The 72,089-nt window shown below is 40.2% G+C and overlaps 2 protein-coding genes across 2 annotated transcripts; one reads left to right on the top strand and one right to left on the bottom strand.

Annotated features, from left to right (window-relative positions):
• Window positions 1–21,154: 21,154 nt before the first annotated feature.
• On the bottom strand, window positions 21,155–28,475 carry LOC145819894 (DExH-box ATP-dependent RNA helicase DExH5, mitochondrial-like). Its single transcript, XM_082913850.1, has 3 exons — window positions 28,180–28,475; window positions 24,564–28,018; window positions 21,155–22,927 (listed from the first exon to the last, which is right to left on the bottom strand). The coding sequence occupies exons 2-3, from the start codon at window positions 24,567–24,569 to the stop codon at window positions 22,700–22,702; spliced, it is 234 nt and encodes a 77-aa protein (XP_082769976.1). The 5' UTR covers window positions 24,570–28,018; window positions 28,180–28,475; the 3' UTR covers window positions 21,155–22,699.
• On the top strand, window positions 21,173–21,751 carry LOC114290583 (dirigent protein 21). The gene has a single exon (XM_028234513.2). It carries the CDS (start codon window positions 21,173–21,175, stop codon window positions 21,749–21,751), a length of 579 nt encoding a protein of 192 aa, XP_028090314.2.
• Window positions 28,476–72,089: the final 43,614 nt, after the last annotated feature.

Raw genomic sequence — 72,089 nt, 5'->3', positions numbered from 1 at the left:
CTGACAGTATGGGAGCACAAACCCTAGTTTTACCGGGCACCCTTTCGACCATTCGACCTAGTGCATATCGAAATCCATAGTGACCATTCCAAATTAGGACAGGTTGCTTACCCGATGTTAGGTTGTTTGAAAATTGATGTGTGCATAGTGGAACCCTAGCTCATAACAAAATAGGACAGGGAAACCCTACCCCTCTATAGGGGTGTTTTGGCTCTCTTTACTTGCTATGTGCTTTAGAGTGTATCTCTGCAGGAACGTTCATATCAGTTTGCAAGTTTGAGTATCAGGCCCGAGGACACCAGTATCAATGTTGTTGAGAAATCAGTTATCTGCGGGTATCAAGTTCAGTTTTGGGAACAGTGATTCTGGGGAACAGTGATCAGTTGTAGAGTGCAGTTGTTCGGCTACACCTGTGATTGATCTGCGTGGGCTGAAATGCTGTTTGTTTTTCCTTTCAGTTCAGAGTGTCCAGAGAATTGATACAGAATAGCTAGTGTTCCCCCTTGCTGAGGCAGGACTTATGATGACGCAGAATTCAGAAGAGATTGTAGTTATGACATCTACGCTAGATCAAGGGATCACCCTGCGGGATGAAACCAATGTTGATGTATCGCATCCGCCTAGGTCGCCTGTCGCACACCCAGTCTGGACTCCCCAGTTCTATCAGGCTCGTGAGCCCACCACATTCGAGCAGATGGGAATGATTGGTGACCTCCAGAGATCCGTGGCCGATCTAGCCTATAGAATGTCGGCTTCGCCGCCAGCGGTACCGTATGCCGGGAATTTCATACCGCAGGAGCCCCCGCTACTGGGGCGGATTGTGATAGAGCTCAGCCAACCAGAGGTTGCCTCCAGCTACAGTAACGACGTGTAAGCAACAACTGGGCTTTGCTCTGATGTAGTAACCCAAACCCCCGATCAAGCTGAGGACAGAGATAAGAACAAAATGAAGGCAGATGCCGATCCCATTGAACAACTGCTGTGGGCAGTCGAGGCTTTGAAAGCCGGGGGGATGAACAAGCAACAGATATTCGCAGTTGTGGCAAAAACTGTGGAGGATGCTTTCCCCACTCCACCTGAGGGTAGTTGAAATCAGTCAGAAAATCGGGATAGGCCCCGTCATGCCAGAAAAGTTCCTCTTATTCCCAACCCTGCACCTGGGAAAGATCAGAAAACCAAAGCAGTGTCTGCCGACCCTTTTGCTAGTGCGTCTAGTAAAAATGGTCAGACTTCAAAGTACCTGCCCCGAGGGTGCAGGATCTTTCATGCTCTCTACATGCCTCTGTCTAAGGCACTTCAGATTCTTGCCGAAAGGGGGCACCTCAAACCCCTTGAACCTCGGCCTCTTCCGAAGAATCTCCCTCTCACACATGATGCTGCTTTGTACTGCGCGTACCACCAACAGACTGGTCATGCCATCGATAACTGTTTCCGCCTTCGCCATGAAGTACAGGATTTGATCGATAATGAGGTCATTCTTCCACCTACCTCAGCGATGTCTGTTACCACCGAGCTGTTGGACTTTAAGGATACTGCGAGTATGTGATCAGGGGTTGGACCACCTGCGAGCGGCGCTCGGTGTATTTCAGATGTGGCGTCTGGCACGCACTTTTTGAGCATTTGTAAATGCAGTTTTGTAGCTTCTGGCTTGGGTTTTGAGTCAGTTCTCTGTTTTGTTTTTGAGTCTGCCTCTCTGCTTTGAGTCAGTCTTTTTGTTTTTGGGTCTGTCTTGTGGTACCGAGTCAGTCCCGTTGCATAGGATGTCGAGTGATTCCGGGGTTGTTGCCTCGAACACCGTTTTTGTATTTAACCTTTTTGCTTTCTTTTTGAGTCTGTCTCTGCTGTGGAGCCAGTTACATCCGAGAAACCTGAATGAAACAGTTGCGGCTATCATGTTTCCGTGCTTATTGTCTGTTTTGGGCTAGTTATGCCAGAGGATTTGAATCAAACGGCCGTGCATTCCACCTGTTCTCTTGTGCCCTGAAAATCATTGCATTGACCTATGTTTTTCAAAACCTCTTTAACAATGTGATAAAAAAACGAAGAGGAAGGAATTCCTCCGGTTTTGCAAAAATTTGATCAATTAAGAGAAAGAGAGGCATGCCAAGCCCTTCATGAATGAAACCATGCTTGTTAGCGTGAGTACTGAGAAGGACCCTGGCTTGATCCAGATTGGTTCCACACTATCTTCGGCGCGAGCGATTTGTCGCTTTCTTAAAAACTTTCAAAAACAAATTTGTTTTGCGCGGCCCTGTGAAGACGTGTGTGGAATCGCTCTTGAGATTGTGCAGCCTAGGATCGCTCTCAGCCTCAAGATCCGACCTGTTTGTTTTAAACCTTGAACTCATTCGGAACGTTTAACGGTCAACTGTCGGAGGAGGCCCGTGTGGCCAGTTTTGAAGCAGCCCTCGAACAAGAGGCACCAAAGTCGAATAAAAAATATTAGATCTCACCAGAAGAAGCTCGTGGAGCAGCCATGACGGATTCTTCTGCAAATCATTGCAACAGCCGTTCTCCTAGACACAGAGAGGCTTCAACTTCAAAAAACCATTTGGCATGGACTTGTTACACTTTTACCCTTTGAGAGGCTCGCTGGGCCGAAAACCCGGAAGGGCGACCCAGACAAAAGTTAGAGCAAGAGAAAAATAAAAAAAAAAGAAGCAAAAAAAAAAATAATAATGCAAAAGAAAAGAAAAAAAAAGAAAGAAAGAAAGAGAATGAAAAGATACAAAAAAAATCAAAAAAAAAGAAAATGAAAAGAAGCTCGCAAGGTCGAAAACCCGCATCGGGCACATTGGAAAAAGTTAGAGCCTGAAAAGTGAAAGTTAAAATACCCGAGTGTACCTTAACTGGAACTACGTAAGGCTTGATTCCCATGTTTGGGATACGTAGGCAACTTCGTCCTCAAGTCCAGCCCCCAACGCTTTCATAGCGACTAAGTTCATGCAATGGTTTTTTTTAATCATCCTTGATTCCCATGTTTGGAGTATCTAGGCAACTTCGTCCTGAAGTCCAGCCCTCAACACCTTCAAAGTGACTATGTCCATATATTGGTTTTGACCATCTTCGTCTTCTCTGTATCCGAGAAGGTTCGGTCATGATCATCACTGGTAAGGACTGTTTACAATATGCTGCGACATCATCCAGACAAGGGGCAACTTTCCGTTGCCATGAGTCGCTGTTCAAACCAGGGGCAACTTTCCGTTGCCATGCAGCGTCCTTCAAACAAGGGACAATTTTCCATTGCCTCTGATCCGAGGTTGCGCATCTCAAAGAGTAAGTTCCATGCTCGTTGAGCATTGACTGTTTGCAATATAGTTTTTGAGACTTTACTGAGGTTGATCATTTTCTCGAAAATTATTTCATTTTCCAAAACTGGACCATTTTCTTGGACCCAAAAAGGAAAATTTTCAGTGCTTGTAGTCTGACTTGCATGGTTTTCAAATAAAAAATCGAACGAGTACGTTAATCCGACTCTCATCTTGATCAAAACTGTTTTAGTAGAAAACCAAAACAAAAAATGGTCAAAATTATGAACTAGGGGCACAGTTGAGTCAGGCGTTCTGTCTTTCCCCCGTCGTCAACACACTTGCCAGGAGGGCACTCTACCCACCAGAAGAGATAGCTGTGAGCTAACGGCATTAGGCATGAACCCGCAACTTCCTATTCATTCATTAATCACCTTGGGGAGGGACGAAAAATGAGAGAATCAAGAATAGAGAGGTGTAAGTTGAGAGAAAAAGCAAGCCAAAGGGTTTTGAGAGAAAAATCGAGCTTGAGTGCCAGAGTGATGTGAGAATCACAAATGAGAAAAGGGTGGGAAACAATACCCAGAGAAACTGGCTCCTCGTGATCTGAGGTCCCCCGTCTCCGTTAACGCGTCTGTATGTCGTGTCTTTTGTTTTGTTTACCTCAACCTTTGTTTTGAGTCTTTTCTGAGCGTGTCTCGTTGTGTTTAGGTCGCATACCCTTTTGTTTGAGTCCTTCCTGTTGTGTTCAGTGGTAGGCTCAATACCCGGCTGGGAACCCTTTTCTCATTTTCAAAGATTAATCGTTTTGTGCTCAGAATGCTGTGCCATTCTCCACATTTGTGCAAAAACATGATTTGGTTCTTTCATACAAACTGCAGGGTCCACCCCTGATAAGTGTGAACGGGAAAACACGGGCCTCTTCGAAGCTTCTGGCTTTCAGACCGCATCTGGGTGTGCTTCAACTTCAGTGGATTCAACCTTCATGGTCCGTCTTGTCAGATTTGGGCTGTTTGTTCAGGATCCGTTGTGTGCAAAATGAGCCAAGTGCTGTGTTATGGGCTGTATGCAGATTAATCCCTAGTAGAGTATGAGCTGAGTGTTCAGAATGTGTGGTGGTTGGTATGGGTTGTTTTGTTGTTGGCCGGTCGGCAAAACAGTGTGCCGATGAAAATTGTATGATGGCCGATGGATGGCCGGTGATGCATTCTGATGGCCAGTGGACATCCGGTGGTCTCCTACAGTGGTTTTGGAGCCTCCTACACCCTTGTTTGAATTATGTGTGGAGTCCAGGGCCTTTAATGCTCAGAACAGTGCAAAATAGTGCATTTCCGACGCTCAACCGGCCTTCGTTTTGACCTCAGGTCGTGTCTTCTGTGTGTGGCACTCGAATTCATGCAAGGTGTATCCTTTCTGTATCCTTTTGGCTTTTACGAAACTCAAAAGTTGCCCCAAGTGCATCACATGTCAATCGCACTGTTTTATGCACTCGCGTCGTCTAAACGCATCGCGCTATTTTGCGTATCTCATTGCATTTTGTATGCATTCAATTCCATTACTTGCGTAGACCGCATGTTTTGCTTGCGTAGACCGCACATTTATGATTAATTACGTTACTTGCGTAGACCGCCTGTTTGCAATCAATTTCATTACTTGCGTAGACCGCATGTGTTGTTTGCGTAGACCATATGTTTGCAATCAATTTTATTACTTCCGTAGATCACATGTTTTGCTTGCGTAGACTGCATATTTGTAATCAATTTCATTACTTGCGTAGACTGCATGTGTTGCTTGCGTAGACCGCATGTTTGCAATCAATTTCATTACTTGCGTAGACCGCATGTGTTGCTTGCGTAGACCGCATGTTTGCAATCCATTTCATTACTTGCGTAGACCGCATGTTTTGCTGCGTAGACCGCATGTTTGCAATCAATTTCATTACTTGCGTAGACCGCATGTTTTGCTTGCGTAGACCGCATGTTTGCAATCAATTTCATCACTTGCGTAGACCGCATGTTTTGCTTGCGTAGACCGCATGTTTGCAATCAATTTCATTACTTGCGTAGACCGCATGTTTTGCTTGCATAGACCGCATGTTTATAATCAAATTCATCACTTGCGTAGACCGCATGTTTGTTCAATTTCATCACTTGCGTAGACCGCATGTTTGCAATCAATTTCATTACTTGCGTAGACCGCATGTTTGTTCAAATTCATTACTTGCGTAGACCGCATGTTTGCAATCAATTTCATTACTTGCGTAGACCGCATGTTTTGCTTGCGTAGACCGCATGTTTGCAATCAATTTCATCACTTGCGTAGACCGCAAGTATTGCTTGCGTAGACCGCATGTTTGCAATCAATTTCATTACTTGCGTAGACCGCATGTTTTCCTTGCGTAGACCGCATGTTTATAATCAATTCCATTACTTGCGTAGACCGCATGTTTTGCTCGCGTAGACCGCATGTTTTCCTTGCGTAGACCGCATGTTCTACTTGCGTAGACCGCATGCTTATGTTCCATTTCATTGCTTGCGTAGACCGCATGCTTATGATCAATTTTGTTGCCTGCGTAGACCGCGTGCTCCACTTATATGTCTGTGCCTTCACAGCATTGTTATGCTCCCCACTTGCGTTGCGTTGTCACGCATTTCTAAGTACATCAATATGCGTGTTGTTAATAACATCGTACCTGTTAAGTTGTTTTCTTTGCAGGCACGATATTGTATGTACGGTTCATTTAAGGTTCGTGCAACCGGACGAATCGAACAGATATGATATACTCCGAGTGAGCCATATCGAGAATTTTGCACGGTCTAGGAGACCTTAAATTCTCGGAAGGTGCAAGACCTTTAGTGCATTGATGTGCACAGTCCATTTACATTGTCATGTATCTTAAAAGCTCGTGTTGTCGTGCATTCCATGCAACATGCATTTCATACATCATCATGCATTTGCATTTCAAAAAAAAAAAACAAAAACAAACAATCGCATTGTCATGCATCATCGTAAATAGTTGCATTGTCATGCATCATTATAATATAGTGTATATTGCATTGTAGCTTGCATGCATTCACTGCATCACCTCCGCCCATGGCTCGCGCCTTTCCATGATTGAGCTTGGTCTGGTATGTGCCCATACCTTTCTCGTCAAAACATAGTTCAGTAGACCGTTCTATGTTAGACACGGGTTGTATGTGTACATACCTTTCCTAGGCAAGATTTGGTTTGGCCCGCAGGCCATATCCATTATATTGCATTTCCATTCCATTGCATATTTGTAGATATTGCATTGTAGCTTGCATGCATTAACTGCATCACCTCCGCCCATGGCTCGCGCCTTTCCATGATTGAGCTTGGTCTGGTATGTGCCCATACTTTTCACGTCAAAACATAGTTCAGTAGACCGTTCTATGTTAGACACGGCTTGTATGTGTACATGCCTTTCCTAGGCAAGATTTGGTTTGGCCCGCAGGCCATATCCATTATATTGCATTTCCATTCCATTGCATATTTGTAGATATTGCATTGTAGCTTGCATGCATTCATTGCATCACCTCCGTCTATGGCTCGCGCCTTTCCATGTTGAGCTTGGTCCGGTATGTGCCCATACTTCTCGTGTCAAAGCATAGTTCAGTGGACCGTTCTATGTTAGACGTGGCTTGTATGTGTACATGCCTTTCCTAGGCAAGATGTGGTTTGGCCCGCGTGCCATATCCATTGCCATTTCCCCAGCATTTTCATTATATATTACATTGTAGTGTAATTATTGTATCCGGCATTAGGATCGTAGTCCTTTCCCCAGCGGGTTGTTTCCCCACCTTTGTCATCCCCCCCCAATACTTGTTCTTGTGTCCGTCTACATCATAGTTCAGTTGACCGTTCTATGGTAGACAGACTTGTTACCTCCATCAATCTATTTGACATAGGTGTGGTTTCGAACCGCTCATGATTGGATCATGATTCAATTGCTTTGCATATAGTTTGCATTGTTTCAATCACATTGCATCTTCATTTGCATTGTTTATACAAAGTTTTGTATATATTGCATATCATCTTGCATTCATTTTGCATGTTATGCATGTTGCTAATAACATCGTACCTGTTGAGTTGTTTTCTTTACAGGCACGATATTGTATGTACGGTTCATTTGAGGCTGGTGCAACCAGACGAACCGCACAGGTATTGTATCCTCCGAGCGAGACGTATCGAGAATTGCATAATTCTCTTACATCCTTTCTGCATTGTAGTGTAGTTTGGTGTACGAGCTTAAAACTGTTGCATGTGTGCTTCGTTGCAGCTTTTCTTTGCATGATCATAAGTTATGCTCGGCTTCGTGCATTGTCTTGCATTTTGCCCCCGCCTTCGGGCGCATACCTTGTTTGTCTTGCATGTTTGTCTAAGTCTTCGGCCTTGTCAAAAATGGGTCGTCTCTGGGCTTTGACATTTACTCCCGTCATTGTTATGACTTTCGAGTTCTGTCAAAGAGGAGCAACTGTAGACGCCCCATTCTTGACCGTCCTCAAGACTTGGACGTCACCGTTTGAACACCCGGTGATCATCCATGTTTGTGTTCGTTTGGAGTTCCCGGAGGTCTCGACTACGCGCCTTGCCTCAGGATCTCTGAACTCGACAGTTTAGTGTCTGGTTTTGCACCAAACACTTGTGTTTTGCCTTGGAGGGGCAGGGAATGCCTTGTGAGGCATCCCCACACATCACCGGCCATGGCCAGAGGCCACCGGCTGGTGTTTTGTTGCCATCGGCAATGTATATTGCCGGTCAGCATTCTTTGTTGCTGGTCGGCAGCCCATTTTGTCAAAATGGCAATTTTGAGCAGCTGACTACTGTTCATCTACTTTTGCAGATATTTTAATATAGCTGGCTTGCATTTTGTTCCCCTCCATACACGTGTATGGAGGGATGGCTTCCTTGTTAACTTCTTAAGTAAGCTTTACAAGATTGGCTTCTCTATAAGAGGAACCCTCCTCTCTTGGCTTTAGGGTTAGAGAAAAAAGGTTAGAAAAGTTGTGAGAGAAGCTCTGGTTCTAGGTTTAGGTTTTTGTATCTATCCTATATCTATATCTCTCATTCTCTTGTATTGTGTGTGTTTAGGCTTACTATTGCACACAAACACATAGTGTTACACAAACACATAGTGTTACACCTTTTCTTGGTTCTTGAAGGGCCAGAGGTTTGTTCTTGAAGCTTTGGAGCTATTTTGAGCTCAAGGAAGGGGCTGGTTCACCATTTGTGAAGAAGGTCAACAAGGGTAACAATTTTACCCCTTTTTACCCCATTCTTGCATACTATTTTTGCCTATCTTAGAACTATTTTTTAGCTTAGTGTATAATATAAAAAAGTTCTGTTTTTAGGCCCTCTAAATAGTTTGTTTAGAGTGTTTTGTGGTTTGAGGTTGTTTGACCCCTCTTAAGCCTTGTAAGGCTCCATTTTGTGCTATTTTGAGTGAGCTCCGGGACTTTGGTGTTTGGGCCTCCTCACCACTGAAATCTTAAGGATGGTGCCTTGAAGTCCCAAAAAGGGGAGGGCCACCCCCTCTCCTTATTGTCCTTGAAAAGGGCCATTTTTGCCTCTTTAATGAGCACCTAGCTAAGCCTCATGTTGACCATGCCTTGGCTGTTATTTATGCTTATTTTGCCATGAAATAGCATTGTTGTGTGTTGGTTTTAGTACACCATGCTTGCTTAGCATACATGCCTTGTAATGCCATTTTGTTGCCTTAACATGCCTTAGGTTGTAAACCATTATTCTAGCATGTTTTAGGCTTAGCTTTGTGAAGCTTTCATGCTTATTTTGCCATGTTTAAGGTCTGTCCTTAGCCATTTTGGTCGACCATGGCATGCATTATATAGCCCCTTTGCATTTTTGGTTTGTTGGCCTTAAGTGTATGAGTGTGTCGCATGCATCACTTGCTTCGATTTAGTGGGTTGGGATCATTTTCCATGTTATTTCAGTCCCTTTGATATGCTTGTATGCTTGCCTTGGATACCTCTTTAATGCTTTGAAAGCTTATGTTGTATGCTCTATGTTTTGGCCTTTGTGCATGCTTTTGAATTTGAGCCACTTAGATGCCATCTAGGGGGTCCCCCTTTGCATGGTCTAGGTCTGCCTTGGACCTATTTTAAGCCTTCTTGGCCTTGTGAGGCTTGGTTGGCTTAGCCATGGTTTAAGTCCCCTTTGACTCGCTTTAAATGCTTGGACCATTTGCATGCTAATGTTTGTCTTGTTTAAGTTGGTTTGGCACCTTTTATAGCATGATTTTCAAGGCTTATAATGCATGCCATATGTCCATGATTGTTCCCTTTTAAGTGTGCTTAAAAGTTGTCCTTTGATGCTTAAGCGTTAGGCCTTAACATGTGCATGTGTGTATGTGTGTTTGGTCCCATTTTCTTAAGCTTTTGGCCATTGTTTTGGACCTAACTTAGAGCTGTCCAATTAGTGTAAGTCCATCCCTTGCATGCCATTCAAGTGTTGTTACATCATCCCATGTTTGCGTGCTTTGGTTGCACATGTTACATGCTTGAAATCACTTGCATTCGCCTTGCATTCCATTGGTCAAGTTGCTAGCATGTTGCGTGATTGGATTACATCTTGCATGTTCTAGTGGTTCGCATGATTGTGGCATGATTGTTTGCTTTGTTGCTTAGGTTGTGTACCTAATCTGCATTGCATGTTTGTATGCTCTCTTTTATGCCATATTGCATATTAGCTAACATGCTTAGGTTGTATCGCATTGAACATACATACCTTGCCTCTTGAAGTCAAGTGATAAAGGTTGGGCCTTTATGTGCTTATTTGGTTTGTATTTCATTTGACATGAAAATGCACAACTTGGTCTCTTGGGCCATCACGCATTGAAACGCGCGATTGATGGTCCGAGAACCAAGGACCATGTCCCTTTGAGTCATACCCATGATAAGGGATAGGATTGGTGCATACATTGCTTGAATTGCATTGCCATGCTATGCCTTGCCCTCTGCTGCTGTCAATTGCAGGTTCTGCAGACATTCTTTGCCGACCGGCAGTGTTTAGTGCCGACCGGCAATCCATTAGTGGCCGATGACCACCAAATCACTGCCGGTGGCTATTCTACTCAGCTGGTGGTGTCTCCCAATGTCCAGGGAAGCAATTCTGAGACTTTGGCAGTCTTCAAAGAGGCAGAGCAGGGAAAACAGAGGCAACCTATGCATGGCAGTGGACTTCCGAGCAAGACCCGAGCACGCGTGCATTGAGCCCTCTTCCCGAGGCCCCTTTTTCTTATTTTTCTAAGCTTAGTTAATTTGTTAATTAATTAGGTAATTTGTAATAATTAATTAGCTTGCGAGTTAGTTAGTTTGTACTATTCTTTCGGTCCCTCCGAGCGGGGGCGAATTTGTAATAAGTGTGGGTGAGTGTATGCATGCCTTCCAACCCCCACTTCTTTCTCCTTTTTACTTACCTGCTTTGATGGTTAGTAATAGGACATGTTTAGTTTAGCATACCTTATGCTATGCATGCGTGCATCATTCATCAGTATTGCATGCACTGGGCTCGGCGCATCATGCTAACTGCATTACTACTTCAAATCTAACTTGAATACATGTTACTTGTGCATTCTCACATGTCATTCATAGACTAGCCGAGCCTACTCTAGTGACATTCCGTATGAGCTGCATTAGGCATTTAAACATGGACTTGGATCATGCATTGATTGCTAACGAGTTCCCTGTTTTAGCTTGGAGTACTATGTAAGTATTTATGCTTTAGCATCTCGCATGAGTGTGAATGTTAACATGACAGTATGCTTGCCATGCGGCTATATGTTTACATGATATTACTGCTTGAATGCCTGTGGGTGAAGGTTGGATTGTCTGAGTTGGAATGGCTCATTGAAATCCGTGTTTTAGCCTACTTGCGAGTAGCAAATTCCAAAACATTTTTCCAAAACAAACGGATATGCAATGCTTATTCCCAAATTAGGCAATCTAGTCTATACTTGTGTGCTGTGCGCATAACATAGTAATTCTAGGCAAATAATCGGGATAAGAACACATAATGTTTTCAAAATTGGATATCATGGTTAGTAGAGGCCGATCTTCGGATCGGGTGAGAGGGGGTGCTCATAGCTGACCTTCCCCAATCGTACCCAAGTTCCCGAACCGAGGCAACTTTGGTGATGACGGACACGTGGCCTTTGGCATCGAGTCAGGGTTTCCTAAATTCCCCAAAATAAAATATTTAGGTGGCGACTCTGTATCTGGCAAAGCAGTCCATGTTTGGCACTTCTTTTCAAAAATCTATTTCTCAAAACGATTTGCCGGATTTGGACTCTTTGGTTCAGATTAAGAACCGTGACACAAATCGAGTCCGAACTGTGGTGAGGCCCACGGGCGCGTCTACACCAGCCTTTGAAAAAGGTTATGCAACAGTCAGAATCATCAAGTAGACTCATGCAGTGGTCCATTGAACTAAGTCAGTATGACATCTCCTACCGACCACGAACAACTAGCAAAGGCCAGGCTATCACCGACTTCATCTTGGAATTTACAAATTTCACCCCGCACACATCCCCTATGCCAGCACACGACCTATTAAGGAGGAAGACCCCATCCTTGGACTCTTTTTGTCGACGGTTTATCTCGCAAAGAGGGCAGCGGAGCCGATTTAATCCTCACTATCCCAGAATGAGAGTTTTTCAAATGTGCCCTCCGATTCCTATTTGAGGCAATCAACAACTAAGTCGAATACGAAGCTCTCTTAGTGGGTCTCCGATTGGCTAGGGATATCGGAGTTGACCATCTCCAAGTCTTTAGCGACTCTCGGTTAGTAGTCGGCCAGAGAACGGGTGAGTTTAATGCAAAGGAAGAAATCATACGATCATACAGGGACCTTGCTATTACTCTAACCCGCCTCTTTAATAGTTTTCGTATTTGACATGTCCTTAAATCAGAAAACTCCCAGGTGGACGAAATGGCGCAGTTAGCCTCAGCCGACCAATCAGACCTTAACCACGGCATCCGGGTAGAATATCTGACCATCCAGCAGTCTCACCGAATCAACGAGTAATTCACCTGCTCCAGGATAAGCCCATTCCATGGGCCCAAGACATCATCGCGTTTCTCGAGCAGGGCACACTTCAAGTAGACACACTCGAAGCCGCCAAAGTCAGAACTCCATCATCGAACTACGTCATTATTGATGGCACCCTGTATAAGAGGGGATTCTCACGACCATATCTCAGATGCCTCAATAATGACCAAGCAACTTATGTAATGAGAGAAATACATGAGGGGGTTTGTGGGAATCACTCTGGGGGACGGTCTCTGGCTCATAAAATTCTCCGAACAGGTTACTTTTGGCCCACACTCAGTCAAGACACTGCTAATTTCGTTATGAAATGTGACAAATGCCAGCGCTACGCTAACATCCCCCACGCCTCTCTAACGGAATTGATCATGCTCAGCAACCCTTGTCCCTTCGCTAAATAGGGCATTGATCTCGTGGGTCCTTTACTGATTGGTAGGGGCCAAGTAAAGGTTTTCATCATAGTTATCGATTACTTCATCAAGTGGATCGAAGCGGAACCTCTCGCTAAGATTGCTGAGCAGAATACTACTAAGTTCATTTGGCAGTCCATTGTGTGTCGTTTTGGGATTCCCCAAGCCATCATCTTCGACAATGGCAAACAATTCGATAACACCAAATTTAGGGAATTTTGCGCAGAACTCAACATCAAGACCTGTTTTTCCTCCCGGGCCATCCACAAGCCAACAGAGAGATGGAGGTTGCCAACCGCTCCCTGCTACATATCGTCAAGACCAAGTTGAAGGCCGCGAAGGGCCTCTGGGCAGATAAGCTTCCTAACGTCCTCTGGGCCTATCGAACAACCGCCCAAACTCCAACTGGGGGGACCCCATTTTGCCTAACATATGGTTTCGAAGCGGTCATCCCTGTGGAAATTGGCTTACCCACACCCAGCGTCTTCCACTCTGATCCAGACCTTAACGACGACCTTTGGAGAGCCCACCCAGACCTCATCGAGGGATTGCGAGAAACGGCCACCATCCGACTGGCCTCATATCAACAGAAAGTAAGGAAACACTGTAATCGCAAAGTCCAACTGAGGGCATTCACAATGGGAGACCTCGTCATACGAGAAGCCACTCTCGCCACCAAAATCCAACTGAGGGCAAGCTGACAGCTAAGTAGGAAGGCCCTTACATCATCAAATCACAATCTCCCCCAGGCACATACCGTCTCCAAGACATGGAAAGTAGAGACCTCCTCCATCCATGGAATGCCGAACACTTGAGACGCTATTTTCAATAAAGCGGTAGTCCCTGCTTTTTGTTAGCTTTACATTGTTGTATATGCCATTTTGGTGATCAGGACACTCGTCTATTTTGGCTCTTGCCATGCCATGCATGTACTTATAATCGCGAGATTATGACAACAATTCAAGATTTTCCATTATTTGTGTTGTGCCTTAATTCAAAATAAAAAACATTCACTGAATTACACATGGCCTCAGCCAAACTGAACCCTCTAAAGCCTCAGCCCGACTGAGCATGAAGAACTCAGCCCGACTGAATTACACATGGCCTCAGCCAGACTAAGCCCTCCACAGCCTCAGCCCGACTGAATTACACATGGCCTCAGCTAGACTAAGCCCTCTAAAGCCTCAGCCCAACTGAGCATGAAGAACTCAGCCGAACTGAATTACACATGGCCTCAGCCAAACTAAGCCCTCCAAAGCCTCAGCCCGACTAAGAATAAAGAACTCAGCTCGACTGAATTACACATGGCCTCAGCCAGATTGAGCCTTCCAAAGCCTCAGCCCGACTGAGCATGAAGAACTCAACCAGACTGAATTACACATGGCCTCAGCCAGACTGAGCCCTCTAAAGCCTCAGCTAGACTGAGCATGAAGAACTTAGCCAGACTAAGTTAAACATGGCTTTAGCCAGACCGAGCCCTCCAGAGCCTCAGCTAGACTGAGCATGGAGAACTCAGCCAGACTGAGCATAAAGAACTCAGCCAAACTAAGTTAAACATGGTCTCAGCTAGACCAAGCCCTCCAGAGCCTCAGCCAGACTCAGCATGGAGAACTCAGCCAGGCTGGGCATAAAGAACTCAGCTAGACTAAGTTAAACATTGTCTCAGTAAAACCAAGCCTGTCGAGGTCAGTCTGACTAAGCCTTGCTGACCCTGAATGAGTAGTTTTTTTAACTTCACTTTATTACAAATTGTCGTGACAAGTGTTTTTGACAAATTTTTTGCAAGTCAACCACATGTTGTGCTTCTTTCATTTATAGATCTCCCTAGACAAGTTATTGCACGTTCTTCCTGACTTTCAAGTAACCTTATTACAAATGCATGTTCTTTACAAATTTCAAACAAATTTATTACAACCCCAAGTTTTTTACAACTTTCACCCATTATTTACAAAGAGTTCTCTCAAACCACAAGATAATAATAACAACTAAAAAAAAAACAAAAACAAAACAAACAAACACAAAAAAGAGCCACATAGCCAGTCCTCATTCCCCTTCGCTGGACGCCAGGTCTTCATCTTTCACCCCTTTATCTAGGGGAGTCTGGGCAAAATCCTCCTCTGCTACCTTCACCAGACTAAAGTCCACATCTGGGAACAGCTCCTACGCCCTATATCTGAAGCTCATCCAGTCGATGTCCCAGCATTGGCTCATTTCATGCTTATAGTAGTCTGACTGCTGAAAACCTTGGATTATATCTTCTTCGGTCCTCCCAACAGCAGCCACTCCTGATGACCCAGCACCCATTTCACCCTCTCTGGCCAAGCCCCTCACAACTGCTGCATCGATGGTCATTTGGAATTCAGGAGACCCCTTAAACTACTCTACTGCTGCCATGCACAGGCCCGAATAGGCCGCCCTCTCAGACACCATTATCTTGGATAACTCTGCCACCTTGGCCCTCTCTTCCCCCAAGGTTTTCTTCAACTCCACAATTTGTGCATCTTCTTTTTCGTTGTCTTTTAGGCCTTGGTCGCGCAAATCATCATTGTTGGCGAGGGCCTCTTCCAACCTTTCCTTAGCAATGTTGCAGGGTTTTTGGACTTCGCCTACTTTCTTCCGCTCACCTGCCAGCTCAAACTCTAGTGATACTGCCTTGTGGCGCACCATTTCCAGTTCAGATTTGGTGACTGCAAGCTTGAAGGCACCCCCAGCTTGGCTTACACTGGTGTGCTCGACCAAGTAACCCTGCACTACCAACAAAACCTCCATCTTTTTCGTCCTCTACGCATACACCAGCCCTTTCGCACAAGCACTGCACTGCCTTTCTCCATCCTGCCGTCTCTGCCCTGAGGTTCTGTAATTGCACCCACACTCTTTCCAATTGGGTCTTCAGCAGCTCTGCCTCCATCTTCACCCCCACTGCCCTGTCCAATAAGGTCGCTTCGTTCATTGGTGCCAAGTACAGCCCTCTCATGAGGTTGACCTCTGTAACTTGGGCCATACTCCACACGGCCACATCTTCTACGACCCTCAACAGTCAGTCTGCTGCGACCCTAGCTTCGCCCCCATCCCCTGGTAAGCAGCCAGCCATTGTGCGAACATGATGCATAACGGTCTTCAGCGTAGCGCTAGTCTCTCCTCCACCCACCCGCTCCCCTCCTGGCTCTTGACTTGGTGGTACCTCTTGTAACGATGCATCTTTGGAGGGCAGTTCGACCGACTGATCGGTTTCTCCCAACTCTTTTGGACTGCCCGATTCGTCCACCACTTGGCCTCTCGATAACATGATCACACCTTCCTCCGCTCCCATCTCAACCCTGGCCTCTCCCCCCGACTTGGGGACAACTCCACTACTCCCTCTTTCGCCTTCTTCCCCAACGGTTTTGCCTCCCCCCCTTCTGCAGCCATCTTCTTTTTTTTCTTCTTCAATATTGCTTCCACCACTATTTCGGTTTTTTCCTTCAACGGATCGATTGGTGCCCGCAAAGGGACAAAGTTGGTCAGGTCTTTCTCTACCAATGGCTTGGGGCGTGGTCTGACCGACCTCTTCATAACCACCATCGACACTGGGCTTAATTTTTTTCTCTTTATATTTCTCCGCCTTTGCAAAAGCTCGCTCGTCCTCCTCATCCTGAGCTTTCCTTCTCGCCTCCATCTCCTCCGGCGTCGGATCTCCTTCGACTGGTCTCGGTTCTAGATTTAGAGCGAATAGGACTGAGGGTTGGACAAGGTTGTCCCATTTCAGTCGCTCAATTTCCCACCAGTTTTTCACCGTTTCACCCTATTCTTCGCCTCGGTATCTAACTTCGGCTCCCAAGACTTGGTGGGGACTTTCTATATTGTATGTGCCCCTTTTTCGCCGCTTGCCGACACAAAAAACCACTTTGGCCGCCAACCCTTCACCGACGACGGAAGTCCCGCCACCAATCCCCTTCCAGCCATAGCCTGCAAAGTCACCCACATCTCCTGTTGCCCTAACGCCTTGTAGCAGGAGAAAAACTCATCCACCGTCATCATATTCCCACCGGTCGCCCGCGGCCACGTGATGGCACAGGGAACAGTATCTTCTACCCGTTCGGCATCAGCTGCCCTGGGGCCACCTCCAGGCGGTTCAACACGTCCACCACTAGTTGTAGAAGGGGCAACCTTAGGCCCCCACGCAGCACCTCCTCATATAGTGTGAACTCCATTGGTTGCGTATCCAACGCCCTCTCCTTCGTCGTCGATAGCCTTAACACTATGTCGGTCGGAATCTGATATCTGCTGCGTAACTCATCCAGATCCTCCGCCGTTAGAGTAGACTTGTCCACCTTCGTATGTCAGTGGTTTGACGCCACTTGACTAATCGACTGCACCGTTGAGATCATTGTCGATCCCCAGGGCCACGTCGGCCGTTCCGCCCCCCTCTCCATCCCCCTTCTTACCCTATATTACCCCGCCAACTCTACGCCATCATCATCTCCCAGTGCATCCACTCCCATGGCTGGCGCTTTGTGTTGTGTCATCTCCTTCACGGTTCTCACTATTGCTTCGATTGCGGGAGCCAGAAAATTTACAATGTGCTAGACAGGCGAATCTCTTGCGATGAAGTCACCTAAATCTGGAATGCGCTGGTTTTTTGCAATCAAGTAAGTAAAACACACAAGTTCAAAAGCCCAAGGCTTACCTATCTCCCAAGGATCGCGGTTAAAATTTGCCAGTTTCAAATTTCGCACCACAATTATACCCCCGCCTTTTGAGCAACCCACTTTCCCAAACCCTTCCCCTCCTACACCCTATCCGTCTCCTTCCTCAACGGTCCTTGCTGTCCTACGTGTACGGCTACGATCTTCTCCTCACCCCACTAATTCTCTTTCTTCTTCCCTGTCTATTCCACTTCACATCGGCATGTGTTTTTACCCCTTCGAGCCCCGCACGCCGTCACTTTTTCTCGGCCACCACGCTCGACCATCTTCGTAGTCGGCCCTCCTCCCGCTCAGCCATCCTGATCGGCTACCTTCGCAGTCGACCCTCCTCCCGCTCGGCCATTCAGCTCGGCCATCTTTGCAGTCGACCCTCCTCCCAATCGCCTATCCAACTCAACCACCTTCGCGATCGACCCTCCTCCCGCTCGGCCATCCCGCTCTGCCACCTTCGCGGTTGGCCCTCATTCCATTCGGCATTCACGGTTGGCCCTCCTTGCTGTCGACAACCTTGTCGCTTGATTGCTCCTCTCTTACCCCCCCTCCACATTTCTTATTCCCTTCATTGGACTAAAGCTACACTCAAGAATGGGGGACTACTAATACTGATGGGCACCAAGAGGGCCCAACCCACAAGGGTTGGGCCCAATCAAAGCCCAATAACATCAATATTAGGCCAGGACCAATAACATTCAAACACTTGCCAAACACGGGGCTAGACACATAAGCCGACAAAGATCCTGCAAAATTATTGCACCACACATTAGCCATTAATGAGACTCTCACAGCATTAAATGCGATAACCTTCTCACGTCAGAATATACAGACTCACCATGAACAATGCATGCTAGAACATAGACTTTCGGCCAACACGACATGCTGGAATAGACAAGGAAATGATGAGCAAAGGATATGAGAAAGTTTCCAAGACACATCAAAAGTTAAGTTTTTCATTTCCCCTACTCTCTCTCTCTCTACACAGTTAATCACTCCCAGTCTAACTTGATCGTTGGAGGGTCTGCCGGGAGATTACCTCCCCCATTGGACCTTTTTGCAAGGGCGCTCAACGGACTTCAGGGCCAGTAGACTTGTTGGAAGCTTAGACTAGCCTGACCCATCTCCTATCAGGAAAACTGCGTCATCAAAAACTACTACAAACAATGGAAGCACTCTCGTTGTTTTGGGCATCAACTCCATGTTGGAACCCAAACGTGAATTGACGATCGTCGAAGGCACCGGTGTTTTCAGGATGGCCTGCGGTGTTGCTCTGTTATAAACACCTATTTTTTCAACCCTACCGTGGATAATACCCTTGTCGAGTATACTGTTCTAGTTCAACATTATTAATTTAGAAAAATGATATACAAACTCTCTTTTCAAGATATTTTCTAAACCAAATAATATATAAATGATATAATTAGTTGATAATTAGATAATATATGAGAGAGCGTACTGTATTTAGGCCTCGTTTGGGAACAAGATTTTTTAGTAATTTTTTGGCTTTTTAGCTAAAATATGATGTAAAAAAAATTAGTATGTTTGTAATGAATTTTTTATTTTTATGGGAATATGTGCAAAAAGTAAAGAGAAAAGTAAATTTCTGACTTTTTGGTATAGGTTGTTGGTTTTTTAATTTTTTTAGTGACTTTTTAACTTTGACACCAAAAAGTGATATTATCAAATGAGGCTTTAATATTTAATTGATTGACACATCACTAAATTTAAAAATTAAATCTAATTTGTAGTCTTAAATAACAATGTTCATTAATTTAACTTCTCTTCTTTTGTCTTGTTTGTTTCCATTCTATTTCATGTTATTCTTCTTTTGCTTGCTTCGTCTGGGGTAAATTGTTGTGACACTTGGGTTTCCTTGTACCATTTCTTTTAGAAATATAAAAAATAAAAAAAAAATCGTTTTTAAAATTCTTATATGTTATAATATATAAACATAAATTAAAATAAAATAACAAACTAGTAATATTATATTAAAAAAATAGAATTTTCTACACCCACCACTACTAAAGAAAAGGCCTTTTGAGTCGGTTTTTTGAGTCGGCAAATTTTACCGTCGCAAAAGGTAGCCTTTTTGAGATGGCACAGAGTTACCGACTCAAATACCAACCCTTTAGTGTCGGCACCGTTGGCCGACACAAAAAAATAATATTTGATAGCATTATTTGAGTCGGTTGAATTTACCGACGCAAAAAATAGACTTTTTGAGTCGGCATAGACCTTTTGCATCGGCAAATTTGTGCCGACGCAAAAAATTAGACCTTTTTGTGTCGGCAACTAATGCCGTAGCAAAAAAAAAAATTTTATAGCCAAGATATATATATTTACTTGATTATATTTAATAAATATATTTATGTATACATATACTTTTATATTAATATTGAGTGTATATACTATAAATAATATATATTTCGTTTAATATTTGAAAGTGGTATGGTGGTGAAGTGGATTTAGTGCGGTGACCTCGGGTCAAATTGTCCAAATGGTGTGTGTTCGAACCTTGGGAGCCTCAATGAGAAAATTATGAGTTAAATTTTTAAAAACATTTAACCACTTTTTGAGTCGGCAATCTACCGTCTCAAAAAATTAAAACTTTTTGCGTCGGCAGATTGCCGACTCAAAAACTTTTTGCGACCCCACCATTTTCGTACCTTGAGTTACCGTCGAAACGCCGTCGCAAAAAGTTTTTGCATCGGCAAATACGCTATTTGCGACGGCACGATGCCGACTCAAAAGCCCTGTTTTCTAGTAGTGCACATCTGTTTAGGGATGCAACTTGAGTGAGTTTGATTGGGTTGGGAGGTTGTCCAATCCCAATCCAAGTTGTGTTAAGATTTGCCCAGACCCAAATTATAATTTGTGGTTACTTGCCCAAACTCGACCCAAGTTAACCCCGATTTGTCCGAGTTGCTCGAATTGCCCGAATTATAAATGAATTTCACTTTCTTTTTTTTTATTTTTTTACAGCTACATTATTAAATTATTAAAATTTACTCTATTTACATTTCTTTTAGAAAATCATTAATAATATCAAAACAAATAATTTATATAATATAAGAGAGATGCCGCTATAGTAGTCTTTTCAATTTATGAGTGAGAATAATAAAAAAAAGTAAGATTTTGTGTTATTTGTATATATAATATATATTCAATATGATTTAATAATCTAAATTACTTTAATAGAATATAATGACTAATAATTTATGTATATTTCATATTTTTATATCTCTCTATATATATAATTTGAGTTTCGAATTACTCAGCTTGATTGACGTCTTTGCTTAAGTCTGTTAAAATTTAATTTGAATTTTTAAATTTTTATTCAAACTCATACTAAATTTAAAAATATCTTATTCAAACTCTTAAAAAATTTAGGTTGAATTTGAATTGTTCTAGTTGAACGTGCCCAAAGTAACACCCTTCCGTCTGTTGCGTCAGCAAACCAAAGCATATATTTATTTGAAGTCCAATTTTTCGGTTAGCCCACCTCTATCTACTATCAATTATATATATATATATATATATATCGATTTTGTTTTAAGTCTTCTACATATTATCAAGAGCAGTCAATGGAAAGGGGGAAAAAATAAGTCTAAAAAGACAATAAATTTTATAACAAATACGTGCAATAATGAATATATAATTAAAGGCGTAGTTAACCAAATTCTAGATACATGATACATACATAAAAGCCTCTCCGTTGTGTCTTGATTGCACACAAACAACACAGAGAGAGATGGAAAAGCTCTCTGCCATTCTGATTCTATGTTCAATAATGATGATTTCCGTGCCGGCAATTCACGGGATAGCCGAAGATCCAAAATCGGTTGAAAAATGGTTCGAAAACCTAACCCATTCGAAACAAAAGCTAACAAAGCTTCACTTCTACTTCCACGACATCGAAAGCGGAAACAACATAACTTCCGTTCAAGTCGCACGAGCACCCAACAATAACAGCACATCCGCAGCTGCTTTTGGTGGTATCAACGTGTTCGATAACGCAATGACAGTAGGCCCTAACATCACTTCCAAGCAGCTCGGCCGTGCTCAGGGTCTATTTGCTGCTTCTTCGCTCGGACCACAGAGTCTACTAATTACTATGAACCTGTTTTTCACACAAGGAGAGTTTAATGGTAGCACCCTTGCGATCGTTGGTCGTGACCCAATATTAGATCAGTACCGTGAGATGTCTGTCGTAGGTGGTTCCGGTGAGTTTCGACTCGCACGAGGAATCGCAACCGCCCAGACTTTTTCAAGCAATCCTGCGACGAATACTGCTGTCCTTGAGTACCATGTTGTAGTTATTCATTATTAAGCTGTCTTTGAGTAATCTGTGTGTGTTCTTTTCACATAATTTTTTTTTCATCGACAGCCGAGGATCGGATGAGTCTCACTTTTATCAATTTTCAATAATAATGATTAATAGTTGTTCTTCTATTACTTGTTGGAGCAATTGTATGTGTAAAATAAATAACGTGAAACCAATCAAATAAATAAAAATAAATTACTTATAAAATTTATTTACCGAAATAAAAAAATACAAAAATGATCATGTTGAATGTGCACTACAGGAAATCGCATTTTTGGAGACTAAAAATTTGGTCGGCAAAAGTCTATTTTTAGTCGGCAAAAGCTATTTATGACCAATTTTTTTGGTCGCCACCTTGGTCGTCAATTGAGGGTAAGCAAAAGTAATTAGCGACCAAAACTTTGGTTAGTCGGGAAAAAGTTGAATTTGCCGACTAAATTTTTGGTCGCTAAATATATCATTACTGCGACTAATCCATTTAGTCGCTAAAACACTTTAGTCGCGAAAAGTGACATATTCCTGACCAAACATGTTAGTTGTCAATTGTTACATTCCACGATCAAAAAGTTTGGTCGCCAATTGTGACATTCCATGACCAAAAATTTTAGTCGCCAATTATGACATTCTACAACCTCTTAGTTTGGTCGCCAATTGTCACATTTCACAACCAAGAAATTTGGTCGCCAAAAGGAATGTTTGTACCAACATGCAACAAAATAAACTTGTAATTCATAATAATCTATCCAATCTATTCAATACAATCTGTAATTTACAATAATCAATTAAACCAAAAATTCACTTGAATCATAAATATTCAACAAAATATATAAATCATCAGACTCAGAACCTGTTTAATTAAAATCAGCAACTATTATAAGTTTTCATTCACAAGTAATTCCAAACTACATCTTCCTTCAATTAAAAATCCGCTTGTAATCTATATAATCATCCAATTCACATCCATCTAGCATTAAAATTTAAAACATATTCCTTAAGTGAAGAGCAAAACTCCTTTCGCAGAGCATCAATAGCTTTCATTGATTGAGTAGAAAGAAAATTCTTCCAACAATATTCATATCCAGCTACGTCTCTTTCAGCTTCTTTCCAGCCCTCATAAGCCCGGACAAGAGCAAGGTGATCACTGTAATCACGTGAAAATTGTGCTTTTGCTGCTTCTGCTACCTGCAAAGAGAAAGACACGCAAATCAATTAGTGAAATAGATAAGATAAGATAAGATACTCAATTTTCCAGCAAAAGCTATCTATTAGTGAAACCACAATGCCTTGTTACACGCCACTCTGAATAATCTAGACAGGAGTTACAAGTTAAAAACTAGATACACATTCGCCAGTTCGCGACGAAATGGCCAATGTTCAAAACCATGGTTAGCACTCTTTGTGAAGACTGCAAAGTGGCCCATTCAGCCACAATAACCACCAATCATTAGCTAAATAGCCAACAGAGTTCTTCATTTCTCACATTTAGATAGGGAATTAAAAACTATTTGAACAACTATATACCATACGCTCAACAACTTCCTAAGAAAATAAAAGAAAAAAGAAAATGGTAAACAGGAAAATCTTGAGTTTTATCTTGTAATTGGCTTTCAGAAAACTAAAATTCTACTGCACAAAGTTGTAGTAAGTACAGTTGCAGGAATACTTGTAACTCAAGTACTTGTACTACATAATTCGAAATGTGAAGAAGATACAAAGATACAAAATTCTTTCTTTCTGTTCTCTCTCTCTCTCTCTCTCTCTCTCTCTCTCTCTTATTTTTCTCTTTCTTATGTTTGATTTTCTGACTTATCCTCAAATAGCAAGGTTCTATTGTGAATGAAACCAAAAAAAACCCTAAAACTAAAAGAAAACATAGAAATCAATCTAATGTACTGATACTGTCAGTGAATTAAGATAGATGTGAAACCAACAAAAACTAAAACTAAAATTGAAGAAATTGACAAACTTCAATCCAATCATAGACAAATGCACTTCAATACATTATCTTTGTCATTACCTAAAAACCTAAAAAAAAATATAACCCCTGCTCGAATGAGCATAGGTACTACTTTTTTTTTAAAGCACAAGTTCAGTTTTTAAAATCAAAATATATCTTAAAATTGCAATTCCTTCTTTCATTTTCTCATCATCCAAACAGACAACAAAATTAAGAATTCAGTTAACTAATGCTATTTACTTCTAGAAGGGTAAGTTGAGCTAGAAAATTTTAAAATCCCAATGCAAGTAATGAGAAACTTAAAAAGTTCAAATTCTTCCATTTCTCTTTACTACATTTACTCAACAACCAAACGGAGTATAATAAAAAAAACCGAAGAAGTACATAGAGAGAGGATAGTAACTAATGCATCGATTTTCCCATAATCCAAACAGACAACAAAATTAAGAATTCAATTAACTAATGCTATTTACTTCTACTATGCTAAGTTGAGTAAAACTTTTTGCATTCCCAAATCAGGTAATGAGAAACCTAATAAATTCAAAATTTTCCTTCTCTTTACTAGATTTTCTCGGAAACCAAATGGAGTATAATCAAAAACCCAAAAAGCAGATAGAGTGAAGAATCCATTAAAAAAATCCTGTTTACTTCTAGGTGACTGCTAAGTTGAGCAGAAACTTTAAAAATCCCAATCCAAGTAATGAGAAGCGTAATAAAATCAAAATTCTTCATTTGAATTTTGATGTTTTTGCTCAACTAATACATTCAACTTGGTCACTGGTTACAATTGAAAAAGGTATTTGTTTAAAAGCTTAAAGAATTGATAAAAGTGTCTCACATGTAAAATAGTTCCAAACTTACATCCATGTAGAGGCAGTGCAATGACAGAAGGCTTCAGTGCATCAGCATAATCAACAAGTTGATGGTAGCTTTACTGAGGATGGCCGACTATGAATAACCCTAATGCCAATTCAATTCAAGATATCATAAAGTTAATTACTATGGGCTAATGTGCGTAATAAGTGCACAAAAATACAAGAGGCATTAGTGTATCAAGTACAGATAACTAGCAGTATAGAAAAATATATTTATAAATATAAGAATCAAAGTGAAGAATTAGTGAAGAAAACTACCACAGCCACACTAAATTTGTATAGCTTTTCATCATATTGTTTGCTTCTGGAGTCTTGGAGAAGCATTGCCATTTCATAGATAGTCAATGGAACATTTTGTATGGTTGAGTAATATGCTAATTATCATATTACTACCTTGATTTGAACTAGATTTTGCTTTGTTTCGACAAATTTATCTTTTGAATTTGTTTCGCAAATCTGAAATAAGCTTTTAAAAAAACAAGGAGCATACAAGAAGATTTGAATGTCGATTTCAAACAAGGATTGAAGAGGTAGATCAAGCACTTACAAGATCCTCAAAAAGCCAAAGTCCGCTCGCAGGTGCCCTGGCCAACTGATGGCTCTATAATGGCAGTATGGTACAATTCATAGCATTAATGATAACATATATCCTTATGAGCACAATTCATAATATTCAACACAAGTTCACATGCCTTCTGAGTGCTCGTCAATAACTTTGATGGACAATTAAGTCAACGGGCTGAAAAGGTACTTTAAGGGTATTCTCATTGTAGGATGTACAAAGAAAACCATATAAAGAAACAGGTATTATTTATTTCAATATGACATTTTCCTTCCCCTGGTTTGTAGATATGCAGTTGGCTGGTTTTCTTTCCCATGCACAAACTTCGAATTTAAGGCCAAATATGTAATGCTGATTTGATGTGAAGACACTAACAGTCAAAGCATTAAGTTGTCAAAAACCAATGGATAAATAACTGCAAATTGGTTGTTAACCATTTGCAAGTCAACAAACCTTGAGAACATATACCTGGATTACCAACAACAGCATCAACATGTGCTCTCTTTTCTGTATTAGCCAACTCAACACAGAATCCAAAAATCTTTAGTAATTTTTATTATTTTTTCTATTTTCTCATGGATATTGGTTTCTTATAAATATATATTACGTATGGAGAAACACTACATTGATTTGGATAATTGATTGAGTGAATAATTTCAGAACCTCTAATTTTTTTCACTAATCATGATTTTAAATCCAATATCTGTGAAAGGTTTGCATAAGTAATTGAAAGAATCTTACCTTAATAATTTACGATATCAATCCAAGCACAAGATGCCGTTGCAAATAAATGAAATAGGATATCATTCTAAGTACTAGAACTACTAAAGTAACGAACAGACATAACAATTAAACTCGACATAATTCAACAAACAAGATCAAAATTCTTTATAAGGGTTAAAGTTGATATGCGTTGATTTGGCCTAGGCAAGCAGATTTATTAAACTTTAGCTGAACCAACTCCTTTTTCTAATTTGTATGTATTATCATTCTTGAGAGTAATCATTAATCAAATTAAGAAGGTAGGTTCAGTTTAACCCCCAATAAGAGGGAATTCCTAGAATCCCATTAGGCTCTAGTTTTGTTTAGTTTGGATAGTTGTGGAAAGAACTAAGCCACCCAATCCAACCCATTCAAAGATCTAATAACGAACATAAGCAAGCTGACACACCTAATCAATTGAAAAATAACAATCAATTAACCACATAAAACCAAATAATTAAATCTTTAAGACTACTTTCAGAAATGCAACTCAAAATTGAGAACTATGTAAAGAATTTGGGGGAAATGAACACAAAAAAAAAAAAAAATCACAACACTAGCAACTAGTCCACAAAATATATTTTAAGTACACAGATTAAATTGGAAAAGAAGAAAAGAAGCCCCATGTGCTTGCAACACCAGAAAAATTCCTTGGTCAAAGTAAGACAACTGAAGTAGTAAAGACTAATCCCAATCCAAAAAGAAAGAAACTCTAATAAGTCACAATCTATTTGCTTAGAAAGAGGTTCTTAAATCTTTTGTTTCAAATGGGTTTAAAATCCAAATAAGATCATGCCAACCTATACAGCATGTCAAACACTTCAATATGTAAGAAAGCATCACATGTGGACATACCCTTCATTCAATGAAATCCTGAGTCCCTATATTGACTATAGTACATCCAATTGCTTGGGAAGAGTTAAGGCAAAGAGTATGATTTTCATTCCTTTCCCATGGGTTGAGTACTCTCTTAGTATTGATCGCTCGTTCATCAATCATATCGGGAACTGCCAGCTTAATAAGCTTGTTACATGAAATAAAATGCTTCTCATTATTGAATACAAGAACACCAAATAACAGACTAAGGACATATGTTTTCCTCGTATCTACGTATGATTTTATCTAGCTACTACGTAAAGCACCAACTACTGATGATTACTAGAGAAGAACTCCATCTTTTGCAATTTCAAAGACATCATTAGTTATAGGATCCATGGGAAGGTATCCCCTCAAGAACTCATCTTGTGCAAGATGGGTGACTTTACTAAATTATGACATAATGTTTGTCACTAGGCTTACGCATTGATTAACTATGCAAATCAAGATTAATAAAAATGTTTTGTGGAATTAAGCAGTCTTTCAGGATGAGCTTTTAAATATACTCAGTAAATTTCTTTTTACACTTATTCTTTCTTTAGGTGTACTAACCCAATTTTAAATAAATCACACAATTCTTATAATTATCTTTGATCTTTTATTTTTTTACTTTAATACAATTTTGTAGTTTTTAGACCTTGTATTTGGCTAGGGTTCCCCAATTCTTAATAAGAAAATTTAAAAAATCAACCTAGGTCCTGAAATGAGATTTTCAGACCAGGTAATCCATTTGTACCTCAAGTGGGCTATATATATATATATATATATACATATTGAAATTGAACCTACTCACTTAAAGCTAAATAAATATATTTCTACCGGCAATTTTTAGGGTTTGAGTCTTGCAAGCAATGGTTCACTTTGAGCAACTTTCCAACTATAATTGTGTTGGTTCATCAACATCAACTTTCTAACATCTCTCTCTCATCTTTTCTCTCTCATACACATATTTTAGATCCAAATGAAAATCAATTAGGATCTAAGAGCCTAAATCAATTAAATTAAAACCATAAACAATAGTGCTAGTGATTTGAACGAACTTGAAATCCAAATTAGAACCCCATACCTGGTGGAAAAACCCTGGTTCTAGATCTCAATCGGTCAAATCCAAATTAAACTCATCCAGATCTAAGAGCCCTACATCAAACAGAGAGAAGCACATATCGAAACTTGATAGTCTTCAAAATCGATTCTTCTTCGAACTCGAGAGCCTTCGACATATCGAAGAGGGACAATTTGAACTGGATGAAAAGAGGAAGAGAGCCAATTCAAGAGAGAGAGAGAGAGAGAGAGAGAGAGAGAGAGAGATCGCAAGAGAAAAGTAAGAAAGGTAAATAAGTATTTATAGGTAGATTGAGAGAGAGAAAGAGATTGTATGTGTGAGAAAGAGAGAGATTCATACCGCTCTTGTTCCTCAGATCACCATGGCAACAGAGAGAGCTTGAAACAGAGAGAATGATACCGAGAGAGACAACCTCGATGGAACAACGCATAAGAAAAGGGGCTAGGGCTTGTGTATAAGAAAAGGGCCTAGAGTGCAACATACGGTGGTGACAGTGGAGAGATGAGAACGACAGACGACAACGTTGATGGTGAGGCGAGGTGGGGTAGGGTGAGGTGAGGTGAGGTGGGGTGAAGTTTGGTGGTGAAAGAGAATCTGTATGAGAGAGAGAACAATCTGATTGGTTTAAATAGAAAACAGGCGAGGGCAATTAAATGGTTTTCCTCTAAAATTTTCATACCTTTGGCGACAAAATTGGTTTTTGGTCAGCAAATGTTATTATCTGCGACCAAAATATTTTAGTCGCTAAAAGTTTTTCATTCCCACTTTTTTTTTCTTTTCTTTTTTTTTTTTTTTGTCCTGTCTTCCCTCTACAACTTTTGCTAACCAAATTTCAATTTTGGTTGCAGAAAATTATATTTTGGCAACTAAAAAAATATTAGTTAGCAAAACTCCAAACCTTTGCCAACCAAATTTTTATTTAGTCACCAAATGAAAATTTTTTGCGACTAAAATAGTAAATTGGTTATTCACCCAAAAAAAATAGTAAATTGGACACTAAAAATCACTTTTTGGCAACCAAATATTTTTAGTCGGTAATAGTATCAAGTTTTAGCTGCAAAATTGTTTTTTTGGTCGGCAAATGTCAATTTTTTGCGACCAAAATATTTTTAGCCGGCAAAAGTGGTCAGCAATTATGTATTTTCTTGTAGTGGTGTGACATTTTGTCCTTAAGATAGATTCGTTCCGCTTCGATGTTACGGATAAATAGTGTCTATCTCTCAGGACACAATGATCTACATAAGTTATAGTAGCACTCCAAACAATCTGTACGACAAACTAGAACCTATGTTCTATACACTCAAAATTTTTTCTAAAAATAATATAAGGAATATATCTGTGCAAAAGAGCACAAAGAAGACAAGAAGATAATTTTCAAAATGAAAAAGTTGCTGGAAGAGGGTTTGCTTTATAAGCAAAGTGGTGTCCTTTTGGAAGATTCGAAAAGATGCAATTCAAACTAAACAAATACAAACTCAAACTGAATAGGTATGAAAACGAATTGAACCTGTTGAAACAGGTTTGAATCTATCTAGGTATAATCTGTTAAAACAAGTTGAAAGAACTGTTTGAACCTGCTGGAAAATTGGACTGGAGGAGACACTTTTTGGACAGAAAATTTGAATTCAAATTTGGCCCAAATTTTGAATTAATTTTGTTTAGAAAAAATAATTTTTCGGCAAGATTTTTTGGAAAAAATTTTGTCCAAAAAATTAATATTAGGACTGACCTGACCCACAACTGGGCCCAGCCCGGCATGGCTCAGCCGGTTGGACGACAGCGGCGGCGGCGGTGCACGCTTGTGTGGTGGTTTAAGCCAAAGCCCACTTTGTTCATAACTCCTCCCTCCTACAAACTTGGGGTGCCCCTTGGGGCCCAATCCAAGTTTGTCTACCTAGAGCTTATAAACTCACACAAGCTCTCTTAAAGTTTCAATATGTGACAAACATTACAAGGAAATCCAAATTTTACTCTTTAATTATCCATTCCATGAACCTGAAAACAACGTCAACTTCTCATTCACTCATAAATAGCTCTGACGAACCGTTTGCACCGTGTGATTTGCCATGCAACAAAGAACACGTCACCTCTTTGGACCCATCCTAAAAGACATGTGGGTCTCACTCAAATTTGGGCACAAAGTTAGCCCAAAATAAGCCTATAAAAAACCATAATCCAACAATTCCCCACATGAATGGAATTTGACAGAGAGAAAATGCAACAACATGATCTAATTATAGAGAGTACAGAAATCGAAAATATTTTTCAAATGATAGATAACTTTTCGCTTTGAACCTTCCATTGTGAAACATTATCGGATTTACTAGCTAATGAGTGAACATGATGTCTTGAACTGTTCAGCCATTTGTGTAAACCAAGACAATAGAACTCACACAGTATATTACCAGACACAGTTTAATTCTCACTATTGTGTTCATTTTGGCCCTGAACAACCTGTCCTTTCATGAGTGCTCTAGAGAATTGTAGCCCTTCACAAATCTCATAGAATAGGCCTAGTTCACACTCTTATAAATGATTCTTATGAAGAGTATCCTGCCATACCCCATTAGGTATTCCTAGATATAAGAATCATTAAAAGTATTACTTAATCTAAAACGCTACAGACATCACTATTTCATCATAGAAATAGGTAGGAGTTTGACTCTTTAGTGATCTTTATGAGTCATACACAACTCGGTTATCCTTTTGAACCTAGATCTTGAGATCTCCAGTCAATTAGGTTGGGTTGCCGTTATGGTAACTCTTATTTAATAGGCTTGAGTCCCATTTCCCTCGATGAATTCTCAACTAACTCTTTTCCTAACTCTTTGGTTAGTGGATCCGCTATGTTGTCTTTAGACTTCACATATTCAATGGAAATAATCCCATTAGAGAGTAGTTGTCTCACGGTGTTATATTGACGACGAATGTGCTGTGACTTACCGTTATACATATGACTATGTGCTCTACCTATTGCTGATTGACTATTACAATGTATGCATATAGTAGGCACCGATTTTGGCCACATTGGAATATCTTTAAGTGGTGAAGCTATTCTGCTTCTTCCTCAGCTTTATCTAAAGCTATAAATTCTGATTCCATAGTAGACCTTGCAACGCAAGTCTGTTTGGAAGATTTTCAAGATACAACCACCCTACTAATAATAAAGACATACCCACTAGTGGATTTTGAATCTTTAGTGTAACAACCCCAACTTGTGATTAGCTAGCTAACCATGATTAATTATGCCTAATAAGTAATTAAGGTGAAATTCTAAGGAAATTGCATGTGTGTTGCATTATTTGTGCTCATATCTGTCTAATGTAGAAATATCTGTTTGGATTTCTGTTTTCTTCTGTGAATTGAAGGCTTTATCGACATCCGATTACGAAATTGACTTGGTTTATGTGTTATTTGAAATTTTTAGAACATTATGGCAGGTTCAATTGAAATTCGATTCAGAGTGATTAAATTAGATTAATTAATGTCCAATTGAGTAGCTTAAGCACTAATTTAATTAAGCCACTAATTAAGCCTATATAAGGCCTATACATACCACTTGAGCGACATTTTTCTCATCATCTTTGAGCCTTCAAGAGACAAATGTGTGTGTGTGTGAGAGAGAGAGAGAGAGAGAGAGAGAGAGATAAGAGAGATTGAGCCCAACCAAAGAATTTGCTAGAAATTGAAGGGATTGGACTTAGAACAACAAGAATCAAGCTTCTAGTTCTCACATTCACAAGCTAAGGTAAGAATTTAAGCCTTTGAACTTGTTCTTGAGTTGGTGAATTTATGAATTCTAGAGATTTGAGTGGTTTATTACGAGAAGTGAGCTAGAAGGAAGGAACATAGATCATACCATGCATGCATGTTCATTTGAGCACAATTTGAGGTTGTTTTCAAAGAATCTCCTCTTGCATGTCCTTATCTTGATCTTATGCTACGAATTCAACATATTTTTGAGTTAGACACCTCATTGGATCATGTTTTGAAAGCTTGGAACTTGCACCTTTACATGAATGATATGTGATGTTATGTTTTCAAAGATTTGGGTTTTGTTTTGGACAATTGGCAAGCTTTTGGGAATTGATTTTGTGAAATGATTTTGAATTTACCATGGTTTCACCATTTACAAGTATTTCTTATAGCTTCCTCAAGTTTTTGGCCCAAAAAATCATGTTTTACAGCTTCGAATTTGAGTTTTGAGTAGAGAAGAGCAATCTAGAAATTCTAGAATTCTGCTCTGCACTTGAGCGATAGATTCTCTGCTCAAGCGACCACCCTGCAATCTTGCACCTTTGCTCGAGCGACTAGAAGTTCATTTGAGCGTGAAATGCAAGCTCCCAGAAGTTTCATGTTTTTGTAGACCGCTCGAGAGACAAGAGTTGCGCTCGAGAGAGGACCTGAGTCTCACGCTCGAGCGACCGTCGCACGTGCAAATCACACAACCAGTACTTTTTCAAAGTCTGCAGACCGCTCGAGCGGAGGAAGTTGGGCTCGAGTAGCCCCTCACATGTTTACATGTCCGCTTGAGCGAAAAAGTTGCGCTCGAGCTAGACCCCTATTTTCAGCAAGTTTGGTTAAGTGTTTCCAAGCACATTTTGGCATCCTCATTGCATCCTAGGTATTCCTAGGCCAAGATTAAGACACAATAATGAGAGTGAAGGCAAGAAACACACTAAGAACAAAATGAAATGAGTTATGTACAATCCAAGCATGTGTTTCAGTATATATATCTGTTATGATTGGTGTTAGTCAAGCGCCGTGAGCAGTTGATCCATTGGTTTGCTGCCAAGCTATTTGTGAAGTTATCTATGAGTAATAACTTAATAAAGCTATGTTCGATATGAAATACTTTCCGAATATTATGATATGATATGATCTGTTTTTGAATGATACAAAAAGTTATTATGTGATTACATGAATGATGATCCACTTCTTTGAAATGTTTATATGATATCCTTAGCAGACGCCCTCGGCCAGGGGACATAAATACTGTGGCTTATGGTCATAAGGCCCTCGCCCAGGGGAGACAATACCGTGGCCTAGGCCCTCGCCTGGGGAAAATAATACCATGGCATATGCCTTCGCCCGGGGAAAACAATATCGTAGCTCTTGTATGAAATATGTTACCCGGTACCAGAGATTCCAATGTTGAACTTAATAAGCTTGACCAAAGAGATATGTTTGGTGCTAACGGATACACCACTCATGATATGAATATGTTTATGATTTTGTTTCTGATACGAATATAGATATGCTTCTGTTCAATAAGAGATTTGAAGTTATGTTTGTGATGGACATCATTCATTTAAACCATTTACTCTGTTATTATTCACTGGGCTTTCGCTTACTGTTTATATTATGTATGTAGGTGACCATGCACGTGACCAGACTTATAATTGAGGACCTGGCGTATCAGTTTTGTCAGCCCGTCATTGTGCCTCCGAGGAGGTTCCTTTCTTTGAGTGAGTCAAGTTTAAGTGTCTTGAGTTTAAGACCTTGCCTTCCTTTGGGGGTAGAATAAGTTTTCTGTTATCTGTATATTAGGCTATGTCCCTTTTGGCTATATTTGTAATGAATGTGACGAAGACTACTGCATTATGACGTCATGTATATGTGTGTAAAGTTTAAAAAATTTATATCCCATATATGTCTCCACAGCTCAATGGACTATGTATGTTTCTATATTTGCTTCCGCAGCCCCTAATTATAAGTTATTTTGTTCAGAGGCCTTTGGTAATCCAAGGATTACTGGCCGGTTACAGCACTAAACTCATAGGGGCAGGTTTGGCTTGTGACAGAGTGGTGTCAGAGCACATGATTATACTGCACACACAAGTCCATATCAGCTATAGGGTGTCCTAGTAAGCATTAGGGGCATCTCATCTGCATGTGTGAGTGTGTAAACTAATGTCTGTTACTGTGGAAAATGAATTTGACCATGAATACATGAAATAGAAATGAATGGCCGTGATTGAATAATGTAAACGTAATGAAAAGAATTATTGGCCTATGTTTATTATTGCTTTGTTTACCTATAGCAACATGAAGAATGCAAGGGGAAATGATACAAGTGAGTCTTCTGAGGCCCGAATGAATAGAATGGAACAGATGCTTGCAGCCTTGACCGTGGCAATAACGCAACAATAGAGACAACAACCTTTACCTCCTTTGCCTCTGCCAGTATAAGTTGAACCAGATAACAATAACATTATCAACTTGACCCAAAAGTTCATGAAAATGAAACCACCAACTTTCTTAGGTGGCATTGAGTCGTTGAATGCAGAAACATGCTGCTTAAGATGGAAAAATTATCCGAGGTCATTCCCTGCTCTAAGACTCAAAAGGTTCTTTTGGCCACCTATACCTTCAAAGATGAAGCCCGTAGATGGTGGTTGTTAATCCGAGGTAGTAATGGGAATATGACATGGGCTCGTTTCAATGAGATTTTTATGACAGGTACTTTCCTCGATGCTTCCGGGATCAGAAAGTTTTCGAATTCCAAGAACTCAAATAAGACAGGATGTCAGTGGCCGAGTATGAGGCCAAGTTTACCAAATTGGCGCAATTTGCTCCACATATGGTGGATACTGATTAAAAAAAGGCGTGGAAATTTGAAGGCAGCTTGGATTTGGAAGCGTTTGACCGAGTAGGCGTCTGAAGTTGCCTACTTATGTGGAAGTTCTGGATAGAGCAATAATGGCAGAAGCCACCCTAGCAACAATGAAACAAGCCAAGGCACCAACCACATAATGGAGAAGTAAAAGATCCAGATTCAATTTCAAGAAGGGCCGGTCATTTCCAAAACAGAAACATAATACAAGATCCTCCAGCAGCTCTAGCCAGAGTAGTGGCTTTATTGCAAACTATCCTGATTGTGGAAGAAAGCATATGAGAGTATGTCACTGTGCATCTGGTGCCTGTAACCGGTGTGGCAAAGTTGGCCATATGATAAAAGATTGTCAACTTGGGCTCGAGAATGCCAATCGGCCCGTAGCAAGTTCAGCTGGGTCTGCTTCGATGGCCAGGTCAAATACTAAAATTAATGTAAGGGGTAACACTGGGAATGAAACGTTGACGCAAGGGAGAGTGTTCACACTAGTGCCCGGAGATGTACAAAACACTAAGTCTATGGTGCCAGGTATAATTCCATTTGTATCCAAAATGCATATGTCTTGATAGATTCTGGTTCTACACACTCATAAATTAACTAGACCCTTAGAATCCATGAATTATTTATTGTCTGTATCTATGCTATTTGGGGGTTCAATGGTATGTGCATATGTATATCCAGCATGTGATATTGTGATTGGTAATGTGACGTTGTATGTTGACTTATTGTCGTTGGGAATTGATCATTTTGACTATATACTGGGTATGGACTGGTTAACGAAGTACTATGCGACTATTGACTGTGTGAATAAATCTATTGTATTTCGTTCACCTAGCTTACCTGAGTTTGTGTTTACTGGGAATGTAGTAATTCCTCCTCCATACCTGATTTCTGCTATGAAAGCTATTAAGTTTCTTAGAAAGGGATGTAGGGGTTACATGTGTTGTGTTTTGACTGAGATATCTAATACTTCTAATGTGGAAACTATTCACGTTGCTTGTGAATTTCCCGATGTATTTCCAAATGACTTGCCTAGAGACTTAGTTAATACGGAAATTGAGTTCACTATTGAAGTAACGCCGGGAACACAACCTATTTCCAAGACCCCTTACAGAATGTCAACCTCAGAACTAAAAGAATTGAAAACCCAACTTCAAGAACTGTTAGACAAGAAATTCATCCATCCGAGCACTTCACCTTGGAGTGCTCCAGTTTTGTTTGTTAAGAAGAAGGATGGGTCTTTGAGATTATGTATAGATTACTGGGAACTGAATAGAGTAACTATCAAGAATAAATATCCATTGCCTTGGATAGATGATTTATTCGACCAATTTCAGGGAGCCCAAGTGTTTTCTAAAATTGACCTCCGACCAGGCTATCATCAATTAAAAGGTAAAGCAAAAGATATAGAGAAAACAACATTCAGAACTAGATATGAGCACTATGAATTTTTGGTCATGCCATTTGGGGTAACAAATGCAGCAGCGGCTTTTATGGACCTAATGAATAGGGTTTTTAAACAATATCTTGATGAAGCTATCGTTGTGTTTATTGATGATAACTTGATTTATTCTAACAACAAGGAAAAACATGATAGTCACTTGAGAACTGCTCTACAGGTTTTGAGAGAAAAGAAATTGTATACAAAATTGTCCAAATGTGAGTTTTGGCTTGACAGTGTGACATTTCTGGGACATGTAATCAACAAGGATGGTATCTCCATTAACCCACAAAAAATTGAAGCCATTGTAGATTGGCCAAGACCAACCAACATGTCAGAAGTTAGAAGTTTTCTGGGGCTTGTAGGGAATTGTCGTCGGTTTGTGAAAGACTTTTCAAAACTTACTATGCCATTAACACAATTGACACAAAAAAATGTACCCTTTGATTGGGCCGATCAGCGAGAATCAGCTTTCCAAGAACTGAAGACTAGACTGGTAACTACACCTATTCTGACATCGCCTAATGGAACCAATGGGTTCCAGATTTACAATGATGCCTCCTACAACGGTTTGGGATGTGTACTAATGCAAAATGGAAAAGTAATTGCTTATGCCTCTCGCCAACTCCGTTCTCATGAAAAGAATTACCCAACTCATGATCTTGAACTGGCAGCTGTGGTGTTTGCTTTGAAAATTTGACGTCACTATATGTACGGTGCAACTTGTGAAGTGTATACCAATCACAAAAGTTTAAAATATTTCTTTACACAGAAGGAACTGAACATGAGACAGAGAAGATGGTTGGAATTGATAAAAGACTATGACTTGCAAATTTTGTATCATCCAGGGAAGGCAAATACTGTTGCAGATGCATTGAGACGGAAATCTATCGGGAATTTGTTATGTTTGCTCACAGGTCAGAGAGAATTGTTGTGTGACTTGGAAAAGAATGAGATTGAAATAGTGTTGCATGAACAAGGCGGGATCTTGGCCGCTATTTCTATTCAACCTGCTATCATTGAAGAAATCAAGGAGAAATAATGTGAAGATGAGTATTTGAAGAAAATTATTGAGGAAATTGGCTCAAAATCAAAGCCAGGATTTGTGGCTGAAAATGGTGTACTGAAATTCCAGAATAGACTTTGTGTATCGAACCATTCTGCTTTGAGGAAACGTGTTACAATTGAAGCCCATAATTCCAAATTTGCTATGCATCCAGGGAACTCAAAGATTTATCATGAGATAGAACTTCTGGTGGCCTAGAATGAAGAAAAGCATTGCTAACTTTGTGGCTAGACGTTTATGTTGCCAACAAGTTAAAGATGAACATCAACGACCCTCTGAATTATTTCAGCCACTTCCAATACCGGAATGGAAATGAGGGCATATTACCATGGATTTTATTATAGGGCTGCCTTGCTTTTCTCGAGGTATGGATTCTATTTGGGTCATTGTTGATCGTTTAACTAAATCTGCTCACTTTTTACCAGTCAAATCTTTGTATAATGCGGATAAGTTGGCTAACTTATATGTCAATGAGATTGTGAAATTACATGGAGTTCCAGTGTCCATAGTATCTGACAGAGATCTCAAGTTTACTTCGAGATTCTGGCAGAGTTTGCAACAAGCTTTCGAAATTAAGTTGAGATTAAACAGTGCTTATCATCCACAGACAGATGGCCAATCTGAACAAACCATTCAAACATTGGAGGACATGTTACGGATGTGTGTGGTAGACTTTCAAGGCAATTGGGAGACTTACCTTCTTCTGGCTGAATTTATGTATAATAACAGCTATCATTCAAGCATTGGAATGGCTCCTTATGAAGCTTTGTACAGTAAAAACTGTCGTTCTCCGATTGTTGGGCCGAAGTAGGTGACAAACCTTTATTGGGACCGGAACTGATACAAGAAACAGCTAAAAATGTGAAATTAATCCGACAAAGACTGAAAACCGCACAAAGCCGCCAGAAGAGCTATGCCGATGTCTGAAGAAGAGACAGAGAACATGAAGTCGGAGATCACGCATTTATCAAAATGACTCTAATGAAAGGCCAGACACGGTATGGCGTAAAAGGCAAATTGGCACCGAGATATGTTAGACCCTATGAAATCCTTGAGAAGATTAATTTTGTGACATATCGGGTAGCTTTACCACAGTCATGGAACATATGCACAATGTTTTTCACGTCTCTATGCTTCGGGGATTATTTGAGAGATCCACTACATGTGATTGAATTGACTCATGTGTTTCTAAAAGATGATTATACATACGACGAGAGACCAATGCAAATTGTGAATCGCTAAATCAAAAGATTGAAAAACAAAAAAATTCCATTGGTGAAGGTTGATTGGCAGAATCACGGAAGAACCTATGCGACTTGGGAGACAGAAGAAGACATGATGAAAAGATACCCTAACTTATTTCCGTTGAATCCGGTATTCTTCCAAAATGAAGGTAATTCGAGTTTTGAGGACTAAACTCTTTAAGGGAGGGAAAACTATAACAACCCCGACTTGTGATTAGCTAGCTAACCATGATTAATTATGCCTAATAAGTAATTAAGATGAAATTCTGAGGAAATCGCATGTGTGTTGCATTATTTGTGCTCATATCTATCTAATGTAAAAATATCTGTTTGGATTTCTTGTTTCTTCTGTGAATTGAAGGCCTTATCAGTATCCGATTATGAAATTGACTTGGTTTATGTGTTATTTGAAAATTTTCAATTGAAATTTGATTCGGAGTGATTAAATAAGATTAATTAATGTCCAGTTGAGTAGCTTAAGTACTAATTTAATTAAGCCACTAATTAAGCCTATATAAGGCCTATATACACCACTTGAGCGACCTTTTTCTCATCATCTTCAAGCTTTCAAGAGACAAATGTGAGAGAGGGAGAGATAAGAGAGATTGAGCCCAACCAACGAATTTGCTAGAAATTGAAGAGATTGGACTTAGAACAACAAGAATCAAGCTTCTAGTTCTCATATTGACAAGCTAAGGTAAGAATTCAAGCCTTTGATCTTGTTCTTGAGTTGGTGAATTTATGAATTCTAGAGAATTGAGTGGTTTATTGTGAGAAGTGAGCTAGAAGGAAGGAACATAGATCATACCATGCATGCATGTTCATTTGAGCACAATTTGAGGTTGTTTTCAAAGAATCTCCTTTTGCATGTCCTTATCTTGATCTTCTTCTAAGAATTCAACATGTTTTTGAGTTAGACACCTCAATGGATCATGTTTTGAAAGCTTGGAACTTGCACCTTTACATGAATGATATGTGATATTATGTTTTCAAAGATTTGGGTTTTATTTTGGACAATTGGCAAGCTTTTGGGGCTTAATTTTGTGAAATGATTTTGAATTTACCATGGTTTCACCATTTACAAGTATTTCCTATAATTTCCTTAAGTTTTTGGCCCAAAAGACCATGTTTTACAGTTTCAAATTTGAGTTTTGAGCTGAGAAGAGTAATTTGGAAATTCCAGAATTCTATTCTCCGCCCGAGCGATAGATTCTCTGCTCAAGCAACCACTCTGCGATCTTGCCAATCTTTGTCGGCACAGATGTGGTGAGTAACACCAGTGTCCACCCACCATTCTTTAGGATTTCCGACAAGATTTTCCTTGGAAACAACTGCAGAAAGATTTATGTCATCTATACCATTGGAATTTTTGTCCACTTTGGTCATATTAGCTTGAGCAGGCTTTTTGCTTGATCTTCCTTTGCCACTGCACTTGTTGCGGCAATCTTTGGCTTGATGTCCCTCTTTCTCATAGATGTAACATTTGCCATTGAACTTGTACTACTTAGTTTCCCCCCCTTTAGAGCCTTGAGCAGAACTTTCTCTAGAATACTTTCATTTCTTTGCTTTTAGAGCATGTTCCACCATATTTTCCTTAGACTCCATTAGATGCTTACCAACATGCCTCTCAGAATTGCGGTTGTTCTCCTCAATCCTCAAACGCACAATCAATTATTTCAAAGTCATTTCTTTGCGCTTATGTTTGAGGTAGTTTTTGAATTCCTTCCAACCTTGTGATAATTTTTCAATTAAGGCAGCAAATTGGAAAGATTCACTGAGAGACATGTCTTCTGCATGAATGTCATGCAAAATGAGTTAAAGATCTTGAACTTGGTTGATCACAATCTTAGAATCAACTATTACAAAGTTTAGAAATTTTCCTACTACGAATTTTTTCGAGCTAGCATCTTCTGTTTTGTACTTTTTTTTCAAAGGCTCTCAAAGTTCCTTTGTCGTCTTGATAGGACTGTAGACGTTATACAATGTGTTATCAAGTTCATTCAAGATGTAATTCCAGCAAAGGAAATCAACATATTTCTAGGCATCGACCACAACAACCACTTGTCAGTCGGTTTCATCATCGTTCAGAGTAAGAGCATTCTCACAGAGAAAACGTGCCAGGTTGAGAGTAGCAAGATAGAATAGCATTTTATGCAGCCATCTTTTAAAATCAGTTCCTAAGAACTTCTCTAGTTTTTCACCGTGATTGACTGGCAAAGTCACAACAGGAGAAGGGATTGAAGCAATTGCAGTCACTATACCAGTACTGATTTGAGCATTAGTTTCAGTAGCCATGAATTCTAAATTATAATTAGAATTTTAAACTACACATAAAATTAAACCATAAACACATAATTTAAATTCAGTAAAAATAAAAGAAACAAGAATTGTAACTTTTATTTCTAATTAATTTGAAAATAAAATTTTATTTAAACAAATTAATTTCACACAGAAAAATATTTCTGTAACACTTCAAAAATTAAAATACTGAAAACAGAATTTAAATTAATAAAAACTCAGAAATTATGTTTGAAATTCAAAATTAATTTCTGACCAACTTTACAAATGAATATTCTGAAATTGTTAATAACTACCAGTATATTACTACTAGTTGTCAAAGAAAATAAACAGTATATTACTACTATTTGTCAAACAGTATATTACTACTATTTGTATTTCCAACTAGAATATTACTTTGTATAATCATAGAAAATAATTTCGGCAAGAAGAAGAAAGGAAGAAAGATAAACAAACGAAAAATTCTGTATAAACAGAACAATTCAAGTCTATCTTAAGATTGTTGGAACAATCTTCTATGTAAAATAAATAACGTGAAACCAATCAAACAAATAAAAATAAATTACTTACAGAATTTATTTACCGAAATGAAAAAATACAAAAATGATCAAGTCGAGTGTGTGACACTCTGTCCTTAAGATTGATTTACCATGCTTCGGTGCTTAAGGATAAATGGTGTCTATCTCCCGAGATACAATGATCTACACAGATTGTAGTAGCACTCTAAACAATCTGTACAGCGAACTAGAACCTGTGTTCTATACTCTCAGAACTTTTCCTAAAAATAATATAAAGAATATGTCTATGCAAGAGAGCACAAAGAAGACAAAAAGAGAATTTTTGGAACGAAAAAGTTACTGGAAGAGGATCTGCTTTTATAGGCAAAGTGGTGTCCCTTTGATAGATCCGAACAGATGCAATTCAAACTGAACAGATACAAACTCCAACTGAACAGGTATGAAAATGAATTGAACCTGTTGAAACAGGGTTGAATCTGTCCAGGTATAATCTGTTAAAACAGGCTGAAAGAACTATTTCAACCTGCTGGAAAATTGGATTAGAGGAGACACTTTTTGGACAGAAAATTTGAATTCAAATTGCAAAATTTGAATTAATTTTGTTCACGAAAAATAATTTTCCCCCAAGAATTTTTGAAATAATTTCAAATAAATTTTGTTGAAAAAATTAATATTAGGCTAAATCTGACCCACACCCAGTAGGACCGACGGCAACGTGTGCGTGTGTAGTGGTTTGAGCCAAAGCCTGCTTTATCCATAACTCATCCCTTCTACAAACTTGGGGTGCCCCTTGGAACCTAACCCCAGTTTGTCCACCTAGAGCTTATATAATCGCACAAGCTCTCTTAAAGTTTCAATGTGGAACAAACATTACAAGGAAACTCATATTTTACTCTTTAATTGTCCATTCCACAAATCCGAAAACGACGTCAATTTTCCATTCACTCATAAAGGGTTTTGATGAACCGTTTGCACCGTGTGACTTGTCATGCGGTAAGGAACACGTCACCTCTTTGGACCCACCCCAAAAGACGTGTGGGCCTCACTCAAATTTGAGCTCAAAATTAACCCAAAATAAGCGTATAAAAAACCATAGTCCAACATTACTGAGATGAATTTATTTTTTTATTTAATTGTTTATACTTCTCTTTTCTTTGTAAGAATTTCGTTACGTGTTCAAAGGTAAAATTAGAACAAAATTTGTTGTTATGCAATTTTGAATTAATTTTGGCAGAAGTCATAAAAAGAGTACAGCTATATATCATTACAACATATAAGAGATTTAGAAATCAAATATTTTGGTCTCTAAAAGTGAAAATTTTATTGCAAAAAGACATTTAAGGACCAATTTCTATCGTTACGAGGATAGTCGCTAAAAGGTCGTCCCGAAAAGTCAAAAACAGGACTTTTAGCGACAAAATTTTGAAATGTCACTAATAAATAGATTTTTAGGGACAAAACAATTTGATCTCAAAATAGTTTATTTTTTGAGACAAAAAAAATTGGTCCAAAATGGATAATAATTCATCACTAATGTCTAATTTTCGTTACTAAAAATATAATAACGACACTTTTTGCAACAAAAATATTTGATCCCTAAAAAATAATTTTGTCCCTAGATTTTGGTTTCTAAAATCTCAAGTTTTTGTAATGTATTGCTAGGTATGTACATGACAACAAATTAGGTAATTTTATGATACAAAATGGTGACAAAAAAACATTAATATACCTAATTTTAGAAAATAAAAAACTTTTAAGCTAATTAACATTTAAACTTCTCTACATTCAAATAAATTATTTTTTTGAAAAAAATGAAAAAAAAATACATAAATTTTTACAATTACATTTGATGAGGTGCTATTTTTTCTTTTTTGAATTTTTACATGTTAATCTCGTTGTTAATTGTGTTAAACACTTTTTTTTTTTTTTTTAACGTGATCAAGTAACTATTCAAATACTTCTCATTTAATTTGAATGTTGAGAAGAAAAATATACTAATAAAGAAAGATTAGGATCTCGAGATTGATTTCTAGTGAATGAATTATTTTTAATTTTTTAATGTGATTAATTAGTTATTAAATAAAATTTTTTACAATGATGGGTGACGGGAGCCATCGCCCCTTAATGGGACCCCTGAAAAAGACAAATTTTATATCAAAGCATATGCAATAATGAATATTTCCTCCCTTCTAATTTGTTAGTCCATTATTTTATTTTGAAATGCCTAAAATGATAGTCTCATTTAAAAACTTAAAGTAAAAAATATTTAATTTTTTAAAATTACTCCTTTTAATTAATTATAAATATATTAAAAATGGAGGAGAATGTTCTCTAGTTCAAAATATACTAGAGGGAACTGTTTGGGCCCATAGGACCCATCACGAGTATCGTTTCGATGATCTGAATCGCTCATTTTACTGAACACTTCGTAGATTTCATCCATAAGAAAAAATTAAATCGATCTGATAACTAGAACTCGTACAATTTATCGTGTTTTTCACTAAAAAATAAACGACAATTATGTTATTAAAAAATGAAATATATATTTTTTTATGACAAAAATAATAAATTGAACAAATTACAATTGTCGGATGTACTTTTTTTTTGAATAAAATAAACGAAATACTCAACAAAATAAACAATTCAAATTATCGAAATGAAACTTGTCATGAATCCTAAGATTTTAAATCGGAAGAAATTGTCTTCCATTAAAAGAGAGAGACATTAATAAAAAATATATATTTTAAAATTTAAATTTCAATATAATGATCCCATCTGCCTTAAAATGTTGGAACCAACAGTATTGGGATGGATGGTGTATATAATTAAAGCCAAAGTTATCCAAATTCTAGGAACATACATAAAAGCTTCTCCATTGTGTTCATTGCACACAAATAACAGAGGAAAAAAACAGAATAAAAAAAAAAAAAAAGAGATGGGGAAGCTGCTCTCTGCAATTCTGATTCTATGTTCAATGGTGATTTCCGTGCCGGCGATTCACGGCGTCGCCGAAGATTCAAAATCGGTAGAAAAGTAGCTCGACAACCTAACCCATTCAAAACAAAAGCTAACAAAGCTTCACTTCTACTTCCACGACATTGAAAGCGGAAACAACACAACTTCTATTCAAATCGCTCGAGCACCCAACAATAACAGCACATCCACAGCTGCTTTCGGTGGAATCAACATATTCGATAACGCAATGACAGTAGGGCCTAACATCACTTCCAAGCACCTCGGCCGAGCTCAGGGTCTATTCGCTGCTTCTTCGCTCGGACCACAGAGTCTACTAATTACTATGAACTTGTTTTTCACAGAAGGAGACTTTAATGGTAGCACTCTCGCGATCGTTGGTGGTGACCCAATATTAGATCAGTACCGTGAGATGTCTGTCGTTGGTGGTTCAGGTGAGTTTCGGCTCGCACGAGGAATCGCAACCGCCAAGACTTTCGCAAACAATCCTGCGACGAACACTGCTGTTCTTGAGTTCCATGTTGTAGTTATTCATTATTAAGCTGTCTTCGATTGAGTGACCAACCATGTTTGTGTTTTTCAGTTTATGGCGTTGTGTTATTTTCACATAATTTTTTTCACAGAGAGACTATGATCGAATGAGTCTCACTTTTATCAATTTTCAATATTGGGCTGCGATTGAAATCCTCTTTTTTTTTTTTTTTAATATCTATTTTCAAAATAAACGATTAATAGTTCTTGGGAAATTCTATGGTTGGGGTATCTAGCATACACACTCTTGGTTATTGTATTGTTAGTAACGACACATTGTAATATTATTACTTATGATATTATTTTAATTATAATTCAAGAGTTATTTAGTTATACATGTTTGTTATAACTTAATTTTTTTTTTTTAAATTATAACTATCAGTTGTGCCATTTATGATAATCAAACTTACAAATCCCATACTTTGTGCCATAGTATTGCTCATAATTTTTATTCTATTACTTTAATGAGATAAAAGGATATTTTTGTTGAGCAATGCTATAGACCACTAATTTACCATCACTAATACCACCACTAGTGAGGTGGCAATTGAAAAAAAAAAAGAAAAAAACAAAACAAGGCACAAAACACATGTGGTAGTGGGTGGGACCCACTGCCACATCATTAGAGCCACCACTAATTAGTGGTCTAAAGCATTTTTGATTTTTGTTTAATTGTTTATACTTTCAATCTTGCTACAGACCTGTACAGCTCTAATGAGCTGTCCGGGAATAAAAAAAAAAAAAAAAACAGTGAAGTAAAAGACAAAAATAGGAGAAGAAAAAGACAAATTAGAGATGCATTAGAGGTGTTTTTTTAGAGGTCCAAATCATTTTTCTTATACTTTTCTATTCTTTGTTAGAATTTATTCCCATATTGCAAGGTAAAATCAGAATGAAATATACTATTATGTAATCTTGAACTGATTTGGAAGTTATAAAAAGATGGTTATTATATATTACTGCATTTTGTATTGCTAGGTACATGACAAGAAATTATGTAATTTGGCGATACAAAATGGTGATTAAAAAACAGTGATACATATAATTTCACTAATAAAAATAAGATTAAATTGATCCAAATTGAAAGACAATATGACTAAATGATAATTTGGAGAAAAAAAGTGGTTACTTATTAATTTTTTCCAAAACAAAAATTGTGCACCTAGACTGGTTATTTCTTTCTTCTTCTTCTTTTTTCTCTCAATTCCTATATTTCTAGTCTTTTGTTTACTATAGACTTTCCGTTAATTTTAATTTCTTGAATCTTTTTTCCTAGACTTTGTGGGTGATTAGCATCTCGTGTTCTGTAATATATTGTCTGTATATAAGACAACTATCCTGGCTTGCTAAGAACTCACAATAATAACAACAAAAACAATTCAAGCAAAATAATACTAACTTTTTCAACCACCCAAGTTTGTGCATATTTATCCCCAAAAAAATTACATATCTGAACTCATACACAAAAAAATTACATATCTGAACTCGGCCCAATTTTTCCCAAAAATTACCCTCTCATGATCTAAATTCAATAATTAAGAAGTGATATAAAAAGATGATAATATATCTTATATTTTTATTAATTTAAAAAAAATTAATTATTAGTTGATCTTTTATATAAAGCTGGTTATTTAAAAATGAATTTCTTTCGCTACAATCACGGAGTTGGAACAGGTGAAGGGAAATTATAGTAAAAAAGACAGAGAGTGACTGATCATCGGTGTTTGCGCGTAGTTTGTGCGAGTACATAGTTACTCTCTCTACCTCATAATTTTCTCAACATTTTTTTTTTTTTTTTTTTTTTTTTGTATTTGACCATCTTCATTGTATTTAAATAGATTAAATTCTGTTGTGTACTAAACAACAATTAGAATATAAAAATATAAAGGAAATGAGAAAAAAAATGTTTGATTACAAAAATCAAATCAGAAATAGAATTAAATAAATAAAAATAGATTTTATTTTGTTACCAAAACAAATTTAAAATCTGATTTAAATAAATAATAAAACAGAAAATAAATAAATTACTTACTTGATTAATATCTTGAATATTATTTTGATCAAGTCCAGTATTTGACACTGTGTCCTTAAGACAGATTGGTCCTCTCTACGGTGGTTTCAGAATGTGGACGTCTATCTCCCAGGATGAAATGATCAACTACAAACAATAGCAGCACTACAAATTGTTTGCTTAACGAACATACTAAGTGTTTACACTCTTCCTTATAGAAATTAAATGCAACAAAATGCGGAGAATTATAGCAGAGGTAAAGTAGGAAAATTCTGAATGAAACATCAAATGAGGGTTGTCCTATTTATAGATGGATTGGTGGCTGCAGGTTTTGAATTAAACAGGTGCAAACCTGTTTCAACAGGTATGAAACCTGTTTGGTTTTGAATTAAACAGATTTAAATCTGTTGGGTTCAAAATTCAAACAGATAAAACGGGAAGGGACCTGTTTGGGTGTACAGAAAAACCGGACCAGTTTATTTCCAGAATTAATTTGAATTCTGGATTTTATTTTTCCAAAAAATAAAATTAAATTCAAATATTTTTTACCCAAAAAGATAGGTATTGGGCACCCATGCCCAAGCCCACCCGACCGGACGAACGGACGGCGGCGGCGGCGCGCGCGCTCGTGTGGTGATTTTTGGGTCCAATGGGTTTAGGCCATTTTGCCCATAACTTCTATCTCTAAAACACTTGGGTACCCCTTGGGGCACACCCCAAATTTTAATTCCATGTCTTATAAACCCACTCAAAACTTCTCACCAAATCAATGCGGGACAAGCCTTATTCAAACCTTTAAGAATTTTTCACCAAAACTCAATTTCCATAGAGTATACTTTGACTTTAATTTCCCATTCACTCGGTAATGGTTTTGAGCAACCAAATATACCATGTGAATCACAAAGCGGCATAGAACGCGTTACCACTTTAACCCACGAAAATCAACGCTCGAGTCCCACCTAAAAATTAGACCAAAGTTAGGAAAAAATTCTGGTTTTACCTAGAATTTTCCAACCATTTCCAACAATCCCCCACATGAATGGAATTTGATGACAACGGAAATGCAACAATATGCAGACTTTATCGAAAGAGTATAAGTCGAAAATATCTTGCATCAGGATAGGTAGATTTTGGAATTGAACCTTCCCTAGTGATAACCTATCGGACTTACTAGCTAACCAATGGACGCGATGCCTTGAATTGTTCAGCCGTTTGTGTAAGTGTAGACACCCCATTTTTGACCGCCCCTAAGACTTGGGCACTATTGATGGTTTGCTCGGTGTTGAGAGATGTGCAGGGCAAAGAATCAGTTTCTTCGGCTAGAAGAGAGGCAAATCTTTCAAAACACTTTGTTTAGGGTTTTGGAGTTGAAGAAAAGAGGAAAGGAGAGGAGAAAACTAGTTTGGGAGAAGTTCGACATGAATCCGGGTAGAAGCGAGTCGAGCAGCCCTCGCTGAATTGGACTTATCCATCTGTACACTTGGGGTTTAGCTATGAGGCCACCACCGTTGAAAATCTTACTTTCGGGGCTTCATTTTGCACTCAAGAATCTCCTAGAGCCAAGTCCGGGTGAGGAAGATATGATCAGTTGAAGTCGGGCATCATCCCGGTTGGATCGAATCTGCGCGGCTTCACGGAAAAGGGCATAACTTTTTCCACAGGAGGAATTTTAATGCAAGGTTTGCGCCATTGGAAAGCTAACTTCCGGGGCTTCAATTTGGACACCCACCGGTATTTTTTTGACCTTGGCATCATCTATCGGCAATCTATTTTGCCGACCGGCACTTTATTTTGGCTGACGACCAAATTTTCTGGCCGGTTTGCACCATTTGCACCCTCCAAGCCTGGTGCATCCCAGCTGTGCCAGCTGGGATGCACAGACCCTACTCCACGTGCATATATGTGGCTATTTTGAGCCTTTGCACACCCTTTGGCCCCTTTTCTTGCACCCTTTGCTCAAGGCTTCTTGAGGAAGCCTTTACCCCTTATCTTGGCTTCCTCAAGAAGCCTACCAGCTGTCCAAGCTTCTCCAATAAGCCTTGACCTCCCCTTTAAACCCCTTTGACCCTTTGAAGCTTGTCTTGGAAGCTTAGTATTGCCTATATAAGGAAGCCATCCTCCTCCTTTGTTTTGGTTCAGCAAAACCAGACCTAATACATACATATAACATATATATCACCCTCTCTCTCTATATCTCCCTCTCTCTCTACATTTGGGAGTGTTATAGTGATCAAACACCCTTGTTCTTGGGCCATTTCTTCATCAACTCATAGCACAAGGCATCCAACGCCCATTCCAGCAGCTTGAGGCTGTCCTCCAGAGGTTAAAAGCTTCCAAACTCAGTCCAAAGGTTGCTAAAGTTTGGTTCTACAAGGGTGAGTCTCATTTTCCCTCTTTTGCGCATTTTTTTGGCCTATATCTAAGCCATAGTTGCTTGCACTTTTGGGCTCCGACCTAAACTTCAAATCATCATATTTTGAGGTCCTCTTCACGTTTTATTGAGGACCTCTTGCTGTTTGAGGACAGTAGCTTGCACTTGCTTCAATATCCTCCTTGAATGCCATAATCTTGCATAGAATTTTTGTCTTGCGTCTGATCTGTTTTAGAGCCTGATGTAAACTGAAAATAGGCTTATTTTGAGCCTCTCTTCAACATTGAAGAAGGGCTCAACACTGTTTGGGACTTCCATGTTGTACTCCCCTTTATATCCTCTTTTTGGTCCCATTTTTGTATGTCTTGGCAGCCCCTGATGTTGCTGTTTTTGGACCTTGGTCCGAACTAAAAGTGGCTTTATTTTGACCTCCTGAACATGTTTTATTAAGGGTATTTTCTTGTTTGGTGAATGTTTTGTATACCTCATGTTATAGCCACTTTTGAGCCTCATTTTGCATTGTATTTCTAGCATGTTTGTATACTGATTTCGGGGCTGCCATGAACTGTAAATGTGCATATTTTGGGCCCCTCTTCAATGTTGTTGAAGGGCCCTAACATGTTTGGGGACATCAGCTGTGAGTTGTTTCATAATCTCATGTTTAGGGCCGTTTTTGTATGCCATTGTTGCCCTATCTTTGTTTGCTTTTTGGCCATGAGTTGTACTAGTAAAATGCTAATTTTGGGGCTGCCTTTCTACTTTCTATTCATTTCATATCCATGTTGTGCATGTTTGATATAGCTATAGGCCATTTCGGGTGCCAAAGTCCATGTTTCGGGACTATTCCATGCATCGGGTGTGTTTTCGCCTCATTCCGGGGCTGTTTTCCCCCATATTACAGTGCTGAAATCCCATTAGCATATTTGCATGTCATTTTCCATGCCATTGCATTGCATATGCCACTGCCTCGGTTTGCGTGCCCGTGTGCACGCATTTCGAGGCACTTCATTTTCATTCATCGGCCTCTTATGTGAGTGTGGCTGAGGCTCTCTCATGTTAGTATAAGTCCATGTTGCATTCTATATGCCCTTTTAGCCATTGCATTGCATATGCCATTGCCTCGGTTTGCGTGCCCGTGTGCACGCATTTCGAGGCACTTCATTTTCATATTATGGCCACTGTTTTAGGCCTATTTGGGGCTGCCTAATTCATGTTTAAGTCCATCTTCTATTTGGTTTGCATGCTTACCTTGCATGTTTGCTTGTAAGCTTTGCATGATTATATTGCATTGTTCATGTTGCATGATAGCTAACATGCTTAGGTTGCATTGCATCAACATGTATTCCTTGTCCCTTGATTTGGGTGATTGGGATTGGGAGTTTGTTTGATTGATTTTCATTGCATTTGAAATCAAAGTTGCATACTTGATTCCTTGGGCCATCATGCATAGAAATGCGTGATTGGTGGTCCGAGAATTGAGGCACATGCCCCTTTGAGTCATTACCATGATAAGGGACATGAATGGTGCATATATGCCTTGAATTGTGCTGCCATGCTTTGCTTTGCACTCTGTTGCTGTCAATTGCAGGTTCTGCAGACATTCCTTGCCGACCGGCAGTATATATTGCCGACCGGCAGTAAACAAGCAGCCGATGGATTCATCTTGTGCCGGTGACTACACCGCACTGCCGGTGGCAATTCTACTCAGCCGGTGGCACTCCCCAGTGTCCAGGGATGCAACCCTGAGGTTTTGACAGCCTCCAGAGGAGCAGAGGAAAGAAAACAGAGGCAGCTTGCGCATGGCGGCGCATTTCCCGAGGCGTTTACTGCTTTTCTTAGTCTATTTTAATTTGTTAATTAAATTAGGCAATTTGTAATATTTAATTAGCTTGCGTAGTTAATTAATTTGTAATATTTATTCGGTCCCTCCGAGTGAGGGTAAATCTGTAATAAGTGTGTGTGGGTGGTGTGTATGTCTTCCAACCTCACTTCTTTCTTCCCTTTTATTTACCTGCTTATGATGGTAGATTAGGGCACATTTACTTTAGCATACCTTATGCTATGCATGCGTGCATTCATGCATTTGTTGACATGCATCAGGCTCGGTACATCACGCTAACTGCATTTGTACTTCAATTTACGAATCGAATATGTGATAATTGATCGCATTACATATGCCATGCTTAGGTTAACCGAGCCTATCTAAATTGCATCCTGTATGTGTTGCATTAGGCAATTTAACATGAACTAGGACACGCACATTTTGCTAACTAGTTTACTGTTTTGGCACGGAGTACTAGGTAAGCTTTTATGCTTTAGCATATCGCATGCGTGTGAATGTTGCCATGATAGCATGATTACCATGAGGCTAGCTGCTTATGTGATATAACTGCTTGAATGCCTGTTGAATTACCTAAAATGGAATAACACATTAAAACTGTGAATTTTAAAGCCCACTAGATAGTAGCAAAACCATCTTTTCTAAAAGCCCACTTGAGGGTGGCAAAACCTGCATTTTAGCCTACTTGCGAGTAGCAAACCATTTTCAAAACAAACATGAAATGTTTTGTTCCAATTTAGGCGATTTGGTCTATACTTGTTTGCTGCGCGCATAACATAGTAATTCTAGGCTAACAATTGGTTTAAGAACACATAAAGTTTTCAAAAAACGGATATCACGGTTAGTAGAGGCTGGTCTTCGGACCAGGCGAGAGGGGGTGCTCATAGCTGACCTTCCCCGATCGTACCCAAGCTCCCGAGCCGAGACAACTCCGGTGATGACGGACATGTGGCCTTCGGCACTGAGTCAGGGTTTCCTAAATTCTCCCATTTTAAAATATTTAGGTGGCGACTCTGTATCTGGCAAAGCAGTCCATGTTCGGTACTACTTTTTTAAAAATCTGTTTCTCAAAACGATTTGCCAGATTTGGACTCTTTGGTTCAGATTTAGAACCGTGACGAAAATCGAGTCCGAACTGTAGCATGAGGCCCACGCGGGCGCGTCTACAGTTTCTGGCGACTCTGCTGGGGATTTTAGAGAGCTTGACTCGAACTCGTGATATCCTATTTTGATCTCATTTGTGTGTTTCTTTGCATTGCATGTGCATTGGTGCGCCTAGGAACACAGTGTTTGCCATCTGCCATTCCTGAACGGTTTGCCGGAGGCTTGTCTTGTCAAGACATGTCCGTAAGGCTGACCGGCTATGGGCTCTGACAGTATGGGAACACAAACCCCGGTTTTACCGGGGCACCCTTTTTGACCACTCGACCTAGTACATTTTCGGATCCATACTGACCATTCCAAATTAGGACAGGCTGCTTACCCGATGTTAGGTTGTTTGAGAACTGCTGTGTGCATAGTGAAACCCTAGCTCCTGACAAAATAGGACAGGGAAACCCTACCCCAACATAGGGATGTTTTGGCTCTTTTTACTTGCTATGTGCTTTTAGAGTGTATCTCTATAGGAATGCATATATCAGTTTGCAAGTTTGGGCATCAGGCCTGTGGGCATCAGTATTTGGGGAATCAGTTTTACCTGAGGGTATCAATTTTGGGACAGATATTTGGGAAACAGTGATCAGTATTGAGCACAGTCATTCCACTATGATTATATCCGAGCTGAGATGCTGTCTGTTTTCTCTTTTGCAAGGTAGTCCTGGAACCATAGCTTCAGAAGGCTCCGATATCCCCCGGGTACATTGGACTAGTGCTGATAGACTTTGTTAGGTCAGAAATTCAATTCAAGGGCAACCAGTGTTCTTTTGCCGAGGCAAGGTAAAGAAGGGCCAAACAGGGCTCATCGGTTCATCTGATCCGATAGTCACCAGCCACATCACCTTTGTTCGGACTCAGCAGACCGTGATGGCACAGGGTTCAGAAGAATTTGTGGCCGTGATAGCAGCGTTAAATCAGGGAACTGCCATGCAGGCTGAGACCAGTATTGAAACGCAGCGCCCACCTGGGGTATCTGCCTCACATCCAGCTTTGGAACCCCAGCCAAACTTTGACCCACTTCCGCCGGTTGAAGATTTGCCGTGTCTGAATTCTCGGGAAAGGTTGACTCAAGCTCAGGTGCTCAGACCCCTGGTGCAGCCTACTGAGAGGCTTCGACCCTTTCATGTTAATGAGCTCAACCCGACTACAGTGAAGATTGCGAACCTTGAGAAGCAATTCAAAAAGGCCCAGGGCCTTAACTCCATTCCCGACATTGAGGATGGGCACACCGAGGCTGCCGTTCGGCTCCCAGACAGATTCAAAATGCCATGTATTGACCGTTTCGACGGGTCTGGAGATCCAATGGTACATATCCGACTTTTCTTGGATGTCCTAAAGCCGATGGGACTGACTAAGCCACAGAAACTCTCTCTATATGGAAGAACCCTGTCGGGTGTAGCAGCTACTTGGTACACTAAGTTGGAGGACAAAGTGAAGGAAGACTGGGAAGAATTGGCTGAGGCCTTTGTTGATCAGTATTCCTACAATACCCAAGTTGAAATGACCATGCAAGAGCTTGAAACAACCCGCCAGAACCCAACAGAGCCTTTTGTGGAATTTGTAGCAAGGTGGAGGGCAAAGGCAGCACAGATGACAGATCGTCCTTCTGAGAGGGATCATGTGCAAATGATGGTGCGAAACCTCGAGCATGATATGTTGTAAAAGTTGATAGTCGCTCCATTATTCACTTTCAAAAGTTTGCAGAAATTGGGGGTTCAGGTCGAGAATGCGTTCAACAGCGGGATCATTCTCAGAACAAGTGAACCGACAAGGAGGGCGATTGCAGGGAGTACCAATGTTGGTAGTAGCGTCATTCCCAAACCCACCGAGATCAATGCAGTCGCCACAGCCAACCCTTTTGCCAAACCAAGCCTACAAACAGCCGGCCCAGCCCGAGCTCAGGGCAGAACTTTCACTCCCCTCTATATGAGCTTGACTAGCGCACTAAAAGCCTTGATGGAAAGAGGGCATCTCAAACCCCTCGATCCTCAACCCCTGCCTAACCCACTTCCAGCCAGACATAATCCCTCCAAGTACTGTATGTACCATCAGCAGCGCGGTCATGGTACCGACCGTTGCTACCGCCTTCTTCATAAGGTCCAAAATCTCATCGACAACCAGACGATAGCTCCACCTTCAGACCCTAATGACCAAGTACATCACCCATATCTCAATCTGATCCACACACTGGCCGTCCCTTACGACCCCAGCATGTACATCACCCCAGTCCACCTACCCAGGCCTAATGTGTTTATCCCAGAGAGCCTGGACTTATGCATGATGGGTGCATCTGAACCCCAATTATCTCAAACCCATGAACCCACTACTTCTGAGCTGATGAAGATGATCGAAGATCTTCAGAGAACTGTGGCAGATCTAGCCTTTGGGGTTTTGGCCCCATCATCAACCACATCACGTACCAGGGAGTTCATGTCTAAAGGCTCCCCAACTTTGGGACGGGTTGCATTGGAAGAAGGCCAATCTCTTGACAAAGTGGAAGCGACGGGTAAGAGCAAGGTAGGAGCAGGAAATGGTCACCATAAACACCTTCGCTGGGATATTGAGGCTTTGAAAGCTGAGGGACTGAACAAAGAGCAAGTCCTCGCAGTTGTCACAAAAACTGTGGATGACACTTTCGCCACTCAGAATGAGAGCAGTCTGAATCAAGGGGCAAGCCGGGAGAAGCGCCTTTGTACCAGGAATGTTCCCTTCAGCCCTAATCCCTTGCTCGGAAGAGATCAGCAAACCCAGTCAGCGCCTACCAATCCCTTTGCTGGTGCATCCAGCAAAGCTCCACAAACCTCAAAATACCCACCTCGAGGCCAGAGGGTATTCGCACCACTGTACATGTCTTTATCGGTGGCCTTGAGGGTCCTGATTAGAGAGGGGGATCTAAAACCCCTGGAGCCGCGACCACTGCCAGATAGACTTCCTTCCACCCATGATCCGACCAAGTACTGTGCCTTTCATCAGCAAGTCGGCCATGTCACTGATGGTTGTTTCCGTCTTCGCCACGAAATACAAGATCTGATTGACAATAAGGTCATCGTCGCACCAACTCAACAAAGTCTATCGTCATTGGATCAGTGAACCTGGGGGATAATGCGGTGCGATCGGGGGATGAACCACCTGCGGGCGGCGCTCAGTTTACTTCAGATGTGGCGTTTGGTATGCACAATTCTGAGCAATGTGCGAACACTAGTTTTTGTACTTTCTGACTTGGGTATTGGGTCGGTTTTGTTGCTTTGTATATGGTCAGTCTTTTTGTACTAAGTCGGTCAGGTCTGTCTTGTTGTATCGAGTCAGTCTTGTTTTGTTAAAGTCAGGTGATTCCGGGGGTGTTACCTCGGGCATCACTATTTTGTTTTGTGTTTGTCTTTTCGCTTTCTTTTGAGTCTGTTTCTGCCATGGAGCCAGTTACACCAACAGTTATGAATGAAACAACAGTGATTTTTCATGCTTTTGTGCTTACTTCTGCCTTGTGTCAGTTGTACCAGAAAGTCGAATGGGACGACAGTGCATTTCACCTGCTTCTCTGTGCTTTTAAGTTATTGCGTTGACCTAAGTTTTTCGAAGCTATTTTTGAACATTATGATGAAAACGAAGAGGAAGGAATTCCTCAGGTTTTTTGCAAAAATTTGATCATTTGAGAGAAAGAGAGGCATGCTAAGCCTTTAATGATCGAGATCATGCTTGTTAATATGAGTACTGAGAAGGATCCTGGCTTGATCCAGATTGGTCCCACACTGTCTTCAGCGCGAGCGACTAGTCGCTTTCTTAAAAGATTTCAAAAAAAAAGTTTTGCGCGATCCTGCGAAGACCTGTGTGGAATCGCTCTTGAGATTGTGCAGCCTAGGATCGCTCTCAGCCTCGAGACTCGACCCCTCATTTTCAAACCTTGAACTTGGATTCAGAAGGTTCAACGATCAACCACAATGTGAAGCCTGTGTGGCCTGATTTGAAGCAGCCCATGAATTAGGGGCAGGGAAGTCAGACCAAGAAGATCAGATGTCATCAAAAGAAACTTGCAAAGCTAGATCAGAAGTATCCCTGGAACTAGGGGCAAAAATGCCAGATGTGCTCGAAGAGCCGAAGATTGGTCGTCCTGCAAATCAATGAAGACCGGCAAGAACGCCAAATCCCAGAGGGAGGAAAGAGAAAGTATTGTTAAAGAAAAATTGAGTTCCGATCTATAACACTAGGGGCAAATCCAGCCCCTATGGGATGGACTCCTGCATTGTCAGCAAACAACAGTCACTCTCCTGGATTCAGACGGATTCGAGATCTCAGAACCATTTGACATGGACAAAGCTACACTTTTACCCTTGAGAGGCTCGTTGGGCCGAAAACCCGGAAGGGCGACCCAGGCAAAAGTTAGAGCAAGAAAAAAAAAGAAAGAACAAAAAAAAGAAGGAGAAAAATGCAAAAGAAAATGGAATGAAGAAAATGCAAAAAACAAAAAAATCAAAAAGAAATGAAAAGAATTGAAAAGAAGAAAAACATAGCTCGCAAGGTCGAAAACCCGCAACGGGCGCCTTGGCAAAAGTTAGGGCCTAAAAAAAGGAGAGGTTAATACCCGAGTGTACCTTAACCCCGAACTACGTAAGGCTTGATTCCCATGTTTGGGATACGTAGGCAACTTCATTCTGAAGTCCAGCCATAAACACTTCCAAATCGACTGTGTCCATGCGATGGTTCTGGTCATCTTTGTCTTCGCTGTATCTGAGAGTCTGGTTGTGTTCGTCGCCCTGAAGACTGACTACAATGCGCTGCGATGCTATCCAAACAAGGGGCAACTTTCCGTTGCCATACAGTATGCCGCGGTGCCATTCAAACAAGGGGCAACTTTCTGTTGCCGTGCAGCTCTTTTCAAGCAAGGGGCAATTTTCCTTCGGATCTGAAGTTGCGCGTCTTAAGAGTAGGTTCCGTGCTTGTTGAGCATTGGCCGTTTGCAAAAATAATTTTTGAGAATCTTTATTGAGGTTGACTGATCTCTCGAAAATTATTCCGTCTTTTCCAAAACTGGACCATTTCTTGGACCCAAAAAGGAAAATTTTCAGTGCTCATAACCTAACTTGCATGATTTTCAAATCAAAAATTGAACAAGTATGTTAATCTGACTTTCATATTGGTCAAAATTGTTTCAGTAGAAAGCAAAAACAAAAAATGGTCAAAATAATGAACTAGGGGCACAGTTGAGTCAGGCTTCCTGTCTTTCTCCCGTTGTCAATGCATCTGCCAAAAAGGGCACTCTACCTGCCAGAAAAGGGCACTACTGAAGCTGACCGCAAAAGGGCAGAAGGCTCTCACATCCTCCACGCAATGAGGTATCAAGCCAAGTGTGAAGCACGAACGGGAACGGATCAAGATATTCCACTCCTTTGTTTGGACAGATGTAATCACGTCCAAACTCCCCAGTAAGAGCATCGTAAACCAATGTCGATTGTAGATCTGCTGCACATCCAGCCGCATCGCAACCCCTCTGTGGGAGAAAGTTCACTATTGTGAGCAGAAGAAGAGAATCTAGCAGAATGCTTGGGGCAAGAGCCCAAAATTTTTAGCTTATCCATCAACCACCCAGGGGAGGGATGAAAAATGAGAGATTAAAGAATAGAGAGATATGCGCTGAGAGAAAAACGAGAAAAGGGTTTTGAGAGAAAAACCGAGCTTGAGAGCCGAGTGATGTGAGAATCACAAATAAGAAAGGGTGGGAATAATACCCGGTGAAACAGGCTCCCTGTGCACGTCTGTGTGTCGTGTCTTTTGTTTTGTTTGTCTCGATTCTTGCTTTGAGTCGTTCCGAGCGTGTCTCGACGTGTTTAGGTTGTTTACCTTTTGTTTTCCGTTGTTGAGTCTTTCTCGCTGTGTTCAGTCGTAGGCTCAATACCTGGTCGAAAACTCATCTCTCAATTTCAAAAATAAATCGTTTTGTGCTCAGAGTGCTGTGCCATCCTTCACGTTTGTGCAAAACAAGATTCTTTTTTCCATAAAACTGCAGGGTCCACCCCCGATAAGTGTGAACGGTGAAACCAGGACCTATCTGAAGCTATGATGGTTCCACACTGCAAAGCAAAGACAAAAGAGCGAAAATCGAAGTATCTGAGTTTGTGTCAACTTCAGAAAATTCCGTGATTGTACTCCGGACGTACCTCTTCAGGGCCTTGTCAATGCTCCGAAATATGAGTGTACCTCTACCTCAGGCGCAAGATCAATCCTGCTTCAAGGTTATACACTCTTCCACTTGCATTGTTATGCACCCACTTCACTTGCATTGTAAATGCATTATACCTATCAAGTTTCTTCCTCGGTCATGCACGATATTGTATGCACGGTTCATTCGAAGAAGTTCCGTTTTGAGGTCACTCACTTTTGTGTATCAATCACACACACTCACTTTAGTGTATCAATCACACTTCATTCTCATTTAGTGTATCAATCACACTCTCTTCACTTAGTGTATCAATCACATTTCTTTCATTTTGTGTATCTATCACACACATTCTCATTTTGTGTATCTATCGCGCACATATTCGCTTTTGTGTCTATTGCACTCTCACTTAGTGTATCAATCACACTTCTTTCATTTTGTGTATCTATCACACACATTCTCGTTTTCTGTATCACACTTCATTGATTTAGTGTATCAATCACACTCTGTTCACATAGTGCATCTATCACACTTTGTGTTCATTTTCAGTGTATCAATCACACTTTGTTCACACTGTGCATCTATCACACTTTGTGTTCGCTTTTAGTGTATCAATCACACTCTGTTCACATAGTGCATCTATCACACTTTGTGTTCATTTTCAGTATATCAATCATACTCTGTTCACATAGTGCATCTATCACACTTTGTGTTCACTTTTAGTGTATCAATCACACTCTGTTCACATAGTGCATCTATCACACTTTGTGTTCATTTTCAGTATATCAATCATACTTTGTTCACATAGTGCATCTATCACACTTTGTGTTCACTTTTAGTGTATCAATCACACTCTGTTCACATAGTGCATCTATCACACTTTGTGTTCATTTTCAGTATATCAATCATACTTTGTTCACACTGTGCATCTATCACACTTTGTGTTCGCTTTTAGTGTATCAATCACACTCTGTTCACATAGTGCATCTATCACACTTTGTGTTCATTTTCAGTATATCAATCATACTCTGTTCACATAGTGCATCTATCACACTTTGTGTTCACTTTTAGTATATCAATCACACTCTGTTCACATAGTGCATCTATCACACTTTGTGTTCGTTTTCAGTATATCAATCATACTTTGTTCACACTGTGCATCTATCACACTTTGTGTTCGCTTTTAGTGTATCAATCACACTCTGTTCACATAGTGCATCTACCACACTTTGTGTTCATTTTCAGTATATCAATCATTCTTTGTTCACTTAGTGCATCGATCACACTTTGTGTTCACCCTTTGTGTATCTATCACACTATGCTCACCATACTCGCTTAGTGTATCTATCACACGCTCAACTACTGTATGTATCACATATTGCTTCATATAGTGTATCCATCACACTCGCTTCACCTTTTATGTATCTATCACACTATGCTCACTTTGTGTATCTATCACACGTTCACTTTGTGTATCCATCACACGCTCCCTTTGTGCATCCAACACACACGGTTGCTTAGTGTATCTATCACATATTTGCTCAGTGTATCCATCACACTTGTTTCGCTTTGTGTATCTATCACACTTTGCTTTGCTTAGTGTATCAATCACACTTTATTCATGTAAGCATGTCCATCACACTCTCTTCACTTTTGTGTATCTATCACGCATGTTTGTCCACTTAGTGTATCTATCACACTTCGTTCACTTTTGTGTATCTAACGCACATGTTCATGAGAATTGCATAATTCTCTTACATCCTTTCTGCACGAGGTGTAGTTTGGCTCGAGCTTACTTGCTTGCCTAGCATTCGCTTAAAATGTTGCATTTATTTCACATAATTGCTTCATTACAGCTCTCTTTACATGATCATGAGTGATAACCGGCTTCGCGTAGCGTATAAGTCCAACTTTCGAAATCGGCTTCGCGTAGCGTATAAGTCCAACTTTCAAAACCGGCTTCGCGTGGCGTATAAGTCCAACTTTCAAAGTCTTCCTGCATATCATTTGCATCCTGCCCCTGAACTACGCTGGTTTGATTCCTTGCAAAGGGATACGTAGGCAGCCTGTGGGCGCAACCATTTATTTATCGATATTTTGTTTTGTTTGTCCAAGTCTTCGGCCTTGTCAAAAATGGGTCGTCTCTGGGCTTTGACATTCACTCCCGTCATTGTTATGACTTTCGAGTTCTGTCAAAGAGGGGCAACTGTAGACACCCCATTTTTGACCGCCCCTAAGACTTGGGCACTATTGATGGTTTGCTCGGTGTTGAGAGATGTGCAGGGCAAAGAATCACTTTCTTCGGCTAGAAGAGAGGCAAATCTTTCAAAACACTTTGTTTAGGGTTTTGTAGTTGAAGAAAAGAGGAAAGGAGAGGAGAAAACTAGTTTGGGAGAAGTTCGGCATGAATCCGGGTAGAAGCGAGTCGAGCAGCCCTCGCTGAATTGGACTTATCCATCTGTACACTTGGGGTTTAGCTATGAGGCCACCACCGTTGAAAAGCTTACTTTCGGGGCTTCATTTTGCACTCAAGAATCTCCTAGAGCCAAGTCCGGGTGAGGGAGATATGATCAGTTGAAGTCGGGCATCATCCCGGTTGGATCGAATCTGCGCGGCTTCACGGAAAAGGGCATAACTTTTTCCACAGGAGGAATTTTAATGCAAGGTTTGCGCCATTGGAAAGCTACCTTCCGGGGCTTCAATTTGGACACCCACCGGAATTTTTTTGACCTTGGAATCATCTATCGGCAATCTATTTTGCCGACCGGAAAAATATTATGCCGACCGGCACTTTATTTTGGCCGACGACCAAATTTTCTGGCCGGTTTGCACCATTTGCACCCTCCAAGCCTGGTGCATCCCAGCTGTGCCAGCTGGGATGCACAGACCCTACTCCACGTGCATATATGTGGCTATTTTGAGCCTTTGCACACCCTTTGGCCCCTTTTCTTGCACCCTTTGCTCAAGGCTTCTTGAGGAAGCCTTGACCCCTTATCTTGGCTTCCTCAAGAAGCCTACCAGCTGTCCAAGCTTCTCCAATAAGCCTTGACCTCCCCTTTAAACCCCTTTGACCCTTTGAAGCTTGTCTTGGAAGCTTAGTATTGCCTATATAAGGAAGCCATCCTCCTCCTTTGTTTTGGTTCAGCAAAACCAGACCTAATACATACATATAACTATATATCACCCTCTCTCTCTATATCTCCCTCTCTCTCTACATTTGGGAGTGTTATAGTGATCAAACACCCTTGTTCTTGGGCCATTTCTTCATCAACTCATAGCACAAGGCATCCAACGCCCATTCCAGCAGCTTGAGGCTGTCCTCCAGAGGTTAAAAGCTCCCAAACTCAGTCCAAAGGTTGCTAAAGTTTGGTTCTACAAGGGTGAGTCTCATTTTCCCTCTTTTGCGCATTTTTTTGGCCTATATCTAAGCCATAGTTGCTTGCACTTTTGGGCTCCGACCTAAACTTCAAATCATCATATTTTGAGGTCCTCTTCATGTTTGATTGAGGACCTCTTGCTGTTTGAGGACAGTAGCTTGCACTTGCTTCAATATCCTCCTTGAATGCCATAATCTTGCATAGAATTTTTGTCTTGCGTCTGATCTGTTTTAGAGCCTGATGTAAACTGAAAATAGGCTTATTTTGAGCCCCTCTTAAATATTGAAGAAGGGCTCAACACTGTTTGGGACTTTCATGTCGTACTCCCCTTTATATCCTCTTTTTGGTCCCATTTTTGTATGTCTTGGCAGCCCCTGATGTTGCTGTTTTTGGACCTTGGTCCGAACTAAAAGTGGCTTTATTTTGACCTCCTGAACATGTTTTATTAAAGGTATTTTCTTGTTTGGTGAATGTTTTGTATACCTCATGTTATAGCCACTTTTGAGCCTCATTTTGCATTGTATTTCTAGCATGTTTGTATACTGATTTCGGGGCTGCAATGAACTGTAAATGTGCATATTTTGGGCCCCTCTTCAATGTTGTTGAAGGGCCCTAACATGTTTGGGGACATCAGCTGTGAGTTGCTTCATAATCTCATGTTTAGGGCCGTTTTTGTATGCCATTGTTGCCCTATCTTTGTTTGCTTTTTGGCCATGAGTTGTACTAGTAAAATGCTAATTTTGGGGCTGCCTTGCTACTGTCTATTCATTGCATATCCATGTTGTGCATGTTTGATATAGCTATAGGCCATTTCGGGTGCCAAAGTCCATGTTTCGGGACTATTCCATGCATCGGGTGTGTTTTCGCCTCATTCCGGGGCTGTTTTCCCCCATATTTCAGTGCTGAAATCCCATTAGCATATTTTCATGTCATTTTCCATGCCATTGCTTTGCATATGCCACTGCCTCGGTTTGCGTGCCCGTGTGCACGCATTTCGAGGCACTTCATTTTCATTCATCGGCCTCTTATGTGAGTGTGGCTGAGGCTCTCTCATGTTAGTATAAGTCCATGTTGCATTCTATATGCCCTTTTAGCCATTGCATTGCATATGCCATTGCCTCGGTTTGCGTGCCCGTGTGCACGCATTTCGAGGCACTTCATTTTCATATTATGGCCACTGTTTTAGGCCTATTTGGGGCTGCCTAATTCATGTTTAAGTCCATCTTCTATTTGGTTTGCATGCTTACCTTGCATGTTTGCTTGTAAGCTTTGCATGATTACATTGCATTGTTCATGTTGCATGATAGCTAACATGCTTAGGTTGCATTGCATCAACATGTATTCCTTGTCCCTTGTTGGGTGATAGGGATTGGGAGTTTGTTTGATTGATTTTCATTGCATTTGAAATCAAAGTTGCATACTTGATTCCTTGGGCCATCATGCATGGAAATGCGTGATTGGTGGTCCGAGAATTGAGGCACATGCCCCTTTGAGTCATTACCATGATAAGGGACATGAATGGTGCATATATGCCTTGAATTGTGCTGCCATGCTTTGCTTTGCACTCTGTTGCTGTCAATTGCAGGTTCTGCAGACATTCCTTGCCGACCGGCAGTATATATTGCCGACCGGCAGTAACAAGCAGCCGATGGATTCATCTTGTGCCGGTGACTACACCGCACTGCCGGTGGCAATTCTACTCAGCCGGTGGCACTCCCCAGTGTCCAGGGATGCAACCCTGAGGTTTTGACAGCCTCCAGAGGAGCAGAGGAAAGAAAACAGAGGCAGCTTGCGCATGGCGGCGCATTTCCCGAGGCGTTTACTGCTTTTCTTAGTCTATTTTAATTTGTTAATTAAATTAGGCAATTTGTAATATTTAATTAGCTTGCGTAGTTAATTAATTTGTAATATTTATTCGGTCCCTCCGAGTGAGGGTAAATCTGTAATAAGTGTGTGTGGGTGGTGTGTATGTCTTCCAACCTCACTTCTTTCTTCCCTTTTATTTACCTGCTTATGATGGTAGATTAGGGCACATTTACCTTAGCATACCTTATGCTATGCATGCGTGCATTCATGCATTTGTTGACATGCATCAGGCTCGGTACATCACGCTAACTGCATTTGTACTTCAATTTACGAATCGAATATGTGATAATTGATCGCATTACATATGCCATGCTTAGGTTAACCGAGCCTATCTAAATTGCATCCTGTATGTGTTGCATTAGGTAATTTAACATGAACTAGGACACGCACATTTTGCTAACTAGTTTACTGTTTTGGCACGGAGTACTAGGTAAGCTTTTATGCTTTAGCATATCGCATGCGTGTGAATGTTGCCATGATAGCATGATTACCATGAGGCTAGCTGCTTATGTGATATAACTACTTGAATGCCTGTTGAATTACCTAAAATGGAATAACACATTAAAACTGTGAATTTTAAAGCCCACTAGATAGTGGCAAAACCATCTTTTCTAAAAGCCCACTTGAGGGTGGCAAAACCTGCATTTTAGCCTACTTGCGAGTAGCAAACCATTTTCAAAACAAACATGAAATGTTTTGTTCCAATTTAGGCGATTTGGTCTATACTTGTTTGCTGCGCGCATAACATAGTAATTCTAGGCTAACAATTGGTTTAAGAACACATAAAGTTTTCAAAAAACGGATATCACGGTTAGTAGAGGCTGGTCTTCGGACCAAGCGAGAGGGGGTGCTCATAGCTGACCTTCCCCGATCGTACCCAAGCTCCCGAGCCGAGACAACTCCGGTGATGACGGACATGTGGCCTTCGGCACCGAGTCAGGGTTTCCTAAATTCTCCCATTTTAAAATATTTAGGTGGCGACTCTGTATCTGGCAAAGCAGTCCATGTTCAGTACTACTTTTTTAAAAATCTGTTTCTCAAAACGATTTGCCAGATTTGGACTCTTTGGTTCAGATTTAGAACCGTGACGAAAATCGAGTCCGAACTGTAGCATGAGGCCCACGCGGGCGCGTCTACAGTAAGCCAAGACAATAGATTTCACACAACATATCTTCTAACACATCGTGGTTCTCACTGTTGTGTTTATTTTGGCCTTGAATGCTCCTGGTTTTCATGAGTGTTTCTAGAGAATTAAACCTTTTTTCATTCTCATAGAACCAGCCCCGGTTCGATACTCATATAGATGATTGTTATTATGAGTATCTCCTTATACTCATCTTGACTTTCATGCCTAAATCAAGATATAAGTAATCATTAAAACCAAAGCTTATCCTTATACTCCTACATACAACATATGTTGCAGATATCACTCTCACCATAGGAATGTGTAAGGAATTTTAATCCCTTGGTGATTTCTGACGGGCCACACATAACTTAGTTGTCCCTTTGAACTTAGTTCATGGGATCTCCAGTCATATTAGTAGGGTTACCATTATGATGACGCTTATGTAATAGGCTTTAATCCCATCCCCTTCGATGAACTATACACTAGCTCTTTCGCCAAACCTTTTGTTAACGGATTCGCAATATTCTCTTTAGATTTTATATAATCTATTGAGATTATTCCATTTGACAACGATTGCCTAACGGTATTATGTCGACGACGAATATGTCGTGACTTACCGTTATATATATGATTCTATGCCTTGCCTATTGCAGATTGACTATCACAATGAATACAAATAGCTGGCACAGGTTTTGGCCACATAAGAATGTCTTCTAAGAAGTGACGAAGCAATTCTGCTTCTTCTCCTACTTTGTCTAAAGCAATGAACTTAGATTCCATTGTGGATCGTGCGATGCATGTTTGTTTTGTGGACTTCCAAGAAACAGCAGCGCCTCCTAGAGTAAAGACATATCCACTAGTGGATTTTGAATCTTTAGTATCCGATATCCAATTTGCATCACAATAACCTTCAAGTACTGCTGGATATCGAATAAAGTTCCAACCATGATCACGAGTAAATCTTAGATATTTAAGAACCCGAATGATCGCTTTTCAATGGTCTTCTCCGGGGTTACTAGTATACCTATTCAATTTACTGATAGCATAAGCCATATCAGGACGAGTACAATTCATTAGGTACATTAGGCTTCCAATGATTTGGGAGTATTTTAATTGAGACACTGCATCACCTTTATTTTTCGATAAATAAAGACTGATGTCTACAGGTATTCTAGCTACATTTAAATCATCCTTGATAAATTTAGCAAGAATTTTCTCAATATAATGTGATTGAGATAATGCATATCCGTCAGATGTTTTAGTAATTTTCATTCCTAATATAACATCTCTGACCCCCATATCTTTCATATCAAATCTTTTGTTAAGCATTTGCTTAGTTGATTTGATCATGTTTTGACTGCTTCTAATGATAACCATGTCATCCACATAAAGACAAACTATGACATATCCTTGGTCAGTGTTTTTAACATAGATGCATTTGTCACATTCGTTTATCTTAAACCCATTAGTAAGCATTGCATGATCAAAATTTTCATGCCATTACTTAGGTGCTTGTTTTAATCCATAAAGAGACTTTACACGTCGACAAACTTTCTTTTCTTGTCCCGACGCTACAAACCCTTTGGGTTGCTCCATATAGATCTCTTCATTTAGATCACCGTTTAAGAAAGCTGTCTTAACATCCATTTGATGTATTTCTAAATTAAACAACGCTACTATAGAAACAAACATGCGAATGGATGTTATTCTTGTCACAGGGGAATATGTGTCAAAATAATCCAGACCTTCCTTTTTTCTGTAACCTTTAACTACAAGTCTTGCTTTTATACTTGTCAATTGAACCATCTACCTTCATTTTTCTCTTCAATATCCATTTATATCCAAGTGGTTTAGAACCTGTGGAAGATCCACCAATTCCCAAGTATGATTTTGCATAATGGATTCAATTTCATTATTAACAGCCTCTTTCCACAAAAGGTGTTTGAGGACCTGTCATTGCTTCCTTAAAGCTTTGAGGTTCATTTTCTAACAGGTATGTCAGGAAATCTGGACCAAAGGATTTTGATGTTCTCGCTCTCTTACTTCGTCTTGGTTCATCATCAGTTAAATCCTGTTAGTTGAGACCATTACTAGTCTCTTGTGTTTGATTGTCATTAATCTCTTGACTTTGTGTACAATCATAAGTTCTTTCCTGTAAACTTAATTCCTGTCCTTTCTTGTGAGGAAAGACATGTTCAAAAAACACAGCATTCCTTGACTCTATAATAGTGTTCACATTTATATCAGGTATTTATGATTTATAAGTCAGAAACCGATAAGCACTACTATTCTGAGCATAACCAATAAACACACAATCTACTATTTTTGGTCCAATCTTAGTCTTTTTAGAAACAAGAACTTCAACTTTTTCCAAACACCCCACACTTTTAAGTATTTGTAGGAAGGTGGTCGACCTTTCCACAATTCATAAGGAGTGCTATTGGTTTTCTTGTGGGGTATTCTGTTAAGAACATAATTAGCAGACAATATTGCTTCCCCCCACAAGTTCTGTGGTAAGCCTGAACTTAGTAACATGGCATTCATCGTTTCTTTTAGGGTCTATTCTTTCTTTCAGCAATTCCATTTTGCTGAGGAGAATAGGGTGCTATAGTTTGGTGAATAATGCCATGTTGTGTACAAAATTCATTTAATGGTGCATCATATTCACCACCCCTATCACTTCTAACCATTTTAATGGTTTTACCAAGTTGATTTTCAACTTCTGTTTTGTAGAGTTTAAACATTTCTAAGGCTTTATCTTTACTTCTAAGTAAATAAACATAACAATATCTTGTGCAATCATCGATAAATATAACGCCCTCAAAATAATGGATAAAACCCATCTCATTAGACATGCATTGATATAAAATAAACTAACCATTTGGCATTCATCGTTTCTTTTAGGGTCTATTCTTTCTTTCAGCAATTCCATTTTGCTGAGGAGAATAGGGTGCTATAGTTTGGTGAATAATGCCATGTTGTGTACAAAATTCATTTAATGGTGCATCATATTCACCACCCCTATCACTTCTAACCATTTTAACGGTTTTACCAAGTTGATTTTCAACTTCTGTTTTGAAGAGTTTAAACATTTCTAAGGCTTTATCTTTACTTCTAAGTAAATAAACATAACAATATCTTGTGCAATCATCGATAAATATAACGCCCTCAAAATAATGGATAAAACCCATCTCATTAGACATGCATTGATATAAAATAAACTAACCATTTCTATTTATCAGAGTAATTCTTACAACTGTATTACATGTTAACAACAAAAGCAAATGCCCTATAGGCTTACAGCTTTCCAAGTTAACACTTGGTTACAAAAAGAAGAGTACTAACTCAATACATATTAAGCCCTTGGCTTGAGTTTACATGTAATACATCAAAATAAACAAAAAAAAAAAAAAAAAAAAGAGTCTTCAACTCTCATCATCATCCAAGCTATGTCCTTGGAGGTGGCATACTACCTGTACCTGAACATAATGTCCCAAAAAGGGTGAGCCAACGCCTAGTAGAGATATGCTAAACACAGTATGAGCGATAACTAAGACATTAGCAATTGATAAATGTTTAATTTCCATAAACCAATTCACAACCCGTTTCCATTTCTTATCTGTTTCACAATTTGCATCAATGGCTCAGAACCTGACCAACTACTTATATGAGACTATGACTCATGTTAGAAATTTCCCATTTTATAATAGATAAACATATAAGTTGTATCAACATCTCAACAGATAAGCATACAAGCTGTATCCACATTTCAACAGATATGCATATTAGCTATATCAACACTTCTAATGACAAGCATATGAGCTGTATCATCACATTATCTGACAAGCGTATGAGCTGTATCAGTGGAGTCCATCCCTTATCTCCTCTCAAACAACATCCGGTTTAGAGGTGCATCCCCTATCTTCCCCTAAACCGTGGAGTACATCCCCTATCTCCTCCCACACACACAACGTATATACACAAAGGTCATATACACAATCAATCAATACATAACGTTAATGTATTCTATCAACCGTCATACTCTATGACATATCCAATTGATTAGTTTTAGTTTGCCTAATCATCATGCGTTGTCTACAACAATCAAAGCTACCCTCCACCGGTAGTCCAAGCAATTATTTCTAAACAGATAATAAAAGCTTCAACAGATAAAATATCAATGTTTTCAAAAGTGAGCGATTAATAAATCTAACTCCACTATTCAACCATATAATGAACCAATTTCATTATTTCCAACTCAATTCCATAAGTCCACAATTTTCCCAAATTAATTATACCAATTAATTTATTCAACAAATTAGGATTTTCTACCCTATTTCCCAATATTGACCCAATGGCCTATATATCAACAACCAACAGCCAAATCATCATTTTGAAACCCAAAATACATATTTTTGAATCAAAATAACAAAACCCTTTTTAACATTTTCAAACCCTAACTTCCCAAAATCAACCATTTAACAAAATACCCAAATATCTAGGTCAAAACCCATAGTTGTGAGTAGGAATCCCTACCTCAAAAGATGACACCCAAAGGAAAAGATGATGAAAACGAAGTTGCTCCAAACCACGAGTTTCTCGGATCAAAAGATAGCCCTTGACGATCAACAACTTTTTTGTAAAGGCCAAAGGTGAAGAGACAACTCTTACTAGATCAATACCTAGAGAGAAGGCAAGGTTCTAGAGAGAGAAGCTCTCAAATGGCTTTTTCCAAAAAGCAAGAGAGAGAAAGAATGAGAAAAAGTGATTTAAAACTGCCCTACAGCCAACTGATATACGACATACCCGCTCGAGCGGAGAACACAATGCTCGAGCGCCAAGAACAAAAATCTGGACACGCTCGAACGCAAGAAGGTCCGCTCGAGCGCCAAGACACAAGAATAAAGCACTTCCGCTCGAGCGCGAAAACCAGTCCACTCTACCGTAGATTTCCCCCTTCCAGAACTTATACCCAGAAAGTGCTACCTGCTCGAGCGTCAACAAACCCGCTCGAGCGCCATCGCTCAAGCGTAAAGAAACTCGCTCGAGCGTAGAAATCACACCTGCAGAAGTTTTGCAGGGACACGAAAAACTGGGAGTGTGCAATCCCCGCTCGAGCGCTAGAAGACCCGCTCGAGCGGACCGCCTAAAAACTGGGCAACGAGGAATTGAAACCAAGGCCTAACCAACCTGTAATAACCCTGCCCAAAACATCCTAAAATTCAATCAAGTGGAATTAAAGGACGACAGCAAGATAGATAACAATACCAACTTCACGGAACCGACCTCAGAATACAACAGAACAGTAAAGGGACAACCGGGATCGCTATAACCTCCCCCCCTTAAAGAATTTCGTCCCCGAAATTAAACACAAGCTTTTCAAAAACAGGGTTTCTCCATTCTCAACAACATTACAACATAATATTAAACAACCCGACCCATTTTCGGTCAATCCCATCTCTTTACAAGAGGCACATCACATTATTCATAACAACCTGCATGATCAGCATGTATTCTTTTGAAATCTACCAATTTCAACCTGTTTCTTACAATTTCTTAACACATGCAACATTAATATTATGCTTGCATTTCCACAATATACTTAGCATATGCAATGTTAAAACCAACTTTCATTAACCAAAACATTCACAATGTTTTACAACTTAAGACATATACAATGCTCTTAAGGTTCAACAATATTACAGAATCTCATTACAAAAATTACACATCAATAAACATGTCCGGATACTTCTCACGAACTTCCAACTCACGTTCCCAAGTGGCTTCCTCCACTCTATGATGTTTCCACAAAACCTTTACCAAGGGAATGGTCTTGCCTCGCAAGACTTGATCCCGTCTATCCAAGACCCGTACCGGTCTCTCCTCATGCGAGGCATCCTCGTCTACCTCCAAGTCGGTCCAATCCAACACGTGGGACGGATCTGGCTCATATTTCCGAAGCATACTAACATGAAACATTTCATGCACTCCAGACAACTGCGGCGGCAAAGCCAAACGATAAGCAACTTCCCCAATCCTCTCGAGGATCGCAAAGGGACCAATAAACCGAGGGAATAATTTCCCACTCTTCCCAAACCTTATCAAACCTCGCCTAGGTGATATTTTCAAGAAAACATGATCACCTACCTCAAACGCCAAAGGCCTCCTCCTACGGTCGGCATAACTCTTTTGGCGACTCTGGGCTGTAACAAGCCTCCTACGGATAAGCTCAACTTTCTCCGTCGTCTCCCTAACCAACTCCGGACCTACGAAAGGTGCATCGCCCACCTCGGCCCAACACACTGGAGACCTATACGGTCGGCCGTACAAGGCCTCAAACGGTGCCATACCGATGCTAGATTGAAAACTGTTGTTGTAGGCAAACTCCACCAAGGGCTAGTGCCTCTCCCACGTCCCACTAAAGTCAAGGACACAACCTCGAAGCATATCCTCAAGGATCTGAATAGTACGCTCGGACTGCCCGTCAGTCTGAGGATGATAAGCCGTACTAAAGGTCAACTTAGTGCCCAAGGCACTCTGCAAACTCTGCCACAACCTAGCAGTAAAACGAGGATCTCTGTCTGAGACGATCGTCACTGGGACCCCGTGCAATCTCATTATGTCCCGAATATACAAGTCGGCAAGATGATCTACCGAATCTCTCACGTGCATAGGAATGAAGTGCGCCGACTTAGTCAACCGGTCTACAACCACCCAAATGGCATCACTATCCCGCTGAGTCCTCGGAAGACCTACAACGAAGTCCATGTGACATGCTCCCACTTCCACTCGGCAATAGGCAAGGGTTGCAACAAACCCGCTGGCCTCTGATGCTCGGCTTTCACTTGCTGGCAAGTAAGGCACTTAGACACAAAAACAGCCATATCTCTCTTCATACCCCGCCACCAAAACTGGCGACCCAAATCCCGATACATCTTAGTGCCTCCCGGATGCACCGCAAGACGCGAATGGTGAAACTCTCGGAGTACTTCCTCTCGGCAAGACTCCGGTACAAACAAACGGTCTCGGTATCTCACACTCTGGTCAGGATACACCGTCAAACCCTTCTCAACTTTGCCACTGGAGATCTTCTCTCGGAAGGACTCCACCTCAAGGTCACCTCTCTGTGCCTCTAACACTCGAGTCACAAGTGTAGGTTGCGCAACAACAGAAAACAAGGCCGCAGTCTCAACAGATTCGCCCAGAAACAACTCAAACTCACCAAGCGCACCCAACATCTCCCATTCCTGGATGGCTATACAAGCTACATCACTAATGGATTTCCTACTAAGGGCATCGGCCACAACATTGGCCTTTCTCGGGTGATAGTGCAACTCAAAATCATAGTCCTCAATGAACTCCATCCACCTTCTCTGCCTCAAATTTAAGTCTCTCTGTGTAAACAGATACTTCAAACTCTTGTGGTCCGAGAACATCTCGAACCTCTCACCATAAAGGTAGTGCCTCCAAATCTTCAAGGCAAAGATCACTGCTGCTAATTCTAGGTCGTGTGCAGGGTAATTCTTCTCGTGTATTTTCAACTGACGTGAGCCATAAGCTATCACTTTCCCCTCTTGCATCAACACACAACCCAAACCCTCTCGTGAGGCATCACAATAGACTGCATAACCCAACCCTCTCTCCGGAATAATCATGACCGGAGCAGTG

Source organism: Camellia sinensis, chromosome 2 (genome assembly GCF_055761805.1).
Source record: "Camellia sinensis isolate YWXY chromosome 2, ASM5576180v1, whole genome shotgun sequence".
NCBI lineage: Eukaryota > Viridiplantae > Streptophyta > Magnoliopsida > Ericales > Theaceae > Camellia > Camellia sinensis.
Note: the sequence above shows the minus strand (reverse complement) of the source record. Positions and strands in the feature narration are given on the sequence as shown.

Bases quoted from the DNA above. Each gene is read 5' to 3' on its own strand.
- LOC114290583 (XM_028234513.2), top strand. From the start codon at position 21,173: ATGGAAAAGCTCTCTGCCATTCTGATTCTATGTTCAATAATGATGATT.